The sequence below is a fragment of the Hibiscus syriacus genome, unplaced genomic scaffold (assembly GCF_006381635.1).
Source record: "Hibiscus syriacus cultivar Baekdansim isolate YM2019G1 unplaced genomic scaffold, ASM638163v2 tig00110987_pilon, whole genome shotgun sequence".
Lineage (NCBI taxonomy): Eukaryota > Viridiplantae > Streptophyta > Magnoliopsida > Malvales > Malvaceae > Hibiscus > Hibiscus syriacus.
In genome coordinates, this window is record NW_024062941.1 from 1,220,962 (window position 1) to 1,293,050 (window position 72,089).

Here is a 72,089-nt window from a genome sequence, read left to right on the forward strand (position 1 = left end):
TTTCCCTAAATCTAAACAAAACTGAAGGTATTACCTTCGGTTTTCACGGTGAAACTGACGAGCATGGTAAGTTTTCTTCTTTTTTCTTTCTATTCATGGTTGACTGGGATCGTTGGTAGTTTTATAGTTTGTTGTGTTTCTTTTTCTTTTTTGTTTCTTTTCTTGTTGAGTTCGTCGTTTCTCTCTGTGATTTTCCTCCTTGGGTCTCTGTCCGTGCTCTGTTGGTCTCTCTGTTGCTGGGTGGTTTTTTTGTTCTGCTCTCTCTGTCCGTTTTTTTTTCTTCTCTTTGCAGGTGTGGTTATATAGCCTCGATTAGGCTCTCATCGGACTGGTCAATAGAGAAAGCGTTGGTCAGTCACTAAAATATAGTGGTGACTCACCACATAGCTGCGACGTGAACGGCTGTTAGGGTCTTCTGGAGGCTTCTGGCGAGGGCGACAGTAGCTGGAACGTCGGTGTGGAGCGTTGTACCACATGGCAATGGAATCAGCAGCCACCTGGTGCATCAGAGGTAGCTGGAATGGTCTTGGAGGCAGCGGTTGTCGCGTGGTAACCTAGGGTTATGAAACCCTAGGGTTTCATTTGGAACCATTTGGGTCGTTGGATCAAAACCAGATCCAACGACTGAGAAGAAAGGCGGCTAGAGTTGAGATTAAACCCTAAATGGGTTTTAGGGTTTTTGTTAGGCCGATCTGGGTTGGGTTCTTGTAACTGGGCCGGTCTGGATTGGGTTGGGTCTGATTTGGGCCTGAAATTTAAAAATAATAATATTAATAATAATAATAATATTAATAAATAATGTAATATAATAATAAAATAAAAATAATAGTATAAATAAAATAATATTAATAATAATATAATAATATTAAAAATAAATGGATAAAAAATTAGTATCTTCAACTGCCCCTCTTTGCTCATTCTTGTGTTAACAAGAATAGGGCAAAGATGAAAAGATAATAAATTTTTTTTATCCATTTGACTTCACTCGATTAGGATGGAAATGTTGAACAAGTTTTTCTTTTTTGGGATTAGTTCTTCTCATTATGAACTTTTCCACTGGGGATTACAATTTATCTCTTTTTGTGATGTAATCTAGCAAAAAGTTGAACAAATTCTTCTCTTTCAGATGAACTTCTTCTTCTTTTTCAGATGAGTTCTTCTTATTATGAACTTCTTCTTTAAATGCTAATCTTTAAAAGAGGGGTTGTTAATTTTGGCTTCATATGTGATGAATTAAGGCAAGGTTGAACAAATTCTTCTCTTTCAGATGAACTTCTTCTTTTTCAGATGAGTTCTTCTTATTTTGAACTCCTTCTGGAAATGTTGATGTTGATCTATCTCCTTCTGTGATAGAATCAAACAAAGGTTGAACAAGTTCTTCTCATTATGAATTTCTTCTTCATCTTCAGATAAGTTCTTCTCATTATGAACTTTCTCTGGAAAAGTTGATCCATCGAGTGATGAATTCAAACAAAAGGTTTGAACAAATTCTTCTCATTATGAATTTCTTCTTCCTTCTTCAGATGAGTTCTTCTCATTATGAACTCTACCTGGCAATGCTGATCCATCAAGTGATGAATTCGAGCAAAAGGTTGAACAATTTCTTCTCATTATGAACTTATTCTTCCTTTTTCAGATAAGTTATTCTCATTATGAACTCTATCTGGCATGTTGATCCATTGAGTGATGGATTCGAATCTTTATTAAAATCTTTGAAATTCCTGTCAAATATTCAAATTGATAAAATGAATGAAAATTCCCCTATTTTTGCAAATGCCTAAATATGATGCATGAATGTTGAATATATTTTTTTACTTCAAAGTGGCCAACTTGGTCTTCCTTCATTTGGTCAAAATATCATTTAAATCTGGCATTTCTGATTTGGAAGGGCAATCTTTATGTCTTCTTTTTTTCATTTGCGTTAAAGTCTCAGAATAAATGTTTCATTCACAAAACTATTATTGATGTAGATGAAACGTACATAATAAATCAAATATATGAAAACTCAGTTCACCCTGACTGGCAATGATAAGCCCAGTAACAACGAGAATAAGAATAACATAAGCTGAGCCTCTTTATTCAATGTCATCGAGTAAACGAAAATTGATTTGAAAAATGACTTCGTAGCCCCAACAATATGATTGAAACTAACTGCAATGAATCTTAAAGAAATATTTCCAATCATCACCGATACACATAATACAAAATTCAAAGCTGATATTTTGATGAACTGAACCCTGGATTGAATATTTTGCCTGGGGACCTTCTTTATCCATGCAACCGTGATGTATCTTAGCAAAGATCACACTGTCATGTAACACATGATTAAGAAGATTGAGTATTTGAAACCATACTTGTTGAGTAAATATTTGTTCAACACCAAGACCCTAATACATCTGACTGATCAACAAAGCAATTATGTATAGTCAGCTTCATTGTCACTATTTCACCATTTTCATTCTTTATTCCTTTCTATCTTATTGGAAATATTTGCTCAAGTCAATGATCTTTCCATAAGATGATATGGATCTTCAGCATACCTCAACATTGGCTAAAACAAACGTTCATATTAAAAGTCTTTAAAATGCCTTTAAAATGCCCCACATGGATCTGTCTGAAGTAACATTTAAAATGCCTCAACATTTACTGATATAGATGTTAAAAGTCTGCTCAACATTACTTCTTGCTGAGATAAGCCTCTAAGAATTCCCAAATATTCATATTACTATGAGCCTTCTAAATGCCTCACCATTCTATATTTGGATGAAATGGGCTTTCAAGATGTCCCGCATTGATCTGTATGAATTAGACCTTCAAAATGCCCCCAACCTTCTAAATTATAATGCTTACTTTCAATGTTTGTTTGATTTCAATATCATGATCCCCACGAGGTCCAATTTTGACAATGCACTCTTGTGGGTACTTGTAGCTTTATCTGTGCCTCAAATATGTTTATCTTGAATACTCTCATTCTGATATCACTAAACAATAGTTGTCAAGTAAATTGAAGAATTCTCTTCATGTTGTCACAAACTTAAGAAGTAATCAATCATTTTGACTAAAATGTCTGAGATATGTGTATCTTCTGAATGAAGTGCCCATTTTTTTGGATCTGGAGGGATCTAGTCGGACCGATTGGTATAAATCGCTTGGTAATTCATTCCAGGCTGACACAGTGAACCTTGTTTTTCAATGAAGGCTATTTTTGGAATATACTTTTCCATGCAACATGTTGATTCTGATAACTACTCATCTGATTATGAAGCGATCTTTCAGGATGATTTCACAGCTATTGATAGTTCTTCTGATACCGAGGAAATCATGAATTTTGATTCTGATGAGGAGAATAAACTGTTATACTTGACGAAAATGGGGTACTCAGAGGCTGAGGCTTCAATAGTCATGGAGAGATGTGGTCCGGATTCATCAATCGGAGAGTTGACAGATTTTATATGTGCTACTCAAATGGCTAAGACTGCTGACGCACTTCTTCCAGTAGAAGATAGGAAGCCATTATGCAATGACCCCAATTACAAGAAAAGTCAAAACCCAGGCTATGTTTTTTGGAAAAGGAAGAAGCAGAGGAATCTTGAAAAGAAGCTTCTTAATGAAGACGATCATGCAGTTCATCTTCCAAATCTAATGATTGGTTTTGGGGTTCCTACCGAACCAAATCAGATAACTCAAATAACACTTCCAGAAAATGCTATTGGGCCTTCTTATTTCTACTACGAGAACATGACACTTGCTCCAGTTGGTGTTTGGACTGAAATGTCACGGTACTTATACGATGTAGAGCCAAAATTTGTAGATTCGAATATTTTTTTGCTGCTGTACAGAAAAGTAGCTATATTCATAATCTGCCAATTGAGAACATATTTCCTCTTATTCTACTTCCCAATGACTCTATGATGGTAATAACTTGTTTGCTTTTTAACAGTGATTGCAAATGTCGATAAGACTTACTTTAGATTCCATGCACTTAAAAGTATTAACATAAAGTAATAGCTAGAAATATTTTGTTTGTTTCAAGATTATGTTAATCCATTTACAGGATGTTTATATGAAAAATTAAATTGAATTTCGAACAAAAGAAATTGAATTTCAAAAAGATAATCTTGGAATAAATAATAAATATATAAAAATGTATTCAAAGTCATGGCAAACATAGGAATGATAAAAATTCAAATGACTCAACAAATTATTAGCATAAGTATTTCTAAACTAATCAACTTGATATAATTTAGAGCACTTAGGTAAGCTTATGCCTGGAAGATCTCAAACGTTGCCAGAATGCTTGTAGATGTAAAGTTTCTCCCAAAATATCAAGCTCTTAAGAGGGTTTAATTTCCAGATGCCTAATATCAACATGCATTTGAGCAGCCCTTTCAGGTTTTCAACTCAAATCCTTCATTTGGTTGCAAGACGCCCTTTGCGGGTTTTCATCTTTACCCTCCTTTTCTATATATATTTTTTCATCATTTTTTTTCTTTTCATTTAATTTTTTATTTTTCATTTTTTTTCTTCTTCAAACATAATATTTCTTGACAGAATCTAAGTTTATTGGGTTTCTCAAAACTTTTCTATCCATTTCTACCAAAATCAACGCTCCTCTGGAAAAGGCCTTTCTTACAACATATGGCCCTTCCCAATTAGGCATCCATTTCCCACGGAAATCTTTATGTATAGGCAAGATCTTTTTCAGCACTAGATCACCCTCTTGGTATTCTCTTGGATGAGCTCTCTTGTCATGAGACTTCATCATCCGTTTCTGATACATCTGTCCATGGAAAATAGCTTTCAGTCTCTTATCATCAATAAGGTTCAATTGATCAATTCGAGCTTGGATCCATTCAGACTCATCCAATTTTACCTCTCTCAAGATTCAAAGTGATGGGATCTCAACTTCAATCGGTAAGACTGCTTCCATCCCATATACTAAAGAAAAAAGCGTTGCCCCAGTAGATGTTCGCACAATAGTTCGATATGCATATAAGGCAAAAGGTAACTTCTCGTGCCAATCTTTGTAAGTTTCATTAGTCTTTGCAATGATTCTCTTGATGTTCTTATTTGCTGCTTCAACTGCCCTATTTATCTTTGGACGATACGCCATAGAGTTTGCATTTTTGATCTTAAACTGTGTACAAAGTTCAGTCATTATTTTGTTGTTCAAGTTCAGAGAATTATCTGTGATGATTCTCTCTGGTAGCCCATACCGACAAATTATTTCTTTCTTTATAAATTTGCAAACTGTAGACCTCTTAATATTGGCATATGAAGCAGCTTCAACCCACTTGGTAAAATAGTCAATTGCCACTAGGATGAAATAATGTCCATTTGATGCTTTTGGCGTGATTGCCCCAATGACGTCTATTCCCCACATAGAAAATGGCCCAGGTGTTGTCAATACATGTAAAGGAGATGGAGGTATATGAATCTTATCTGCATATACCTGGAATTTATGACATCTTCTTGCAAAATCAATGCAATCTGTGTGCATGGTAGCCCAATAATATCCATATCTCATTATTTTCCAGCAATGGAAATACCATTTGCATGTGTACCACATATCCCACTGTGTACTTCCTCAATGATAATTCTGGCTTCGCTAGTATTTACACATCTCAATAGCATTTGATCATTGCTTCTTTTGTACAAAGTCTCACCATCAAGAAAGTATCCAGCAGCCATTCTTTTCATTGTTCTTTTATCAATCTCAGATGCATTTTGTGGATAACTTTGATACTTGATATATTGTAAGATATCATAATACCATGGCTTGTCATCTGCCTCTTCTTCCACACTGTAGCAATGTGCAGGAATTTCATATACTTGTATTTTAATTGGCATCATATCAACTTTTTTTGTTGCTTGAAACATAGCAGCTAATGTAGCCAAAGCATCTGCCATCTGATTTTCCCCTCGAGGGAGATAATTGAAGGTGACTTTCTCAAATTATTTCACTAATTCGAGGGTAAAATTTTGGTATTCCAGCAATTTGGGATCTTTTGTTTCCCATTCTCATCGTAATTGATACACCACTAATGATGAATCTATGTATATTTTGAGAAATTTAATTTTTCTTTTTATGGCTTCCTTTAATCCCATGACACAAGCTTCATATTCTGCCATGTTATTGGTGCAAAAGAACTTCAGTCTGCTTGTAAAAGGATAATAAATATTTTCTAGAGAAATTAACACTTACCCAATTCCTCGTCCCAATGCGTTGGATGCTCTATCAAAATAAAGTTTCCAATATTCATCATTTGTTCTGACTTTTTCATTCATGGATATGCATAACAAATCTTCATCTGGAAAATTAAAACTCAGAGACTGATAATCATCTGATACACGACTGGCTAGAAAATCAGCTATTACACTTCCTTTTATCGCTTTTTGGTTGACATATACAATATCAAACTCGGATAATAACATCTACCATCTAGCCATTTTGCCTGTCAAAGCTGGTGATTCCATTAAGAACTTTAAAGGAACAAGTCTAGATATCAGCTAAGTGGTATGATATAACATGTATTGTCTGAGTCTTCGAGTAACCCACACCAAGACACAACATAATTTTTGTATTGGTGGGTATCGAATTTCAGAATCAGTGAATTTCTTACTCAGATAATAAATGGCTTTTTCTTTTCTTCCAGATTTATCATGTTTTCCTATTACACATCCCATCGAATTTTAAAAGATTGTCAAGTAGAGAATTAATGGTCTATCAGGCACTGGTGGAGAATTTAAACATTGGATCACATTTGTCAGTTAATTGGGAAATGAACTGAGATGTATAATTTAATCTTCCTAGAAAACCTCAAACTTCTTTTTTTGTATTAGGTGGTGGAAGATCTTGAATTGCTTTTACTTTATCTGGATCAATCTTGATTCCTTTTTGACTGACTACAAATCCTAAGAGCTTTCCTAACGTTACCTCAAAAGTGCATTTAGCGGGGTTGAGCTTTAATTGATATTTTCTCAATCTCTGAAAAAGCTTTCTCAGATTTTGAATATGTTCTTCTTCGGTTCGGGACTTAGCAATCATGTCATCCACATATACTTCAATCTCTTTATGCATCATGTCATGAAACAGAGTTACCATTGTTCTCTGATATGTTACCCCTGTATTTTTCAATCCAAATGGCATTATTTTGTAACAGAAAGTGCCCCACATGGTTACAAATGTTGTTTTTTTCCATGTCCTCAGGGTTCATTTTTATCTGATTATACCCTGAAAAGCCATCCATAAATGAAAACCATACATGTCCTGCAGTATTGTCCACCAATGTGTCTATGTGAGGTAATGGAAAGCTATCTTTCGGACTATCTTTATTAAGATCTCTGTAATCCACACACATTCGAACTTTCCCATTCTTCTTTGGTACTGGAACTATGTTGGCTACCCATTCTAGATATTTGGCTGCCTGTAGGAAACCTGCATTGATCTGCTTCATCACTTCTTCTTTAATTTGCAACAACATTTCTGGCCTCATTCGTCTGAGCTTTTGTTGAACAGGTTTGTATTCTGGACTGATCGAAAGTTTATGGACCACTATATCTGTATTCAAACCATGCATATCTTGATAAGACCAAGCAAAGATATCTTTGAATTCTTGGAGGAGATCTATCAATTCTCGTTTTATCTGGGCTGACAAAGTAGTGCCAATTTTCACTTCTTTCATTTCTTCATTGGTTCCCAGATTTACAGTCTCAATCTCTTCTTTGTGAGGTAAGATTTGTTTGTCTTCTTTTTCTACTAGTCTTAACAATTCAGTAGGAACATCACATTCTACTTCATCCTCACACTCATTTATTTCCTCCAAACATATAGGCCGCTCTAAATTTATCTCATAATTAGATTTAGGAATAATCATGCTATTAACATTGTGACACCTGCAAATTTAAATCGGACATATTTTCGAAAGAATATAGTAAATTTATGAAATAAATATAAAGAATGAGAAATGTAAAAAAATTTAAGGTATAAAGAATGATTGCCATTTGAGAATTTTAAGAAAACTTCTTATATTTGATATTAAGTGAACTTAACATAATTTCCCTTACAATATAACAAAAACCTTTTCTATTATTGGGCTAAAGCATAAAAGATTAGTTCTGAGTATTACTCTGAGTTAATACTAAAAATTATAGGGAGATCTTCAGCAGTCCAATTGTTTAGCGTTTCACCAGGAAGGCAAGGGCGAATTCCAGTCAAGTATTTGCCAGTCTTGTGGTCATCTATGATCATGTTGATAAATAATCCTCCCATAGCTTCTTCAACTATGTTTTGATCTTTTGTCAACTTTTATTCTTTAAGAGCATCAACAAACTGTTGTTCCACATTAACCATTCCTCCGGATTTGAATGTGGACTTCAGATGAGGGAAAGACATGCGTTTCCAGGGAATTTCTTTTCCTTTTAATCTTGCCCTTCTATCTTTAGCTCTTCTTTTCATCTCTTTGTTCTTTTGTTAAAAGTTAGGCTTAAATCCAAGCCCAAAACGATCCTTCTTCATCTTCATATTTACTGGAACTGAACTTCCTTGAAGATTCTTTCCCAAACCTTTCCCAGTTTTAGCTCCAATGCTTAAAGTCTGTCGTACAGTCATTTTGGTGCAATCAGACAATCTGGGATGTGGAATTTTGCTTCCCTCAGCAATAAAGGTTGCATTGAAAAATTCCAAAGCTCGGTAAGAGCACTCGAGAGCATCATCATTGGTTTCAATATACGGACCATCACTTGTTACAGAGGCAATGATTTCTTCCTCGGCTCCTACACTTATCAGTTGACCGTCAACAACGAACTTCAGTTTTTGATGCAATGAAGAAGGAACAACTCCTGCATAATGAATCCACGGCCTCCCCAATAAACAATTATATGTAGGGCGGATATCCATTACCATAAAGTCAATATTGTATATTACTGGTCCGATCAATAATGGTATTTCCATTCTTCCCATTACTGGTATCCTTTGCAATGTAACCAAAGGAATTAAGTTAAGAGCATATACATTATCAATTAGTACTCCTGGCAACACATGGCCATGACAATGTGTGGTAATATTTAAAGCTTTCACTGATCCCATTCCGCCTTCAGGTATTTCATCATCGATGAACGTTATATAATATCAGCGGCTATGTGCCCCACAATCCTGTTAAGCTTGTTGAGAGATATATCTTCAGGAATAAATGTCTGATTGAGCATTTTCATCAAGGCATTTCTGTGTGCTTCTGAATTCATCAACAAATCAAGAATTGAAATTCGCGCTTGTTGTTTATGTAGCTGTTCAACAACACTATATTCGCTATGTTTCAGAAATTTCAAGAATTATTGTTCTTGCTTTTCTGTTACTGGCTCATTGACTATTGGCAGGGATTCATCATCAAATACCTTTTGGGGTATCATTGTAGTTTTTCCCTTTTCTTTTGCTTGTTCTGATGCATTTGATGTCTCGGGAGAATAACACATCCCACTTCTTGTAAAGAATCCGACTTCACTTACTGCTTCAGATGTCAAATCCACACTCTGTACTTTCTCTTCTGCATTTTCCAGAGAAACAAATCCTCTTACCATTGAAACATTGGTAGTATAATTCCAAGGTACCCTGCGGGTATCCTTATATGGAAATGGTAATAGAGTTGTGATAACCACTTTCGACTTTATTGGAGCAGGATTTACTGTAGATGACTTCACATTGATAATCACGGTATCACTTGTTCTCTGTTTAGGTTTAGAATCTTCTGATGCGCAAACGTCGTCTTCTCTTTTTCCTGGTTCTTCTTTAAAGAACTCTTTCTCTTTATCATTCATCAATTTTTGCACCAATCCTCTAAATTCTGGGAATAGTTTAATTCCATGTCCCTTTTCTTGATGATATTCACAATAATTTTCTCCTTCATTAAGTTTTGGCTTGAATTGTTGTTGAATCATACCAGATAGGGAGAGTTGTTGAAATATCCGAACAAAAAGAGATTTAATTTCATAAACATCGATTTTGGCTTTCTTCCTATTCTCTTCTTGGATTGCATTCACGCTTTTATCTCCATTATTTGGCATCAGATGATTTGACGTAGCTGGTGAATTGAATTCTAGTTTCCCAGTATTAATCAAATTTTGGACCACCCTTTTGAATGCCAAACAGTTTTGAATAGAGTGACCCGTAATTCCGTCATGATAAACATAGTGTGCTTTCACATCATACCATGGAGGGAATGGTTGTTGCATGAGGATCAAAGGATATGGCCGTATGACATCTGCCTTTAACAGCGAATCATAGATCTCAACATATGGTACTGGTAATGGTGCAAAAGAAGGCCTCTCATTTTCCCTGTGAGATCCTCTGGATTCCGTTCGATTAGTGTTTGTTTCCTCCTTCTTAACCCTTGGTTGGGTTATCGTAACACTTTTCGAGGTATCCTTGTTGTAGGCATTCACATTGTTAACTTCATTATCCTTTTTTCGGTACATGGGTCTTTTAGAACTAGACCTCTCACTTGATTCCATTTTGCCACTTTTCATGACATTCTCAATGAGTTCTCCAGAAATGACCAAATCTGTAAAATTTTTGGTTGCATTCCCCATTAAATGGCTTAAGTATGGGGCTTTTAAAGTGTGGAAGAACATTACTGTGGCTTCTTTCTCTGATAAAGGTGGCTGGACTTGGGCTGCTGTGTCACGCCATCTCTGGGCGTACTGTCTGAATGTTTCATTGTTATTTTTCTCTAGATTTTGGAGAGTCCATCTATCAGGGACCATATCTGTAACGTGGTGGTACTGCTCTAGGAATGCTTTTGCCAGATCCTTCCATGATCTAATGTTGGCTTTGGTCAGTTGAGTATACCACTTTAAAGCTGGTCCTGCCAAACTATCTTGAAAGCAATGAATTAACAATTTCTCGTCTTTCACATAACCTGCCATTCTGCGGCAAAACATGGTGATATGGGACGAAGGGCATGTAGTACCGTCATATCTCTCAAATTTAGGAACTTTGAACTTGATGGGAAGGATTAGGTCTGGGACTAAGCTCAATTCACTAGCGTCAAACCCATTGAATGATTCAGTTACTTCTACGGATTTTATTCATTCCTCTAAGCTCTTGATCTGTCTGGTCAATTATTCATTGGCTTTTTCTTTCTCATTCAGCTCATTCAAATCTGGAATCAGATGTTCAGCATTAAATTCCCCTATCTTCACATCTGATATAAGCGGATTTTTGCTTGAAGACGCGAGATCCACTTGTTGACTTTCATTAGGTTTGGTTTCTTGAAATGTCGATGTGCGAGCATGGATTTGAACAGGTGTGATACCAGAATGATAAACTAGTTCCGGTGGGAAACCTAAAGGATACATAGGTTCCTGGTCGAAAGGTACAGGATTTTCATGAATTTTTCCAATGGTAGCTTGCTTCTTGAGCATATCTTCTATTTTCTGCATCATACTGTCTTGTGAATTTGCAATGCTGGATTCAATCTTCTCTAACTTCATTCTCATTTCTGCTTGTTCTTTATTATGTTGTTCCTCAAGACGTTGTATTTTATCCTCCATTTGTCTTGTTGTTTTTCTAGTATCGTAGTGGTGTTGAATTTCTTGTTTGGCCAGGGTAACTGCGATTGAAAATCTTTTTGATATTATTTTTAGAATTTTATTTATTGAATGTTTATGTTAATGTAAAATAAAAATTATACATAAAGAAAATAATGCAATGAATAATGAATGTATGCAAAATGAATGTATGCAAAAGGTATTGATCCCAAAAGGTTAACTGTCATAAAACAACTTCCATCGGAAAACAAAAGTTTCTATATAATAGTTCATAACTACATATACGACATAGCTTTCTTATTAAGCTCTATGATTTCCTTCATCAGCCATGACATCTTCTTTCCAAACTTAGAAACTGGATCAACATGATATTCAATAATCTTTGCTTCAGCAGCTAACTCCCCAATATATCTGGCAACTTCTGTCATTTGTACCATGGCCTCGAATACCATATTGCCTCTTTCTTCACTTCTTTCTTCAAAGAAGTCAGTAGATTTTTGCCATTGTTCATTAGTTCCCTCGAGAGTCTGCTCTAATTCAGTGATTCTAACTTGACAACTGTGCAGAGTTTTTTCAAGATCTCGAATTCGTCTTCGTAGTGAAGCGTTCTCCTTATAACTCTCTTTAAGATCACTAGGTTCTAGACGAACCTTCTCTTAGAATAATGATTCTTCAAGTTACAAGATGTAAGTATTAAACTCTGAGTTTTTGTTTCTATACTGATCCAGATCCTCTTCAAGCTTTGTTCGTGTTTCTTGTATCCTTTGATTAAGCTTATGGATTTGTACATTCTTGTTTCTACATCGTTGCATCCAATTATTGGCCACCCCTTGCTCTACTTCGAGTCTGGTATTGAAGTTCTTTCTCTCCAAATCCCATTTTTCCTTTTCAACATTGAACTCTTCAATCCTTTGGCCCTTGACTTCAAGTTCGACAATCAGATTATTCATTTAAGATTCAAATCCCTTGAACATGGTGTTTTTCTCATCTTCAAACCCCTCAAGCTTGTTATTCTTTATATCTTATAATTCTTTGGCTAGATATCTTTCTTTATGTATTTGATTCATAATCTCACAGCTTTCAGCTTTGTGCTTTATAATTCACTCCCTTTTGTCAACCTCAAGATATTCCATTTTATGTTTTCCTTTCTTAAGGCTTTTGAGTAAACGGCTATTTTTTCCTTTCAAATCTTCAACTCGGCATTTATCAATGTTCAACTCTTTGTTCATTGATCCTGATGCTCTTCGGGATTTTTTCAGCTCATGGTAATTCTTCTTTAACGTCCTGAACTCACCATCAACTTTTTCTTTGTTTTCCCTCAGCATTGCACATTGTACTGAATGAAAGTCAACATCGATGCCCGGTATAGCTTTATCTTGTCGCATTTGTTCTAACTCTTTCGACCAACCTTCTCTTTCTGCTTCAAACTAAGCTCTTAGGATTTCAATCTCTGATGGGACCACCCGAATGCGGAATTCCATAGAGACATCCTCATTTTGGTCTGGTAATGGAATATTTTCATTTTTCCTGACAGATCTCCATTCCTCATAATCAGGAGTTAACATTACTTTTTCTGCTTTAGCTCGAATACAGAAAGTTGTTTTCCAAGCTTTAACGGCTTCCATGATATTTCTTTTGTAATTTTTGCTATGAAATGCAAACTCATACGAATTTAACCCAGCAGTAACGGGAACAAATTGATGACCCTCGTATTGCCTTATAACCAGAAGTGGTGCATATCCGATTCCTCCCCACAAACCAAGTAACATCACCCAGTAGTAGTCACCACATTTGTAAAAGAATTCCCTTTGAATTTGCCACGGGGCACGCCAAACGATGTCATCACTTTGTAGATTTTGAAGGGCATTTATCCACATGTCTTTTGTGATTTCTTTCGGTAATTCTTGCTCCAGAAACTCTTTTAAATGTGAGTAGTCCATAATAAAGCGATGGTAAGAGACATTTCATGTCCTCCAAAAATGGCTACGGATCCAGACATATAATAATTGTGTACATCCGAAAAATCGTCCACCTCCCAGCCTTCTACAAGAGCTTAACGATCGAAAAGTCTCTGCTAGAATTGTAGAAACAGGATTGACCTTTTTTGGTAACTGCTTAAACAAATCTACTACTGCAGCTTCAATGTATCCCAATGCTTTCGGGAAGATGACCATACCATATATACCCAGAGCAAAGAGATCAAATCGTACTTTATCATCTGGATGACTCTAAATAATTTCTTTGATGTTGGTCCAGGCAATGCCTTCTCCCTCGCCCTGTTGTTTTGTACGGGCCACTACTCATTCCTCTCGTACTCCTGCAATTTTTGCTAATTTAACTCAGAAAGGTTGAGTTTTAACTGACCTTGAATAAATTCGATTCTCCAAAGCCCCTTATATATGTAGCAAAGTTGTATACTCTTCAATGGTAGGAACCAAGTCCTCCTTATTGAAAGTGAAGCAATTATACCCTGGATTCCAAAATTGAATCAAGGCTCGAAGCAAGTCATCATCAACTTCAACATAGAGCAAATATGGGATGTCCCCGTAAGAATGATAGAATTGAAGCTTTCTATTTGAATCCCAACTCTCCCAAATGCCTCGTAAATCTTGCATATCATTTCTTTTTAGAGAAACTGGAGCATAACTTGCTAAATCTGGTACATAATCCTCCTGCAGACTGTCTCCCTCTTGTCTTTATAAATCCTCAGACCACTGTCTTACTTCTGAGTTTGGAACTATTTGATTTGAACACTTTTTATCCATAGATGAAGGTTTTCCAATGAGACGATTAACTCGCAGATCAATACCTTTAATCTTGTATGATGCTATGCAAAAAGTAAAAATAAAAGAAAACATAAAAAGAAATGAATTAGTTCACATAATAAAGGAAAATTTTAATTTAATAATAATGTCTACCCAAATATTTATATTTAAATATGCTTTCTACATAGCATACTTTAAATAATCTAAATTTGCATGCCATTTATTTAGAAGGGAAATAAATTAATTAATTAAAAGGAAAAAAATAGAATTCATTTAAAAGAATCAATTCACCCCATATTAACATTATTTAATTGATCGGTTGAGTTAATAATTGGTATCAAAATAAGGTTCTATCAACAATTTAAAAATTTTGAGAAGTTCCTTGGAGAGTTCTATCAAAATATATATATAATCTTGTGATCTTGGAGCTAAAAAGATAATCATGAAGGGTTATTTTACTCTAAAAGGGATACGAGAGAATGAAGAAGAGAAGTAAAGATTCTAACTAAATACAAACGTCGTGCACATTTTATTTAGTGCATTTAGATCAAATGAGTATGGAATAGTCTCTTATTGTTTAAATGCGAAGGAGATTTTAGATAAATTTGAAGTCACTCATGAGGGTACTAATGTAGTTAAATTACTTCTAATTATGAAAATCTCAACATAATATTTACAATCATTGATATTTCTATATCAAATGTGTTTTGATATAGAAATATCAAAACAATGTTTGATATATTTACAATCATTGACAACTAGGAAGCACTGTTTGAAGCATCCAAACACATTTTTGAGTAAATCCTCAAAATTCTAAATTTTCAATTTAAATTAATTGATTTTAAAATAACTTACATAATTTATACGTTGTAAAATTCATTGTTTTTATGCAGGAGGTATTGATCATTAGGGTTTGTTCATAGACGGTTAATCGTATTATTTAGCCTAAACGGTCGGTTAACCGTTATAACAGTTACGAGATTTTTCTAACAATAATCTAAACGTTAAGAAACGGTTAACCGTTATTAACGGTTCGGTTACAAGTTAACCTATTACAATTATTTTTCAAAAATAACACAACATGAATGTTTTAAAATTTCATAATTCATACTACAAAAAAGTGTAACACTTAACATATACTTATACCGGTGTAATTGAATAAAATAAAAAAGTGTATCACTTATACTGATTAATGATTACTGGTTTTTTTTAACACTCCTATTGACCATATATAAATTCCACTCAAAACATTCACTTTTATCATACATCAATAAAAGTGTTTGATAAAATACTTCAATCACAATTTTTCTTTGTATCCAATTCAATTATAACCCATTTTAAACCTAAACTTCGTTTGTTTTCACTCAAAAATAATTTTTGTCATCCTTAAACGTCTCGTATCATTTTAGTTCACTTCAAACATTTTTTTTTCAAAAACATCAAAATGAAAAACTATGATCACTAAAAAGAAATTAACTCTAATAGTTCTATGAATCCAACTGTCGTACCCGGTTTTCGTCTCGGCACGAATTTTTACTTGGCCGGAAAAGTGATGTGAATAAATGGTTTTAAAATAAAATATTTTGGGAGTCGCCATCGGCCTTTTGGGTAAGGTAGGTCGAATACCTAAAAATAATCTTTTAAAAGAGTTTTTAAGAAAACATCAGTTAAAAGATAAATTGGTCTGCGTTTTAACCAAAAATTTGTTCTTTTAAATAATAAAAGGGATTCGTGGTCGATTACGTTTGGGGAAGGATTAGCAACCCCACAACGCCCAAAATTGATACTCATTAATTACAGTTTGTCTCTATTATTGGAAATTAAAAATTCAAAAATATATTTAATTCATAATCATGTTATTTATTAATATAATTTTAAGAAAATATTTATATATAAATAAGGTATTTATTTACTTAGAAATATCAGAAAATGACTTCTAGGTGTTTTAAGACAGCCCATTTCTTAATATTAAAAAATAAATAAATATTAATAAAACATTTTTAAAAAAATAATTAAAATAAATTAATATATATAATTTATAAAAATAGGATATTTATTTATTTGAGAATATCAGAAAAAGACTTTTAGGTGCTTTAAGACAGCCTATTTCTTAATATTAAAAAATAAATAAATATTAAAATATGATTATTTTTCTTATAAGTAATTTATATAAAATTAAATTTATAAATAGTATTTTTATTTAATAGAAATCAAATAAAAATAAACAAATAAATATTATTTATTATATATATATTTATGACTAAATAATAATAATAATTAAATATATTGAAAATAAGTATATAAAATTAAAACAATAACTAAAATAAATGAAATTAAAACTATAATATTAACATAAAAAATAATAAAATTAGTAATTAAATGAAAGTATTAAAATTAGTGACTAAATTAGAACATATTAAAATTAAATATCCTAATTCGTAATTAATTATTTAATATTACAGAGGCTAAATGTGCTATTTTTCCTATTATTCATTTAGGGACTAAAATAAATATCTATCAAATTCGAATATCAAATTTAAATAAATTAAAACATGCCTTCATGATTAAAATATTAATTATTAAACTTAAAGGTCTAAACATGTTATTTTACCTAAAATATATATATTTATATCAATGACTAAATTATAAATTAAATAAAATTAAGAGATCAAATTAAAAGGATCATAAATTTGATTCAGTGACTAAAATGCAAAACATATAAAACAGAGGGACTGCGGGTATAGTTTACCCATGCGTGAAATTACACAGATACCCTCCCCAAAACGACATCGTTTGGAGAGGGGTTTAAATACCCCAAATGGCCGGCCCTTCGGCCTATTCCTCTCATTTTCCTTTTCTTCCTCTCTCTTTAAAACTGAGAGAAGCATTTTTTTTTCTCTGGCTTCTCTCTAGGTTCCCTTTCGAAGGGAATCCGGTCGCCAGCAGGCAGCCATTAGCTCCGCCGCCGGCCACCATCTTTGGTGGCCGGATTTTACAAAAACACCCCAAATTACAGCTTATATTTTCCTTTATCTAGATCTAAGGTGGGTTTTGCTAAAAACCCTTTAGATTTCCCTAAATCTAAACAAAACTGTAGGTATTACCTTCGGTTTTCATGGTGAAACTGACGAACAGGGTAAGTTTTCTTCTCTTTTCTTTCTATTCGTGGTTGACTGGGATCGTTGGTAGTTTTATAGTTTGTTGTGTTTCTTTCTCTTTTTTGTTTCTTTGCTTGCTGAGTTCGTCGCTTCTCTCTATGATTTTCCTCCGTTGTTGGTCTCTTTGTTGCTGGGTGGTTTTTTTGTTCTGCTCTCTCTGTCCGTTTTTTTTTCTTCTCTTTGCAGGTGTGGTCATATAGCCTCAATGAGGCTCTCGTCGGACTGGTCAATAGAGGAAGCTTTGGTGAGTCACCAAACTATAGTGGTGACTCGCCTCATAGCTGCGACGTGGATGGCTGTTAGGGTCTTCTGGAGGCTTCTGGCAGGGGCGGCAGCAGCTGGAACGTCGGTGTGGAGCGTTGGACCACATGGCAGTGGAATCAGCAGCCACCTGGTGCATCAGAGGTGGCTGAAATGGTCTTGGAGGCAGCGAAGGTCGTGTGGGTTTCATTTGGAACCATCTGGGCCGTTGGATCAAAACCAGATCCAACGACTGAGAAGAAAGGCGGCTAGAGTTGAGATCAAACCCTAAATGAGTTTTAGGGTTTCTGTTAGGCCGGTCTGGATTGGGTTGGGTCTGATTTGGGTCTGAAATGTAAAAATAATAATATTAATAATATTAATATTAATAAATAATGTATTATAATAATAAAATAAAAATAATAGTATAAATAAAATAATATTAATAATAATATAATAATATTAAAAATAAATGGATAAAAAATTAGTATCTTCACCAACATTCATAAAATTAATTTCTCAATTGAATTATTGTCCTTCGTAAACCTAGAATCGAATTAGACGTTTCATCTCTTTTTTAGCATTTTTCTTTTAGTCGAGATGAAATCCAATATTTACATTATATATGTACGTTATTCTGACTCAAGATTTAATTTACAAACATTGACTTTCATAAAAAGAATATTCTTAATGCTTAATTGTCTTATTCTGGTTATAAGAATACTCCTGAGTTATCATTGTTCATTTGGGTGAGAGCTTATTTGTACAAACATTTATTCACCATACGAATTACTTTTAGTTGCTTATGTGTATTTCTCTTTCAGAGAGTGTTGTTAAGGTTTTGAGTATAAACTTTACGGTATAATTGTAATGTTATATTTTATCCTGAAAAGTGAATATAGATTTGCTTTAGAAATCGACCCACTCTAATTTATTGTCCAAATTCTTTCTCTATTTTTTTTTATAACTTTCTTAAAAAAATATTAAAGAGTTTATTCACCCACTCTTGACATGATTCGGTTGATTGATTGAGTTAACGTTTGAGTATAAAGACTAAATCCATAAATTATACATAATAGATATATTAACCAAATATTTGACCTTTTTGTAGCATGATAAGAACTAAATTGTTTATTTTTTTCATATACTTTTATTTATTTATTTTGATAAATCTAAGGTAAATATAAGATAATATTTATTCAAAGATAACTCTCAACCCCTTGACGCATACGGTTTTCATATGATTTGATAACAACAAATCTCTTAACCATTGAGGTTGTTTGGTTCGTACATTTATCTACTTTTTGAACATAAGTGACCAAAATGGGATTTTGAACCCAAACTTATTGGAGAATTATGGCGCACATAAACCACTTAAGCAACTCTAATAGTTTAACCCTAGTATCGTTTATAGTTTAAATTATTTACTTGAAAAATTACAATGACTAGATCACTTGATTTATATTAAAAGGACTAATTTGCTCCTAATATTTCAAAAGTTACAAAACAAACCGGATGAAATTTAATCTAAGATTATCAACAGTACCAAAATCCGAATAACTTAAAATGATTATTTTTATTTAATTAATAATTAGTTTTACAAATCGAGCATTCATAAAATTAATTCGTTTATTGAATAAACAAAGAATCAAATTAGAAAAAATCATTTTATTTTATTTTTGACATTTTTCTTTTAGTCGAGATGAAATTTAATGTTTACATTGTGTACTTACATCTAGGGATGGCAAACGGGTACAGTTTAGTGGATTCCGCATCGCATCCGCTCCAATTGGAGCGGGGATGGGTATAATTTTAGCGGGTAGTGGGCGGGTGTGGATTTATAAAGTGATACTGGTCGTGGGTGGTGGGCGGGTAATGGGTTTGAGACATTACCCGCCCTGCATCCGTCCGCCCCGCATCCGCCCGCCCAACTAAATATCTATTAAATTTTGGACCATTATGAATTTAGGTGTAATTTTAGAGACTAATTTATAAATTTTAATATTGTATAATATATAACATATAATTTAACCAAATATTAAGGATATTTAGTCTTTAATCTGGTCTTTAATTAGGGAAATATTCGGCTCTTTGATTTAACCTATAATCCCACTAACCACGTCACTTTCCATGTTCTTTAGTCCATGCTGCCCATCCAAACACAAATTAGCCGTACTATATGCATTAACATCAAAAGCAGCAGTTTACATGTTCTTTAGCCCCTCAAAACCCATATTAGACGCATTATGAGCATTAACATCGAAAGCAACTCAACAATCCAGTTCTGCTACTACATGCTCCCTACAATCTGTCTCCATAATATTCGTAGAACCACTCCTCTGACAAATTAAAGCATGCGTTGCTACCCCATCACGAATTGTATGGGAATCAACTCCAACATCCCATTAGTTTGCTGTCAGGCGGGTCTAGATGGGTATGTCGCTAGTGGGTGTGAGGATGAATTTGAAAATGTACCCGCGTGGGCGGGTGTGGATTTGAAAATTTTTACCCATCATAGATGGTGGACGGGTGATGGATTGAAAAATATTAAGTGAGTATGGGAATGAGGGAGGAAGTATCCCCACCCGACCCTCCCGTTTGCCATCCCTACTTACAACATTCAGGCTCATGGTTCTATTCTTATTAGTATAAATAACAAAAATAGTTTTCCGATTATAGGATGATGTTTTATTAAATTCCTTGTCTATTAAAAATTACAAAATCATCTCCAAACCATTCATATGTTCCAAACTCATCATTTTTTGATCAATCCGGTCTAAACTGAAAATTAACCAGATGACTGAGATATAATAAAATTTATTCTCATCTCAAACGACTATTATATCTCAATATTAACGTTCAAAACAGACAACTAATAATTTTTTAATCCTAGTGAGTTTCGAAACCCAAGACCTAAGAGAATATAAGAAAATAAAGATGATGGGTTTACAGGTCTAACGTAATTTCAACACAAGGAGGTATACTTCATAGGATACGTAGCATTAAAACAAAAACTACAGAATGTATACAAAACCTGTATTTTTTTCAAGTCATCACAATGAACTGTCAGTGTTTCACCTAAGTTTAATATCAGGGTCTACAATTCAATGTAATTCTAGATTCTCCAAAATTGTCGCAACCAAGTCTTTGCTTGTACGATATAATGTTTGCAACCACTACACTACACTTGAATCCGGCTCGATAATGGAACGTAATCCCCCGCGCACCATCATTTGCGAATAGAATTCAGCATGCTCCTGGAAATTAAGACAAATAACATATCAATTTATCCATAAACTATATAACAGGTATTAGTCACTAGAATTCAACACTTGCAGCAAAATTAGCCTCTTAAATATTGCTTAAACATTTTCGATGTACACCAAAAAGAAACTATTAATGCAAACACAACAACAACCAGTTACTAAATTCATCAATTTTGAAACGCTTTCTGTGCACCGAAGAGTTTAAGTTATCAAATTACATGAATCTTATTTATCATAGAGTATAATTCTTCTTCTGGTAATATATTCAGGACATCCTATAAAAATGGTGATCATAAAAAAGATCCATTTATCTTTGGCAAAACCTATTCGATGACAGGATCATCACTGTTTTCAATGAAGCTTCATCTTTCACCATTAGCATACAAAATGGTGACATAACTTTTTTTTAAAATCTTAACACAGACAGCCACATATGAATTCATATGTACAACAAATATAGCTTACATAGGAGACGAGAAAAAATTGTATTAGAAAGCAATGCTTGTATGAAGAAATAAAAAGGTAAGTGAGGGTGCAGATGAGCAAAGGGAAGCTTTACTAGCTAAGTGCATTTTAATACTGAATATTTATTGTAGGATCTTCCTAAAATGATGAACTAGCACATTGTTTAAAAACATTTGTACTTTATCCTAATTGCATTGGAGAATAAGGTAAGCAGCAGACAACTCGGTCATGTTATAATTTAGACTCGAAATATTTAACCTATGCTTAAAGGGAAGAGCAAAAATACTACATGTTGCATTCTGAACTCTTGATCACAGACTTCATATATTCTTTTGAGAAATTCAGCAAATGCAAAAGACGAAACAAGTTGAAAAACAAGCATATATTCAGACAAAAAATTCATGATTCCAGCATATAAACATATACCTTAACCGTGACTATCACAATTGCCACCCCATTTTCACGCGATTCATGAAACAGTTTTCTTGCATCATCAGGTGTAACAGATGGAACAACTTGGGGCAAAACCTTCGCAACTGCAAGAAAATAACAGACACAAGTTTTGATAAATATGCATGAAAAAACAAAAATTGCTTAAAATGTTTTAACAACTTAGTTTGCTCGATAGGCTAGTGAATTTCCACATAACCAGAGCATTAGAAGCTCCATACAGATGAACCAATATTGGCTTCTAAACGATTTTTTCAGTTAAAATAACTAAACAGTCCTTGTACATTATTGCATTCTAGTCCTGCACCCCGGAGCTGAATAATTTATCCATTATGTTCCATACAAAATGCAAACGAGCAAAATTGATAACTACACTAAATGAAACCATCCAAATACTGATGTCAATTTCTAAAATTTGAAAATACAAACCTGTTAATGAAAACCGCAAAAGAATCTCTTTTATTAAAGAACACTGAACATGTACATTTTCATATTTAACTCATTTACGTAAACCTATATTTTTAGGTATGCTCAATGTTATGCAAATAAATTACCTAATTTTTCTGAATGGCGGGCATCGTCAACCAGCAAAACTCTATAACTGTCTCCACTGCCAGTACCTTTTCTATCTTTTGAACGCCCTATATCACCACCTGTGATTGTCAGAATAAACATGGTAAATAAGTTATCCATCACAAACCTCTCACACGGGAAAATGAATTGTTTTTTTGTATTTATAAACCTACTTTTTTTTTTGGCTTAATCTAAGAAATTTCAGATGAGTTAGGCCATTAATGGAAGAAAAAGTGTATAAGCATTTGATAAAAAAACACAGCGATACACATATATTAATATATAGAAGCATGCATGCACAGCAAATAAGTCCTATTTACTTGGATATAACTAAACACATCTTTGTAGGTTTTAACCAAACTATATTATCTAAAGCCCTTCATTTATCTAAAGTAACAGTACCAGCCACTTATATCCCACATATTCAAACATGGATATCAGGTATAATCATCCGAGCAACATAGCATCCAAGTAACAATGGTTCAATTTCGCTCAAACACCGTCTATTTTTGAAGCGCTGATATGCTAATTTACATCATTTCGCAGTTCATATGTTGAAATTTTGAAGCAAACTGAACCTAATACAAGTCATTGATAACAAGGCAAGAAAGTTGTACAGCTAAAATGAAACACAAATGAAGTTAGACATCCATGCTTAAATGAGAAAGTAAAATTGAAGCATACTCAACCTAAAACAAGTCACTGATAAACAAGGCAAGAAAGTTGTACAGCTAAAATGAAACACAGATAAAGTTAGACATCCATGCTTAAATCAGACCGTAAAATTGAAGCAAGAAACGAAAATGGAACCATAGTTTACTCATATTATATATATAAACATCAAAGATTCGATCATTTCACTCTCACCAATTATAAAGATACTACGAACTGAACAACCAAGTCATCCGTCCTCTTTCTTGTCAATCTTTTAACAATTACTTGATTAAAAGAACCATAACTTTCCATTCAAGAAAATCAACGAAAAAGATTCACATCAAAAACCCATGTTGGAATTTCCCAATTTATAGCTTCTTCTAACAAAATAAATCAAGAACAAAACTGGAAAAGCTGAAAAGTAAGAAATCGAACCGACCTTCAAGAACTTGTGTAGAAGGGTCAAACTGGGACTGATCAAAACTGGGTCGTTCCAAAACACCAGCACCACCGGTCTTGAAAGAACCAAACCTCGCTTCCACAGCCACAAGTTTGGAACCCATTTTCGCTGCCGCTGGGTTGAGTTTCCCCGTGGTTGGAGCCGAAGGGTTGCGCTCAAACTTCACCATAGCAAACGACGACGTCGTTGCGAGTCCTGCAACAATCGCCATAACCAGAAAATCTGCGTTTCTTTTCTCAGCCTTCGCCCTTTTCTTTTCCCTTTTCGCTAACAAATTGCAACTATGAGTTTGTTTGCAAGTAATGAAAGAGGAAATTGGTTTATATTGTGAATCACTATTCGATTTACCAAATCGCGGCTTGATTGGAAACAAGTGGATGTGATTCGCCCATGTAATAGTCCGTTATCTCCTGAAGTTTCTGGAATCATTTCGTTCTACCAAAGATTCTTGTGGTGACCAACAAACAAAACCATGCCACATGAATATTATCAAGGGTAAAGTATGCATACGGTCCCTGACTATAGGGTGATATTTTATTGAATCTCTTAATTATTAGAAGTTGTAAAATAATCATTCGATTATAGGATGTTATTTTGTTGAGTCCTTTAATTATTAAAAGTTATAAAATAGTCACCCGACTATTTAGTATGTTTCAAACTCGTCATTTTCCGTTAGAAAATTATCGAAAGTCTGAACTGGATGTTAACCTGATGATTGAGATATAATAAAATATGATCTCATAATCTAAAAAATATCATATCTCAGTCAATATGTTAATATCCAACTCAGACTGTTATCAAATTTTTAACAAAAAATGACGAGTTTGGAACATACAAAATAGTCAGATGATTATTTTATAACCTTTAATAATTAGGAGACTCAACAAAGCAATACCCTATAATCAAATGATTATTTTGTAACTTTTAATAGTTAATGAACTTAATAAAACATCACCTATAGTCAAAGGAGTACTTTACCCTATTATTAATTAGAAAAGTTTATAATGAAGGTCATATTAATATATATTATTAATTTTATTAGACAATTTTTTAAATAATTTTAAATTATATTAAAACAATCTTTTTAAATATTAAGTTTTTAAAAATTATATAATAAAAATTAAACTTTAATTCTTTTATATAATGTTTAAATGGTCACTAAATAAAAAGAAAAATAATCCTTGAACCAGACAACAGAGAAGTCATTAACCTAATCAAGAGCATATCGATCGAGCATAGGAAACTTACGATTTTGCAGCATATTGAAAAATTACTTAAGAGAAACTGGAAAGTTGATCTGAAACACATACCTAGAGAAACTAATCGTGTGGCGGATTTTATCACCAAACAGATGTGGAAAGCACCACGAAGACACCAACTTCCTGAAAGATTACTCTAAGGAAACTGAAGAACTGTTAATAGTAGACAAGACGGAAAGCTAAACGGTTTTTTTTCCTTTTCAACAAAAAAAATGGTCACTAAATAAGATTTAGCATAAAATTGCAGGTTGAACATGCAAATTTTTACTATTGAACCTATTCTAATATATGTACAACTCTAGATTCAATTATAGTTGAATTTTATCAATGTCAAATTGTAAGAAATTTGAATTTGAATTTAAATTATAATTTAATCTTTTATTATTTAAATCTTGATATTGGTCATCGACAACTTATACTTTATGTCTATATTGTATGCTTTCGTTTATATTTCGATACTCTTTTTTCACTTTTGACATGTTTACAATCGGTTTACCGATTTTTCGTTTAGTTTTTTTTATGGTTAGATTTGTTGATGTCTCAACTAATCAAAATAACACTTATTTGTTATTCTGTTGATTTTTCCTTCTTTGGATCATCAGATTAGATTTGAAAACACATTCTGCGTCCGAATATAGTTTTCTTACGACGCTCAACTTTAATTTGCTATTGTCGACGATCTTTCAATAGTTTGATCATTTGTTGTAGTTCATTTCCGATACTATCGAATATGTTTGTATCTATATTTTGTTCGAGTTTTTTAGACTTATTTTTAACCTTTTCTTTGTATAATACTTATATGATCTCAAATGACTAATTTCTTGTATTAATAGTTATAAAAATATGTTCTAATCATATGTTCATTCTAATATTAGATATTATCTCTTTTATTAATAAACCTAACGAAATCTATTTTCATTTAAAAAATTCATTTTTAAATAAAATAAATTAATTCTCATATTTAACTACAAATTTTATTTAAATATAAATTTAATTCAAATCCATAGTTTAAATACTAAATAAAATACATAAATAAAAGTTATCAACTGGATTGATTCAAGTGGTAAGCAACTTGATATCGCTTAAGCAAGTATCGAATTCGAATTTTTGTATATACGTTAAATCTCTACTGGGAGACTCACTGACTAAAACTAGATATGCGATGCGATTCAATCTGGATTAGTCAGACGTAACCTTGGAACCGGAAGAGAAAAAAACATAAATAAAAGTTAATTCTCATATTTATTCTTTTAAGTTCACAAATATTTAATCCAAATATACAGGCAAAAGAACCAAGTTCTAAGCTGTTTCAGTTTTAGCAAGCTCAACTCCAATTTCAGAAATCTTTTTTCCATTGAATTCTCCATCATCATCTTCTTCTTCTTCTTCCAAGGGTTTGTAAGTATAAAAGTAAGCAACAGAGATGTAGTAAATGAGGTTGAGGACTTGGATTCCACTAACAAGCCCATAATAATAGTCCAGTTTTCCCCTGTTGAGATTCCTGTCCGGCAACCAATTGTTCTCGCCGGTGTACTTATGAACAAGTGAAACTAGGAATGTACCTATGTAGTTTCCCGTGGATATTGCTATCCAATACAGGGCGGCTGCAGTGCTTCGCATGCTCTCCGGTGACTGATTGTAAAGGAACTCCAAGTGTCCGACCGACATGAACACTTCGGCAACACCATGGAGGCAGAACTGCGGGACTAACCAGAACACACTGATGGGAACTATGGCTTTCGGATCATCCAACAAGTTGTGATGTGCTGCCACGGATTTCCTTTTCGTCTCAACTATTGACGAGACGATCGTGGCAACGATGTTGATCACGAAACCGATTCCCATTCGTTGTAAACATGTGACACCCGAAGGATGTCCGGTGAACCGTCTTGCTAACGGAACAAACATGCGTTCGTACAAGACCAGGCCCGAGAGCATGGTTAGGATGCTGAAGATGGATAGACTTGCGGGCGGGATTTTGAACGATGGCGATAAGTGTCGGTCCATGGTTCGAGCTTGTTGGACGACGAAGCTATGCAGGTGTGAGGACGAGGTGACAAGTAAAATCCCCGCGGCCCAAATCGGCAACATTCGGATTATAGCTTTAAGCTCTTCAACTCTATGGACTGTCACTAACCTCCATAGATTTGGTGAGTTGGAATTTGCAGACTCGGATTCTGTCACTATTGCAGCTTTGTCTAACCATCTGTGAACAAAGATTGAATGATCAATTCAAGCATTTGAATAACTTTCTCTTCAAAATTAAAAAGGAAATAGCTTACTGGTATTGATCTGTATGAACAAGTCTTCCATGGACAGTAATGTCTGAATCAAGCTCATTGTTGTGGTACAAGAGCTTGGGGTTGTCTGGTGCAATTTCATGTCTTTTCTTAATGGCTGCAACCATGACTTGAGCCAATCTGATCAATGGGCTGCCACCAGGTTTCATTTTCTTGTAGAGGGGTGAGCCTATAAGGAAGGCAATGATTGATATGATCATGGCAATGGTTGGGATCCCAAGCCCCCAACCCCATCCCACATGTTCTTGGACATAAACTACCACTGTCAAGGCAGTCAATGTGGCTAACCCCATGCTGAAATAGTACCAATTGAAGAAATTCCACTTTTCGGACCGACCCGTGATCACTTTGTCCGAGCCGAATTGGTCCGCAGCAAACGTCACGACGCATGGCCTAATGCCGCCGGTGCCGAGCGATGTGAGGAGAAGAGAGATGTACAATACCCAGAGTTGGAAATCCGAAGCCTCCTGGCAGTTTATTTGTGTGGGGCATGGCAGTGGACGGAGCGATGGTAGCACGGCCGATATGGTGATGCAAATTAAACCCTGCAACAACGAGGCCAACATGATCCGACTTATGGAAAACTAGATTCGAAACTGGAGAATCGGAAAAGTGTGGGAGAGATGTAGACCAGTTCGTAAAAGACAGAGCCAACGGTGATGGTCCAAAAGCGACCGGCAAATGAATCGGCAATCAGAGCACCGATGAGGGGAGTGAAGCTGGATGTTCCACCAAAGTTGGAGAGGGTGTTGGAGGCTTGAACCAGGGGCATGTTTAGCTCCTGAGTCAAGTATGTTATCATGTTGCTATGGAATCCACTTGAAGCAAATCTGTCACATATTTCATTTGCTGTCCAAATCAAATTTCAAAAACGGTTAGTTTGATTTACTAAATCAAAAGCCATAAGTAGGAATGGTCAAAATATATAATTTGGACGGATTTCGATCTGACCCGATTTTATAAGATTTTTTTTTAATTTCAAGGTTCAAGACAAAACGGATCGTATAGTATATAACTTTAGAGTACGGCGGGACCAAATTTAAGGTGAAACAAATCGATCGTTCGACTAGATAATTTATCTTTATATATATATATATATATATATATATATATATATATATATGTATGTATATATATTTAATGTTTTAGAGATTTTTATTTTTATATTGTTAAAATATATTTTTGATTACTAAAATATAATAAAATATATTATTTTAAACATTTAAAAATAATTATGGATTAAGATCCACTTACATAATTTAATTTTTTTTTAGTTTTACACATATTTATGATTGTTAGATGAGTGAATTTTTTTTTTTCCTTTTTTAGTGTTAATCTCAGCTATCTATTTTCACTCATTCAATGGTCCTAAATCTGTTTAAAACTAATAAAGTTTTACATTGTGCATGTGGATTTTATCCCAATAATTATAATTATATTATTATAAAATATATTATTTTAATTATTTTTAAATATTAATATATTCATATTAGTATGGATAGGGGTCAAGGTTTTAATCTAAAAATCAGGATAGGATCATATATATAAGATATATATTTTCGGGGCAGGGGTGGGGCAGCCAAAAAATCGACCCGACCCATCTCGTGCCAAACCCTAGCTATACGGGATGGTTCAACCCGAGATAGCCAATTGGTTCATGCAGTATCTTAAACAGGTTCATAAATCAAGTTAGATTCGATTCGGTCTATTTATAGTGTTAAATCATATAATATGTGTTCAAACATATATGATTTAAGATGAGTCACTAAAAGCCATAGTGGATCTAAATATATTTTTACACGGATTAACTGTTATCTTTTTCTTTTTAAGGTTTGTGCTGTTTTTTTATAGATTAAATCAATTTTTTCTTTTGTAACTTTATTTTGCCAGCTTTTTTTTCAGTTTTGAATAAGAATAACCGTCTTGTGTCACGTTTTTTTCAACATTGGTGACACGATTTCGTCTTCTTTATTAGTCGTTTGAGCGTTCTTTTTATTTTATGTTTTATTATGGTTAGATTTGACAACGCCACGACTGATCAAGATGATGTTTATTTATAATCATGTTGATCTTCCTTACTCTGGACCTTCGGATTGAATTTAGATAAGTGATTTTACATTTGTGGTGGTGATCTTTCAATAGCATAATTTTATTTTGTGGTTCGTTTACCGATGATGTTAGATTTATTCATATCTATTTTCATTTAAGTCTTTTGGTTTAGTTTTTAAAATTTTTCATGTATAATGATTACATGATCTAAAGTGACTAGTTTCTTGTATCAATGTTATAAGAAAATCTTCAAATTATATATTTAATTTACGATGATAATTGTAAGTTTTTATTATAATTTCAAATACTTTCTCTTTTTAATAAGAATATCGATTTCTATTAAAAAATATATATTTTTATGATGAACATATTTATAGGTGTCTTTTGTTCATCTTTGATTATAATTTTTATGCAAGTGGGCAGTATTTGTACAGCTACCACTGACTAGAAGTTATGCAATGTGTTTTTAAGAAAAAATTGTTTTTATTTAATATTTAATTATTTTATAAATAAATTTTTTCTTATATTTTTATGCAAGATAATCGGACTTGTTTAAATTTTAAAGAAAAACAGATCGAATCATGTTAAATAGTATAGTTTTATTATTGAAAACAAATGCATGAGTAACGTAATAAAAGATATGAATAGGAGTTGAGGAAATGTGAAATGTGAATACAAAGAGAAATGAAGAAGATAGAATACGAACTAACCAAGAATGAACGGCATTGTTTTAAGACCACCAAGCTTCTTGTTCTGGAACTTGCTGTCATCTTCTTCTTGGAGTTTGTTGAGGTTGGGCGAATCCATGGCTGGTTTAACGTCCATTGTGTTTGATTTGCACACAGCAAAGATGAGGTGAGGTCCATATATATAGAGAGAGTCAGAGAGACAGAGGGGGGGGGGGGGGGAGAGAAGGCAGTAAGTAAAAAGAGAGATGCAACCGATGAGAGAGAGCCACTTCAGCTTGACTTTCATTATCATATATGACATCCGATCTTATGTCATGATTTTCGTTCTTTACTGCCTACTCTTACTATATTTTTTTGCAATCATTTGTCTCTTAATGCACTCGGATCCAACTATTACCCGCAATTTTACCCAAAAATTAAGGTTGTATGTGAGATGAGATAGATCGTGAACTATTCGAGTTTGACTCGGTTTAAATTTGATAAATACTTGACTCGAATGAACTCGACTAGAGTTCTTAACGAACTGAAACAAAGTATTTAATACTCGACCCGAAAAGCTCGCTAGTAACTTGAAAAATAATATATTAAAATTTTATTTTAAAAATAAATTATTAATCATATTAACATTTATGTGTTGATTTTTTTAAAAAAAAGACATTATAAAATTTTCATATACTTAATCTTCAAGTTCGAGTTTGAGCTTCAACTGGGTTAAGTTTAATAATTTTTTTTATTTCAAACTTTTTCGAGCTTCAATTCATGATTTCAAGTTTGACTCAAGCTTGTGATCTTTCGAGCCAAATCGTGCTTCATTTTAAAGTTTTTGAGTCGAGTCGAGCTCAACAATACTCGAGCTCGATTCAACTCATTTACAACCCCTGCCAAAAACATCCAAAAAAAAATAATAATTTACTAAAATGTCATCCTTTGACCATTATTTATCTAAATGTCACTTATTTGACTAAAATGTGTTTTACAAGAAGTGCCTTAAGCATACGTGGCAAAAGAGCTTTCTGCATAACACATCTTATGTTGATTTGATAGAACGCATTCCGCAAAACACACCTTTTTCATTTTATACCACATTCAGTTTTAGGGTTAGGTTAATGGTTTAGGGTTTTTATTTTTATATTATTAAAAATAGTTTGAGTTAAAACATAAGTTCTAAGATATTTCATTCTTTATATTTTAGTCCCTAATTTAGTTTTAAAAATCATAAGATATTTGTTAACCTAAAACATTAATTTAAATATAAAATTAGAGTGGTAGTAAGTTTAGATATTTCAATTTAGAAAGTAAAAGGTTAAAATACATAAAATTTATAACAACTCCCATACCGTATATGATAATAAGTTTAGATATTTCTGTTAGAACCAAACCATAATAAATATGAAAACTAATCAGGATCTAATCATGTCAAACCTTCAAGAATAAAATAAACTAGATTTGCGGAAGAGTACGTGAATCCAATGATGGAGATTATCTAGAAGGTTGAGATCTTGAAGATTGTTTTGGTTGTGATCTTCCAAGAAGATAGAATTTTCTTGAGTATAAACTCTCTGACGGAGACAAGAGAAAATACGAGATAATCTATTTCTTGGGGACCATAACCCCTTTATATATCTGATTTAAGAATCATTTAGTGTTATAACCCTGCCCCTCATCGAATTATAAATACAACTTTAATAGTATCTACACTTTTATTTTCATGACACTTCTAATACTGTTGAAAACATTTTGATATTTCGATATAACAAATTAAGTTAAATGAATTTTAAGATTTTTCCAAAAGATTTTCTAAGTATATTCGATATAATTATTCGAATATCAAAATATTACTCCAAATCTTTCAAATGTCATTTTAATCCTTACTCAAGTGTAAAATTAAGTTTTAATCTTAAAATAATTTTAAAACAATTTTACAAAGTATTTCGAATCGTTTCAAAGCAAAAAATTTCAGATTGTCCAGAGGGAACCGATTCCCCTCAAGGGGGTACCGATTCCCCCTAAATAGTTTGGCTCCGAGAAAAATAGAATGCTCGGAGGGAACCGATTCCCCCCCAAGGGGGTACCGATTCCCCCCAAGCTCTAAGATGTTTTATTAATTGATTTCACACTAAAACGGCTCCATTGACTCCACTAATCATCCCCAACGTTCAGAATCAATTGAAGGAGTATTTAAACAAGCTTAGAAGCCATTGATCAATAACAAGAAACAACAATTATCAAGAATTGAGAGAGAATTAAATAGAAAACATCAAACTAATTGTTTGAGCACTTCAAGCCTATTTTTCATTCAATATTCATTGTGCTTTTAAGAACACAATTTGTGCTCTATTGTATTTATCCTTAAGTGTTCTTTCTTTGTTCTAGAATTGTGCAAACAATCTATCTTGTGAGGTTTTCCTTGTAAGTTTGCAAATTTGTGTATTTCTCTTTGAAAAAGAGTGTGCTCAAGAATTTAGGGTATAATTCTTGAGGGAGTTGTAAGGTTACTCTTTGTCCTCGAAAGAAAGAACAAATTAGTGAATTTGTTGGAAAATCCTTAGTGTGGATAGCTAAGGTATTGGACGTAGACTTTGGTTGAGAAAGTCGAACCACTCTAAATCGTTGTGTAAATATTTTCAATTTTCTGCAAAAGCTTCAACCAAAATTTTCATTGTCAATTCACCCCCTCTTGGTCAATTCCATCGATCGATTAACTCAACAATTGGTATCAGAGCTTGACTCATTTGAAGGTTTAACCGTCTCTTGAGTAGATCAGGGATCGATCGATTAACTCAATAATTGGTATCAGAGCTTGACTCATTTGAAGGTTTAATCATCTCTTGAGTAGATCAGGGAAGAGTTAAATCGATAAAGATGACGTCCACTTCCGGTTCATTCTCCATGGAAGAATCCATACCAATTGACGTGTCTCCACACTTTAATGGAACAAATTATCGTCGTTGGAAGAAGTTCATAATGATATTTATCCAAGCATTTGATATGGAAGCTTGGATGATGATCGAGAAAGTATATTCTTCTCCTACGAAGAAGGCAAAGAAGTGGAGTGATCAAGAACGGAAGAAAGCTCAACAAAACACAAAGACTATGCACATGTTATGTTGTGCAATTGGTCCTAATGTATATAAAGGAGTTTCTTCTTGTTCAAGTGCCAAGGAGATGTGAGATAAGCTTAAGGAGATCTATGGAGACAAGGAAGAAGAAGAACCAATAAAGGTGATGTCTCTATTAGCTCTCACAGAGCCAAAAGTATCTTCTAACTCAAATAAATTAAATTCAATATCTTTTAATGAGTTACAAGATGCTTATGATGAATTATTTTCAGAGTTTGAGACCATGAACTCCAAATACAATAAATTAATTTTTAAATTTATTGCTAAAAATCATATTCTTTTGAAAGCTAAAACAGACTTGGAAAATCAAAATGAAATGTTGAGAAAGGAGTTAGAGCTTTCAAAAATAAAATTTGAAAACTTTGAAAAAGAAATTATCAAATTAAACAAACTTCTTCTAGAAACGAAAATGGATTTTGAAAATCAAAATTAAATCTTGAAGAAGGATTTAGAGCTTTCAAAAATGAAATTTGAAAGTATTGAAAAAGAAAATTTTGATTTGAAAGTTAAGCTTAAATGTTTAACAAAAGAAAAAGAGGTCATTTTAAATAATTCATCTAGTTCAATAATGACAATATGTTCACATTGTCATTATCATGGTCATAAGGAACATACTTGTCCTTTAAAGAAAGGGAAACGATTTAAAATTAGACAAGTATGGGTTCTAAAAGGAACAAGAGGCATTGAAACTAATGTTCAATGATCCAAAGCAATTTGGATACCAAAATCTACTTAAATGTCTCTTGTAGGTGTGTGGGAGCAATGGTGATGAAGATGATGATATTCAAGATGCTCTAGCCACATATGAAAAAAGAATGAGTAACCTTTAAACTTAATATTTTTATTTTATTTGGTTGCTCATTTAGTTTATGCTTGAGGTTTTAAATGTTGAATAATTCTAAATGATTATGTTTTATCTCATGTGTGTTGAAAAATATTGTATGATGAAAATAGTAATTTTTGGTAATGTTTTATAAACTCTAGTTTATCATATTAATTTGTGGTCAAAAATGTTTTTTTAAATGTAATTGATATCTCTTTAACAATTGATGTCGATTTTTCAAGAACTTTGGTTTTGCAAAATTTTGACCTTAAATTTTTCTTAATGATTATGCATAGATTTTTTTTAAAAAAATTATAAAGTTTTTAATGCATAAAATTTTCAAAAACTTTATGCATGTGCTCTTAATCTCGATAATCAACATTGCATAATGTTTTGTATGTGAATGGATTAAAGCATAATCCGATTAGATGAATTTGACAAAAGATACAATGTCTTATTTTTAAATTAAGTGTTTGCAAAATTGATTGACATTGCATCTACTTTGATTATGCTTGTTGTTTATAGAATAGGAAACATTTACATGGTGCATTTAGATTCCATAGATATGACTAAATTTATGCCTAGTTGCTAAAGATGAGCATGATAGTTGGTTATGGCATAGAAGACTAGGACATGCTAGTATGAGTGTTTTGCAACGATTGATTCAAGGAGATCTAGTTCGAGGGTTGCCTAAGCTTAAATTTGATAATGATAAAATCTGTGATGCTTGTGCTAAAGGAAAACAAAAGCGAATTTCTTTTAAATCCATTAATGACGTATCCACTAGTAGAGTATTACAATTGATCCATTTAGATCTTTTTGGGCCATCTAGAACTACTAGCTTGGGTGGAAAACAATATGCATTTGTATTGGTAGATGACTATTCTAAATATACTTGGGTTCTATTTTAAGTACTAAAGATGAAGCATTAGAAAAATTCATCACGATTTCAAAAGTAATCCAAAACGAAAAAGGTTACTCTATAACTAGTGTTAGGAGTGATCATGGAACTGAATTTGAAAATCTTGGATTTACTGAATTTTGTAATTCTAATGATATTAGCCATAATTTTTCAGCACCTAGAACCCCTCAACAAAATGGAGTTGTTGAGAGGAAAAATCGAACTTTAGAAGAAATGGCTAGAACCATGATTTGTGAAAACAATTTGCCAAAATATTTTTGGGCGGAAGCCACAAATACCGCTTGTTATGTTATTAATCGAGTAATGATTAGGCCTATTTTGAAGAAAACTCCATATGAACTTTTCAAAAGTAAAAATCCTAACATTAGCTATTTTCATCCTTTTGGATGTAAATGTTTTGTTTTAAACAATGGTAAAGACAATCTTGGCAAATTTGATGCTAAAAGTGATGAAGGAATTTTTCTGGGTTATTCCTTAAATTCTAAAGCTTATCGAGTATTTAATAAAAGAACTTTAGTTATAGAAGAGTTTATACATGTTGATTTCAATGATAATCCCCATCCGAGGAAGGATTATTGTGTGAATGATGATGTAGGCATTATAAATATAAATAACATTGAACATGACGTTGGAGAACCATCATTAAAGGAAGAAACGAAAGATGAGGAAACTCAAGATCTTCTTGAGAATCCTACCATTGAAGAAAGGGAAGTATCTTACCCAAGAGAGTACAACTATGTCAAGGATGGTGAGATTATAGGTGATCCATCCAAAGGGGTAAATCCTCTCTTAGAAATATTTATAATTATGTTGCATTTATCTCATGTATAGAGCCTAAGAATATTAAAGAAGCATTAAATGATGAACATTGGATTATGGCTATGCAAGAAGAGTTAAATCAATTTGAGAGGAGTAAAGTATGGACATTAGTTGAAAGACCTAGTAATAAGTCTACTGTAGGTACTAGATGGGTATTTAGGAATAAGCTTGATGAAAGTGGTAATATAGTGAGAAACAAGGCTAGACTTGTTGCTCAAGGGTACACTCAAGAAGAGGGCATAGACTTTGATGAAACATACGCTCCCGTTGCTAGGATGGAAGCAATTAGAATGTTATCAGCATTTGCATGTTTTCATGAATTTAAATTATATCAAATGGATGTTTAAAGTGCATTTTTAAATGGTTTTATAAAGGAAGAAGTGTATGTGGAACAACCTCCTGGATTTGAAGATTTAAAATTTCCAAATCATGTTCTTAAATTGACAAAAGCACTTTATGGTTTAAAACAAGCTCCTAGAGCTTGGTATGAAAGATTGTCAAACTTTTTAATTGAAAAAGGTTTTTCCAAAGGGAAGATTGACACTACATTGTTTTTAAAACATAAAGGTAAAGATTTATTAGTAGTTCAAATTTATTTTGATGATATAATATTTGGTTCTACTAATGATGTTCCTTGCCAAGAATTTTCTAAGTTAATGCAAAGTGAATTCGAGATGAGCATGACGGGGGAGCTCTCATTTTTCTTGGGACTCCAAATCAAGCAAAGAAAATATGGCATCTTCATCAATCAAGCTAAATACGTCAAAGATATGCTCAAGAAGTTTGGACTGGAAAATGGGAAACCTCATGACACTCCAATGAGCTCTTCTACAAAGCTTGACTTGGATGAAGAAGGTAAATATGTGGATGTTAAATTATATAGGTCAATGATTAGCTCTTTGCTCTATCTAACTACAAGTAGACCGGGCATTATGTTTAGTGTTTGCTTATGTGCTAGATTTCAATCATGCCCTAAGGAATCACATTTACTAGCTGTTAAGAGAATCTTTAGATACCTTAAAGACACTCCTAGTTTAGGACTTTGGTATCCTAGAGACTCTAGCTTTAGCTTGCATGCCTTCTTTAATGCGGATTATGGAGGATGAAAATTAGATAGGAAAAGCACCTCTGGTACTTGCCAATTCCTTGGAAATATGATGATTTCTTGGTTTTTCAAAGAAACAAAATTGTGTTGCATTATCTACCACTGAAGCGGAATACATTTCAGCCGGTAAATGTTGTGCACAAGTTTTATGGATGAAACAACAACTTTTTTATTATGGAATTGAAATATGTATCATTCCTATCAAGTGTGACAATACTAGTGCTATTTGTCTCACTAAAAAAAATCTCATCCAACACTCTAGAACTAAGCACATTGAAATTAGACATCATTTCTTTAGAGATCATGTCACTAAAGAATATATAGTTATAGAATATGTTGATATTTTGCACCAATTAGCGGATACTTTGCACCAATTAGCGGATATCTTTACAAAACCTTTAGACAAAGAAAGATTTTGGACACTTAGGAGAGAATTAGGTTTTTTTTTTACCTATCTTCACTTAGTGTTTAAAATAATTTTAGCACTTATATGAATAAATGAAAAATGCTTATAATTAATTTTGATTGCATTCTTTGCTATTAGTTAGGGGGAGTTTATGATTCTTTGTGAAAAATTGATTATATGTTGAAATAATTTTTAAATGATAGATTTGATTTATTGAACATAGTTAATTTTTCGTAATATGAGTTGCCAATACCACTAGAGCAAATTAATTTAGCATTTTGAGTGTTTAAAATCAAATTTTAGCAGTTTTAGTGCAGAGGGAATCGATACCCCCCTTGAAGGGGAACCGATTCCCCCTTTGAAGGGGAACCGATTTCCCCATGTAGGGGAATCGATACCCCCTGAGGGTTCTGGTTATATCACGCCCAGAAAACCCTCTCTCTCATAACCTCTCTTCTTTCTCTTTGCCGCCGTTCTCCTTTCTACTCTCTCCCTATCTCGATATTTCATCAAAAACACCATTTTTAATCGGAACTACTTCAAATATCAACTCCTAAACCTGTTGGAATCATCAAAATCGTGCAAACTTCATTCAATCTCACTCAAATCCAAAATTCTTCAAGGTATTTTTCTAAAACTTCTATTTTATCAATTTTTGAACATAGAACTAGTTTTAATTAGTTCTAGATTGAAATAGTGATAGGGCATTGATTGTTTAGTGTTTAGAAACTAGATTTTACAACTAATTTCATCAAAATCTCATAATTTTTCAATTAATTCTTGAATTTTCGAAATAAAAAAAATGAAAATTTTTAATTAATTTCAAATTGTTGTGTTTTGATTTAATTATGTTGTTAGTATGAAAACTATACGTATATTGATTTTCAAAACTTTATTTTTCAATAGTTTTCAAAAACTTTGCCCATTAGGATTGGTTTAGAGAACCTTGAGATATTGAGGACTCAATTGAGTTTTGGGATTGATTATATTGCATACATGTGTTTTAAAATTGTAGGTTATTCTTTCTATTCCGATTCTTAAACCATGTCAAATCCTAAACGACCTAGGACATTGTCTAGTCGCTTAATTCAAGACCGACCTTATATTCCTCCACCCAAATAACCCAAATATGACCATTCTGAACTCTTGTTTCAACGTATCTGGTCGTAGACAAGATCTATATCATAGGTACCATACTTGTTTTGTGTCATACAAAATCCGGGAAGAACGTATCCCTTCGATCCAAGCTATAGAAGATATGGACTTCCAATATCTTCCTAGAAGTTTGATAAACTCTTTAAACTCAAACCTTTGGTTTATCATCAATTAGTCCGTATTTTTCTATTCCAATGTGGTATGTGTCCAAAACAAGCTATGATCTGAAACTATAGGAATTCGATCCTATCTTTTAGGACAATTCATTTTTATTGTCTCCGACACAATCGCTACCCATTTTGGACTAGATAACTCAGGTTTAATGAAAAAGAGACTGTGAATTCACCCTATAAGTCTAAGGATAGTGAGAGTACCCTAAAAACTCATCGTGATAGATTCCTTCATTATATGATCTCTTGGTGGTTTAGACCATCCGGAGGTAGGTACTCCTCCCTTAGGAACATAGATATATGGTGGATATATTGTATCCAACATAAAAAAAAAAAGATTAATCTGCCACAGATCATCTTTAGTGAGTTTCCATAAACACTGTTTCTTCCAAGAATATAGAAACCTTGGTTTATGGTTGTCTCCTTAGTAATTTGTTTATCAAACTCAGTCTTAGGGTCTCTTCTAATATTCCTATCCCTCTCCAAAACCAAATCAATCTTACTTCCTTGAAGAAAGTAGGATGAAAAAAAAGGATAAGGAAACGAGTCAATGGGTTTATCGTCCCGAACTCAAAACTTTGAATTGTGAAACATTTTGATGTTCATGGATTGTTTTATTTTGGATGTTTGAATTTGTTGGATAATTGGATATTTGAACTTACATGCTTATATATTTGGTTTGGTTTTAACTTTCATTTTGAGCTTAATGTTTATTTTTGCATCATTTACATATTAGTTGCATTATGACCAATTTTTTTTTGCCATTTCACATTGTTTATGAATATTGATTATGAAACTAATGGCTAATGCTTCTCTTGATTGTGGTCTTAGCAGCTTACGCTATATTTATTTATAATCAATTTGCTAAGTGTTTTTCAAAAACTTGTTTAAAATCTTTTAAAAGGTCTTTCTGATTTAACAAAAAGGGGGAGAAATGTGAAAGTGTTTTAAAGGGGAGAAGTGTTAAAGTAAGGGGGAGTAATTTTTCAAACTTGATTTCAAATTCTTAAAATTACTAAAATGTTTTGTTATATCAAAAAGGGGGAGATTGTTGAAAACATTTTGATATTACGATATAACAAATTAAGTTAAATGAATTTTAAGATTTTCCAAAAGATTTTCTAAGTATATTCGATATAATTATTCGAATATCAAAATATTACTCCAAATCTTTCAAATGTCATTTTTAATCCTTACTCAAGTTTAAAATTAAGTTTTAATCTTAAAATAATTTCAAAACAATTTTACAAAGTATTTCGAACCGTTTCAAAGCCAAAAATTCCAGATTGTCCAGAGGGAACCGATTCCCCCCAAGGGGTACCGATTCCCCCTGAATGGTTTGGCTCCAAGAAAAATAGAATGCCTAGAGGGAACCGATTCCCCCCAAGGGGGTATCGATTCCCCCATGATCAACGGTCGAAATATTTGAATTTTACACTTAGGGAACCGATTCCCTATGAGGGGGGTACTAATTCCCCCCACACTCCAAGCTGTTTTATTAATTGATTTCACATTGAAACGGCTCCATTGATTCCACTAATCATCCCCAACGTTCAGAATCAATTGAAGGAGTATTTAAACAAGCTTAGAAGCCATTGATCAATAACAAGAAACAACAATTATCAAGAATTGAGAGAGAGTCAAAGAGAAAGCATCAAACTAATTGTTTGAGCACTTCAAGCCTATTTTTCATTCAATATTCATTGTGCTTTCAAGAACACCATTTGTGCTCTATTGTATTTATCCTTGAGTGTTCTTTCTTTGTTCTAGAATTGTGCAAACAATCTACCTTGTGAGGTTTTCCTTGTAAGTTTGCAAATTTGTGTATTTCTCTTTGAAAAAGAGTGTGCTCAATAATTTGGGGTATAATTCTTTAGGGAGTTGTAAGGTTACTCTTTTTCCTCAAAAGAAAGAACAAATTAGTGAATTTGTTGGAAAATCCTTAGTCTGGATAGCTAAGGTAGTGGACGTAGACTTTGGTTAAGAAAGTCGAACCACTCTAAAGCGTTGTGCAAATATTTTCAATTTTCCACAAAAACTTCCACCAAAATTTTTATTGCCAATTCACCCCCCTCTTGGCCAATTCCATCGATCGATTAACTCAACAAATACCTTATGACTTTATAACATAATTGGTCACTTAATTTATGTCATATTTTATAATAACAATATACAATAAAAATATGTGCCATTAATTATGGATTTTGATCCAACAATTTCAATATATATCTTTTAGAAATTATGAATGTAAAATGTTAACAGAATAAAAAGAAATAAAAAAAACATAAAATTTATAAAATTTCTATGACAAAATAAAAAATATATAATACCAGAAAATACAATAACATAAAATATAATACCAAAAAATACAATAATGTAAAATATAATATCATAAAATATAATAACATAACATAAACTATAATACCAGAAAATAAAATAACTTAATTATGGTCCAATTTGATTGGATTTTGGACGACATGGTTTGCTTAATAAAATCATATCTCAGAGTTGGTTGAATTGTAAGCCACGTTTGAACCTCATTCAATTTTTTTCATTACCTATAGAGGGGAATTCAAATTCATATACCTTGAAAACTTGCGATAGTTGATATAAAGAATCAACATAATGTTTGTAGTCCATATGGAAATGTGAACAAGTTGTTATGACATGGGAGCATGGGTACTTTAGAGCTTGAAAGAAGTCATAATCACACCTTTCTTGAAGATTAAATTTGAAAGAGTTAGATTCAATTCCTTCAAGAGGTCTTGGCATCTCCGACACACGAAATAATTCATGAGGACAAGAAAATTCTATTACCAACATCCCATTTGAGGCTACAACTTTCTTGTGTAGATCTATTACTAACCTAAAGTGATAAATATGGTTGTTTTGTATCTAAGTAAGCGATTTTCCCCGAGCTTCATAAAAAAACTTACCCAAACGAAAATATTTTGTTTTAACCAACACAATTATAGGTAAATGACGCGCCACCTTTAAGGTTGAATTGATATCCTAAGCCAAGTTGGTGGTCATATGATCATATTGAAACCCCTCATCGTATTTATTTGTTCACATTTATTTCTTGATTAGTTTGATGTAATTGTAGCCGAGTTCATTTGGCTTGTAACTCTTCTATCATATACTCAAACCTTTGTGGTAAGAGTTCATAACCTTAATCATATGTACTAGTTAGTGACAATTAAACAAAAGGAAAATGAATGAGAAATGAGATTAAAAAAATTTGAATGTATTCATGCATATAAGTAGTTGTTGTTCATTATTCTTCTTAAATTTTTCATGGTAGTTTGATGCAATATGTCAGATGTAATACAATGTTAGATATGTGGAGATTTCTACATTCTACCCAAAGAGTCCATTACTGCTTTGATCACAGTTTTTTTTATCTAAAATGATGCATATAACATCTTTCTTAACAACGTGCAAGCGTAAGTTTTTTTATGAAAAAAGCCTAAGACTTTGTATCTTTCCCTCAACAAGGGAAAATGCAATGGGTAGAATGTTTTGGTTACTGTCTTTGACAATTGCCAATAATAAAACTTGTTTTTATTTTTCATACAATAAGCTACCATCAATTTGAACAACTGGTAAGAATTTGTTTGTCATTGCATCAATTAATTGTTAGGTAGGTGGCATTTCGATGTTGAGTTTGAATGAGTCTGTAGATGAATGTCTTCCCTTGAACTTGAAGTCATATTTGATATGGGTTCTGAATGGACTATTGAGTAGATAACATTTCGTTGTTGAGGTAAAATAAGTTGGTAGATGAATGCATTTCCATTGCACTTGAAGACATATTGCCATATGGGTTTTGAATGGACTGTTGAGTAGATGACATTTCGATGTTGAGGTTGAAGAAGTTAGTAGATGAATGCTTTCCCCTTGAACTTAAGGAGGTGTTTGTGAATGAATTATTCATCAACCCACCTCTGTAGAGATCTTAAGCAATAACTGGTGAATGCCTCCTTATTGAACTAGAGTGCACCTGTTGAGTCAATCGAAATGATGAAATAGCCAAAAGGGGTTGAATTGGCATGCTAAAATTTGGTGGAAGCTTAAGATAAAAAAAATAAACAAATAAACATAAGAATTTAGAGTGATTTGAATTTATCAACCAAAGTCTACATCCACTACCTTAGCTATCCACACTAAGGATTTCCAAAAATTCACTAATTTGTATCTACCTTTGAGGATAAGGTGTAACCTTACAATTCCCTCAAAAATTATACCCCAAATTCTTAAGACACTTTCTCAAATAGAAAATTACAAATTGTAAACTTATAAAATCCTCATTAGGAATGTGTTTGCACAATTCAAGAACAAATAATAACACTTAAGAAATGAATACAAATGAGTATAAGAAGTGTTCTTTGAAAGCAAAAAGAATATTGAAGAATGTTGACTTGATTTGGCTCAAATTTGTTGTTTATGGCTTTCTCGTTTGCCTCTTATCTTCACAAATGACTTATGATATTGTTTATATACTCCCTCAATCAATTCCGGCCGTTTGAGTTATTGTGGGAGTGAATAGAGTCGTTAGGAGCAGTTTCCCGCATTAATTGTTGCTCAGAAGCTTGTAGTATCAATACTCTGTCTATCAGTATCGATACTCTCTGCTTTAAATACAAAAATTTGATTGTTGGGAAACTCCTGCACTATTTTAGTATACTATATTCAGTAGTATCGATACTATACATAGTATCGGTACCATTTTAGTATACTGGAATTTGACGGACTCAAAACCAAAATAGGTAGTATCGATACCATCACTAAGAGTGTCGATACTACTATACTAAGTAGTATCGATACCGTATATGGTATCAATACCATTTTAGCATTCTATTTTGACAGTATCGGTACTGCCTTAGCATTATCGGTACTACTTTATTGTTTTTGGCTTCAACATCGATATCTGTATCGATACTTCTTGAACAGTATAGGTATTGTTCTAGTAGTATCGGTACTACTATGCTTAAAATCATTTTTGACTTGATTAAAGTTCGAAACCCTTTGTAAAAATTATTTCAAAAATATTTCCAGTATAGGACTCAAATTTTCAGTACAGTGAGGACTAAAAATTGACATTTTAACTTTAAAGAATAATTTTATATATTCGAATGACTGAATCTAATATAAGCTTAAAAATTGTAAAAACTAACTAAAAATTTTGTTTGGTATATCAAAATATCAAAGTGTTTTCAATAATCTCCCATTTTTTGATATAACAAAACGTTTTAAAATTTTTAAGATTTACTTAAAAAATATTCCTCCTTACTTTAACATTTCTACCCCTTTTTGTTAAATCAAAAACATGCAATAAAGAATAAACAAGATATAGATAGTTGTGAAGAACAAATGTGCCAAATAGGTCAGTTAACATAATTAATATCCAAAATATAGTGGGCATGGTCATAATAAAAGGAAACATGGCAAAAAAATGTGAAATATGATAAACATAAATATGATCATCTAAGATATAAAAGTATTACGAAATCCAAAATATAAAAGGCAAAGAAATTTAAAGGAAAATGTAAGTTCAAAGTATGACATTGCAACACCAACGAAAAAACAACTAGCAAAACAAAAGCATCAAGCATATGACGGTGGATCAGGATCTGAAGGGGGTGCACGAAAAGAGGTAAACTCTCGAGAAATAGCAACAACCCTATCTATCACTATATTGAATCATGCTAGGATGTCGCGTTGGAATCCATATGAAATACCTTGCAGCTTGGAAACCTGATTCCCCAAGGCAGTAAAGTGGGACTCCATAAATGCAAACCTTAAATCTAATATCTCCATCATGGATTAAAAATAGGTAGGCATCACACTACCAGCGCTAGGAGGTTCGTCAGGGACGCGATTCACGTGATCATCAACATCATGTAAAACATATTATCTTGAGGTGGGGCTAGAGTCGGAGCCGTTTGAGATGAACTAGCATCGAGCTTCTCTCTTGGTTTTCTTTCCCCGTTTTCTCCAACTTGAGTCCATCCTGACTTGCGAAGAGAGGAAAGATCGATTGGGGTACCCAAGGAGATAACAACATCGAGATCAACTTTAAGATAAACTTTTATAAAGAAATTACTAAGAAGACAACCATAAACCAAAGATTTGACTGTCTTACAAGGAATATGGTTCACAGTGTCCACTAGTTCACTAAGATGATTTGAGCAAGATTAATTCTTTTATTTCGTTGAAAACAATGAATCCAACATATGTCAATATTTCAGAAAAATGAATACTTGCCTCTGAATGGCCGAAACCACCAAGAGATAATCAAGCGAAGGAACCTCTCATGAAAGTCAATGATGCTTGTGCTCTTCCCTACTTCTAAGGAGGAAGGGGCGATGTCTCACTTGTTATCAATCCCGATGTTTTCTAGACCAAAAGCACGGGTAATAGAGTCGGAATAAATAGTAATGTATTCACCCAAGAGATCGAATGAATACTTTCAGTGTGAGTACGAGCTTCATTTTGGACACAAACTGCATTATAATAGAAAATGAAGATAAGATGGTAATAGACAATGGGTTTGACTTTGAACGTGTTGTCAAATTTCCAAGCTTTGAGAAGGGGTAGGTATTTAAAATTTATGGTGTTTATTGCCAAAATTGAAGGAATAAACTCACCCTAAGAGCATAAGATTTGAAATGGTTGAGATATCATGAATAGAGATTGCGACAATTTGGTTCATTAAAACATGAATTCATGATGTTCATTTCATTTGGATTGGGAGGAAGATTTGACGGAAGGTTAGGAGGTGGATTAGCATGAGAGGAAGATGATCGAGGATGTTTGTGAGACATGGTAAAAATTGGAATAAAGGTAAAACTTGAAAAGAAAGATAATATATATGTATGCAATCAATTAATCCTAAAACTCAATATGAGTCCACAATTCAAGGCATTATATAACTAAATTATTTTTTTAAAATACAATGTGCCAAAAAATGGTGTTAAGAAATATATATATAAACAAACGTGTATATAAGTAAATTTTTTTATTAAATTTTGAATTTGAAGAAATTTGTTAAGAAAATTTAGATTCTAGTGTAGAAATACAAAATAAGTAAAGTCCATTCACTAATTTAAGCAAAAACTAACTAAAACTAGCCCTAAATTTGATAAGGAAAAGTTAGGGTTTTAAAACAATTACCTTGAAATATTAGATTTGAGATGGAATTTGATGATGAATGCATGATTTTGATGATGCTAGAAGGTTGGAATGATAAAAAAACAACGCAAAACCGACTCCAAAACGATGGAATGAAGCAATTTTTAGAGGGGTTTGGGAGGTGTGTGGTTGAGTGTTAGAGAATAGAGGAAGAAAATAGAGATTTTAAGGTTTTATAAGTTAAACCCGAAGGGGAATATTGGTACTCCAATGGGATTATCGATACTTCAAAGCAAAAATTTGATGGTATCGATACCGAGTATCAATACCCTACCGGGGCTGCAAGACTGGATGAACATTATCGATACTGGCAAAGATCAGTATCGGTACTACGTGCACATAATGGTTCAAAAATGCAACAAAAACAAATATGATGCATATTTGAAAGCATAAATAGTGGTGTAGGCAACTCTAATTAGGCAATGCAAATATGTTCAAGCAAATAAATATACATTTAAGCTTAATTTGAACGTATTGTTATTTTTCATGAAAATTTTAAATTTCCCCTAACTAATAGCATAGAAGGCATTAAAGAGGTCATTTTGCATGCATTTTTCATAAAATCATAAAAGTAAAGAAATTATTTAAAGACAAAGTCAAGGTAGGTTGGTTAGACCTAATTCTCTTCTAAGTGCCCAAAATCTTTCTTTGTCTAAAGGTTTTGTAAAAATATCATCTACTTGATGTAAATTATCTACATACTCTAGAACTATATCTTCTTTTGAGACATGATCTCTAATGAAATGATGTTTAATTTCTATGTTCTTAGTTCTAGAATGTTGGATGAGATTTTTATTGAGACATATAATACTAGTATTGTCACACTTGATAGGAATAGTACCCACATCAATTCCATAGTCTAAAAGTTGTTGTTTCATCCATAAAACTTGTGCACAACAACTACCGGCTAAAATACATTCCACTTCGGTGGTAGATAGTGTTACACTATTTTGCTTCTTTGAAAACCAAGAAATTAACACATTTCCTAGGAATTGACATGTACCAGAGGTGTTGTTCCTATCTATTTTGTAACTTTCATAATCCGCATATGAGAAGGCATGCAAGCGAAAGCTAGAGTCTCTAGGATACTAAAGTCCTATGCTAGGAGTGTCCTTAAGGTATCTAAAGATTCTCTTAATGGCTTGTAAGTGAGATTCCTTAGGACATGATTGAAATCTAGCACATAAGAAAACGCTAAACATAATGTTCGGTCTACTTGAGGTAAGATAAAGCAAAGACTCAATCATAGACCTATAAATTTTAACATCTACATACTTACCTTCTTAATATTTATCAAGCTTTGTAGATGAGCTCATAGGAGTGACTTGGGGTTTCATATTTTCCAATCCAAACTTCTTGAGCATATCTTTGATGTATTTTGCTTGATTGATGAAGATGCCATCTTTTCTTTTCTTGATTTGGAGGCCCAAGAAAAATGAAAGCTTCCCCATCATACTCATCTCAAACTCATCTCAAACTCATCTTGCATTTGCTTAGCAAATTCTTAGCAAAGAACATCATTAGTAAAACCAAAAATTATATCATCAACATAAATTTGAACTACTAATAAATCTTTATCTTTACATTTTATAAACAAGGTAGTGTCAACCTTCCTTTTTGAAAAACCTTTTTCAATAAGAAAATTTTACAATCTTTCATACCAAACTCTAGGAGCTTGTTTTAAACCATATAAAGGTTTTATCAATTTGAAAACATGATTTGAAAATTTTAAATCCTCAAAACTGAGAGGTTGTTCCACATACACTTCTTCTTTTATAAAACCATTTAAAATGCACTTTTAATATCCATTTGAAATAATGTAAATCCATGATAACATGCAAATGCTAATAACATTCTAATAGCCTCCATTCTAGCTACGGGAGCATAAGTTTCATCAAAATCTATTCCCTCTTCTTGAGTGTACCCTTGAGCAACAAGTTTAGCCTTGTTTCTCACTATATTACCACTTTCATCTAATTTATTCTTAAATACCCATTTAGTACCTATAGTAGACTTATTACTAGGCCTTTCAACTAATGTCTACACTTGACTTCTCTCAAATTGATTTAACACATCTTGCATAGCCATAATATAATGTTTATCATTTAATGCTTCTTTGATATTCTTTGGATGGATCGCCCAAAATCTCACCATCTTTGACATAGTTGTACTCCCTTGGGTATATGACTTCCCTTTCCTCTAGAGTTATATTCTTGAAGACATCTTGAGTTTCTTCATTCATTACTTCTTTTGATGATGATTCACCAAGTTCATTTGGATTTAAGATACCTACATCATCATTAATACAATAATCCTTCCTCGGTAGGGGATTATCATTGAAAACATGTATTGACTCTTCTACCACTAAAGTTATTTCATCAAAGAATCGATAAGCTTTAAAGTTTAAAGAGTAACCAAAAAATCCCTTCATCACTTTTTGCATCAAATTTCCCAAGATTGTCTTTTCCATTATTTAAAACAAAACACTTGCATCCAAAAGGATTAAAATAACTAATGTTAGGCTTTTTATTTTTGAAAACTTCATATGTATTTTTCTTTAAAATATGTCTAATCATTACTCTATTAATCACATAATAGGTTGTATTTGTGGCTTTCGCCTAAAAATATTTTGGAAAATTGTTTTCACAAAGCATGGTAATAGCCATTTCGTCTAAGGTTCTATTTTTCCTCCCAACAACTCAATTTTGTTGAGGGGTTCTAGGGGCTGAAAAATTATGGCTAATTCCATTTGAATTACAAAAGTCACCAAACCCAAGATTTTCAAATTCAGTTCCATGGTCACTCATAACACTTGAAATAGAGTAACCCTTTTCATTTTGGATTATGTAAGAGAAAGTATGAAATTTTCTAAAGCTTCATCTTTTGTACTTAAGAAAATAACCCAAGTAAACCTAGAGTAATCATCAACCAATACAAATGCATATTGTTTTCCACCCAAGCTAGTAGTTCTAATATGCCCAAGACATTGTATCCCATATTGACTAATACTAAGAATATTATACTTTAATCCATTTACATATAAAAGATTTTCAATAAGAATGGAAGAGTTGTTACGAATAGAACAAATTCCTTCGATGTGACCTTTTGAGTTGTCACCAAAGGTTACTACTCTATTTTTAGCATTAGGCTCCAAGAACCAGCTCTTATCATCTGTCATGAGTCTTGAGCATCCACTATCAAGGTACCATGAGTTTGAACTTTTGTTTTGTGCCTTGTAGCAATGCTCCGCCACATACAAACATAGATTAAGTTTTGATTTTTGGTACCCAAATTCTTTTAGATCCATAGGCATCAGTTCCCAATAATCTAGTCCCCTCAGGTATCCATTTTTCTAAGATATCCTTGTCTTTAGTAGTAATGAGTCCTTTAGGGACCCATATGCTTCTAATAACTTTTCCATTTGAGGTTCTTTGGGGACCTCTATGATTGTATGGTCTAAAGCTATTTCTAATATAATTGGATTTAGAACTTTGTCCTTTTTCAAAACGATTTGTTTCAGCTTTGTTAAAAGAAGCTTTAAGATCGTCAAGTTTCTTTTGATGATCATCATGAACCTTTGAAAGTAGGTTGTGCAAGTAATGATTTTTCTTTTCAAACTCCTCTAATTTGACTTGCATATCCTTGACCTTACTTTCAAGTTCATTATTGGTATTAGATAAGAGATCATTTTTATTTTTCAATTTTAATATATTTTTCTTATCTTTTGAAATCATGATCTCAAAGCCCAAGGTCAACTCATCATAAGCCTCTTGCAACTCATCAAAAGAGTATTCATTTAATGTAGATTAGTTAAAGGTTACCTTAGATTCTCCCTCAGTGGCCATGAGACACAAGTTGGCTACATTTTCCTCTTCTTCATTGGATGACTCACCATCACTCCATGTAGCTACATGTGCCTTGTGTTTCTTCTTGGAGGATCCCTTCTTCTTTAATTATGGGTAGACAAATTTAACATGTCCTAACTTTTTGCACTCATAACAAATTATGGGGTCCTTATTCTTTGATTCATTCTTGAAGCCTTCTTTTCTTTGGAATCTTCTTCCTTGTTTGACTTCATGATCTTTTGAATATTTGGCAAACTTGTCATTTCTTCATCCTCATCTTCATCATTTGAGTCACTCTATTCTTTGGTGGATTTGAGAGCAACACCAAATTCATCTTCTTTTCTGATCTTCTTCCTTCACCATCATTTCCTTAGATTCTCCCTCAGTGGCCATGAGACACAAGTTGGCTACATTCCTCTTCTTCATTGGATGACTCACCATCACTCCATGTAGCTACATGTGCCTTGTGTTCTTCTTGGAGATCCCTTCTTCTTTAATTATGGGTAGACAAATTTAACATGTCCTAACTTTTTGCACTCATAACAAATTATGGGGTCCTTATTCTTTGATTCATTCTTGAAGCCTTCTTTTCTTTGGAATCTTCTTCCTTTGTTTGACTTCATGAATCTTTTGAATATTTTGGCAAACATTGTCATTTCTTCATCCTCATCTTCATCATTTGAGTCACTCTATTCTTTGGTGGATTTGAGAGCAACACCAATATTCATCTTTCTTTTCTTGATCTTCTTCCTTCACCATCATTTCATGGTTAAGAAATGATCTAATGAGCTCATCTAAGGTGAGAGTCTTTAGATTCATTGCTTCAATTATGGCGGTCTTCTCGGATTTCCATGACTTGGGAAGGCTATAGATCATCTTTCTAACTAGCTTTTCATTTGGAATATATTGTCTAAAGCCTTTAAGACCATTTACAATAACCGAAAATCGATCGATCATGGATTTAATGTCTTCATCCGGTCTTATCTTGAAGTTTTCATAGTTATAATTGAGAAGACTAATTTTAGTTTCTTTTATCTCATTTGTTCCTTAATGAGTAACTTCAAGTTTATCCCATATTTCCTTGTAATTGGAACAAGATGATACTCTCTTATATTCATCGGGGCCAAGTACACAAAATAGAATGTGCATTGCATTTGCATTAAGTTGGAACAGTCTCTTTCCTTCTTCACTCCACATCTCCATATCTCTAGTTGGAGTAGAGTGACATTTCATCATGATACTCCATGCTCCCAAATCAGTTGCTTGAATAAAGAGTTTCATCATATTATTCCAATAGGTATAGTTGGCTCCATTGAAGTATGGAGGCTTGTTGATGGATTGAGAGTCGCAAACAATTTTAAAATTTGATATAGAGGCCATGGATGACTTGGATGATGATTAAACTCCTTTAGGATATTCTCAAGAGGTGGTTAAACCTTTAAATGAGTCTAACTCTGATACCAATTGTTAAGTCAATCGAAATGATGAAACAACCAAGACGGGGTGAATTGGTAATTAAAAATTTGGTGGAAGCTTAAGAGAAAAACATAAACAAATGAACACAAGAATTTAGAGTGGTTCGACTTTATCAACCAAAGTCTACATACATTACCTTAGCTATCCACACTAAAGATTTCCACAAATTCATAATTTGTATTTACCTTTGAGGATAAGGTGTAACCTTACAACTCCCTCAAGAATTATACCCCAAATTCTTGAGACACTCTCTCAAAGAGAAAATTACAAATTGCAAACTTATAAAATCCTCAATAGGAATATGTTTGCACAATTCAAGAACAAATAAGAACACTTGATAAATGAATATAAATGAGTACAAGAAGTGTTCTTTGAAAGCAAAAACAATATTGAAGAATATTGACTTGATTTTGCTCAAATTTGTTGTTTATGGCTTTCTTTTTTTGTCTCTTATCTTCACAAAGGACTTGGGATCTTGTTTATATACTCCCTCAATCAATTCCAACCGTTTGAGTTGTTGTGGGAGTGAATAGAGCCATTGGGGTAGTTTCCCGCATTAAATATTGCTCAGAAACTTTTTAGTATCGATACTCCATATATCAGTATTGATACTCCCTGCATTAAATGCAAAAATTTGACCGTTGGGAAAATCTGGTATCGATATTGTCATAAGGGTATCGGTACTACTAGATTCAGTAGTATTGATACTGTACATAGTATCGATACCATTTTAGTATACTGGAATTTGATAGACTCAAAACCAAAACAGGTAGTATCAGTACCATCACTAAAAGTATCGGTACTACTATATTAAGTAGTATCGATACTGTATGGTATCGGTATCATTTTAGTATTCTGTTTTGACAGTATCAGTACTGCCTCAGTAGTATCGATACTACTTCACTGTTTTGGGCTTCAGTATTGGTATCTATATCGATACTTCTTGAACAATATATGTATTGTTCTACTAGTATCAGTACTACTATGCTTAAAAATCTTTTTTGACTCGATTAAAGTTCGAAACCCTTAGTAAAAGTTATTTCAAAAATATTTCCAGTATATGACTAAAAGTTTTAGTAGAGTGAGGAGTAAAAATTGACATTTTAACTTTAAAGAATAATTTTATATATTTGAATGACTGAATCGAATAAAATCTTAAATTTGTAAAAATTAATTAACAATTTTGTTTGGTATATCAAAATATCAAAGTGTTTTCAACATCACCTCACAATCAGAATTCACCATTAATGATGTCAAATCACTACAAAATATTTGAGCTAGGCTGTCAACTTGAGCTACTTGATCAGCTAACCCATATTGAGACGACAATGGCATACTGCGAACTACAGTCACTTCAACAAATTTTGCATAAATCTCTGTAAGAGCTTCTGAATTTTTATTGTGAGCATCAACCAACATAGCAACATCATCATTGAAAAGTCCGAACATTGTATATATTAATTGAACGAGTTCAGTAAAAAAAGTTTATTCAATATGAATTTGTAGCGAAGGAAAGTGAGTCTTCGACTATTTCCAACATGAACTTTTAAGAAAATTTTCGTGATCAACTCCTCATGAGTGATATTTCCCTTGAAAAATATGGGGATATAATGCTTTGATTAAAAACAAATCCTATTTTATATTTATGAATTTGGTCATCATAATAAACAACAATAGAAAGACAACTCATACTTTGAGAGATGAGAGCAAGAAGTCGAGAATTTAAGAATTTTAGATTTTAGGAGAAAAGATGTTGAGCTTCTTGTGAAAAGTGTCTTCCCTTTTTTTTACAATGATCCTCTGTATTAAACACATAATTTTATCTACAGATAATGTTCATCTATGGGGAACTATTTATCCCATTATTTCCCTGCTTAATGGGATGGGACACTGGTGTCTCAAATTAATAAACACCATGACATGGTAGAGATTCTCTACCAAAGGTGAAAGAGATTTTTGTGAAAAATAACTTCCTCTTTTTGTAGAGATTCCCTACATTAACCACCCAATTTTATCTATAGATAATGTTCCTCTACGGGGAACATTTCATCCCACTATCTCCCTGTTTAATGGGATGAGACACTAGTGTCTTAAAATAATAGACACTATGACATGACAGAGATTCTCTGCCAAATGTGACAAAGCTTTTTTTTGAAAAACGTCTTTCCTTTTTGCAAAGATTCTCTGCATTAATCACCCAATTTTATTTATAGATAATGTTCCTCTAAGGGGAACTATTTTTCCCATTATCTCTCCTTGATGGGATGAGACACTGGTGTCTCAAAGTTAATAGCTTGTCATCATCTACAGTTTTTCGAATATGTTTTCTTCTTCAAGTGAGAATAAATAGCTTATTATTCACACCTAATTATAGCTCCTTATGTGAAATATATTAGTTTTATATTTTTTTAATCACTAAAAAATAATATATTAATATTATTTGGACTAATTAATATAAATTAGGAACATCTTATGAGTTAAAAAAATAAATTAGGAACTAAAATATAAAGAATGAAATATCATAGGGCTTATGTTATAACTCAAACTATTTTATATAATATAAAAATAAAACCCTAAACCACTAACCTAACCCTAATACCGAAGGTGGCGTAAAATGACAAAGGAACGTTCTACAAAACGCACCTTACACGCGTTCTGTCAAATCAACATAATGCGTGTTTTGCAAAAAGTGTCTTTTTCACGTATGCGTAAGGCACATCTTGTAGAACACGCTTTTGTTTAATGATCGACATTTCGATAAATAATGGTCAAATGATGATATTTCGATAAATTAATTTTTTGTTTTTTTTTGGTAAAATTGTCAGTTTTACAAGTGGTTAAAGATTGTTCTTTAAAAACTAATTCAATAATTTGGTTGAAAATATGTATTTACATGAACATGAATCATGTCGGGTGGCGGTGGCACATGTGTATAAGCCTTGTATTCAATCACTGAGTGAATACATATTTAAAAGGTTGTATTTAAACACTTGAAAAAAATAATATCTAAAAAAATGTGTGATTTATTGATTTTGAGTTATCAAAGACAAGTCATGATCTTAATCGGACTCATGTCGGTATGAAAGTTAAAGGAAGTTATAACAACTGATAGAGAAGTTTCGGTATCCAAAACTTCTTTTTTAACTATCATACTGACATGGGTTTAATCTAGTTTACGACTTGTCTTTCTTTTACTTATAGAGCACGCTTTTAGAGGCACACCTAACATGACACGTCATTATCTTACATGGCACAAAAAGATGTCAAACCAAAAAATAATTTGAAATGATGTTAATTTGGAAATTAATTCTCTCTAGGAAGTTATTTAGGTACATATGCCTTATTTATAAGTGTACTTTTTTTAATATAATGAATCTAGTTGAATTGAGGGTAATTGAAGTTAAAGTTTGAATTGCTCCCGGGAGTCTATATCCCTCAATCTTTAATGTGATTTTGGACATAGCTAAATCTGCATAGTATGTTGGTATATTAATGGCCATGATAACCCTAGGCTTGACATCAATCGTAAAAAGATCAGCGTAAAATCCCATCAAATGAATCTCACTAGGAACTCTATATCTCTTTTTCCAACTCACTGGTCTACATTGCTCATCCTCTCTCTCACGCTATTCTTTTCCTCCCCCTCTCACAGAGAAACATCAACTAACAACCATCCTACCTCGACTGCTGTTTTTTTGTTCAAATCAAAAAGATGAACCGTCAACGGGGACGCAACACATTTGTTCCCGTCGACAACACTAATATCAAATATTTAAATCTTAGAATTAAAAATTATTAAATTAAAAGTACAAATTAAATAAATAATTATATTTTACTTTTTTTGAAATTAGGTAAATCATTTAAATTATATATTAATATTTAAAAATAAAAATTAATTAGTTAAGTAAATAATTAAATTGAGCCATTATATTTTAATTGTAATATAATGTCTAAACTGGTATTTTTATCGTTTTAAATGTATTACTCTTAATCAAATAAATATTTTTTTGGTTAATAATCAAATAAACCTCAAATTAAGCTTTTCAAAAGTAATATTAAACTAATCATGATTTAATTCCTTGCACTATTTTTAAATTTAAAACTTAATCATTTTACTTTTATTTTGAGAAATTTAATCTCTCTGTTTATTTTTTAAAAAACTTTAAATACAATTATTGGTCTCATTAAGTTTTTTTTCATTTTAAAAAATAAAAAATAAAAAATAAAAAATAAATTATATAAACATTTAGAGTTGAGTTTATTATTATAATTATATATAAATTAAAGATTTTTAATCTATCCGATTTAATTCGATGAATTTTATTTTAAACAAAGCTTTTATGAATAACGTAGTTCATATCTATTTAGAGAAAACACGTAATTAATTGTCTTTTAACTGTGAATATTTACTATCACGTATTATTTAATATTATATAAATAATAATCAAACTACTTCGATAATAAAGAAATTATTAGTATTCAATAAAATCATGTTTTTAAAAATATATTTATCAAACAACAGAAGAATCTCGGAAAATACAAAAGGAAAACGACAATAGAATTGTAAAGTAATAATGAGTTAAAATAGCATCCACGGGAGTGCCGGTGCCATGTGGTCCATGATTTTGTACCCGTGAATGTTTGGAGTAATCTCTAAATTTATTTAGTTTTTGTAAATAGAGGTGGATTTGTTTGAGATTATGTTTAAATTTAATTATAATTTTAAAAAATAAATTATGCTTTTAATATCTCTATTAATTTTGATATGATTTAATACTTAAACTTTTAATTTTTTTTAAAATTATACTTAACGTTTAATTTATATTTCATTTTAGTACCTCGCCGTTAAAAGTTTAGTGGGTGATTCATATGTGTGGCACTTTTTATAGGTAAATTGTATCATTTATCACTCAATTATCTTCTCACTCCTATCCTTGTCACTAAAGTTTAATTTTTTTAATTTAATCACTCTAACTTTCAAATTTATTTTTTTATTTTTAATTATATATCAATAAAATAATAATAAAAAATATCATGTCACAAAAATTATTAATAAAATAAATTAGAGTGATTAAAATAAGAGTAATTTAAAAGTTGAGTAGTTAAATTGAATTTTTTTTAAACTTTAGTACCAAAATTGGAGTGGGAAGATAGTTGAGTGATGATTGATGTAATTTACACATAAAAATGCAAAGACGTTAAGTTTTTAACGGCTAGATACTAAAATGAAACAAAAAATAAATGATAGATATGGTTTTGAAAAACTTGAAAATTTAGGTATTAAAACGGATCAAAACTAATAATTTAGATACTAAATATATAATTACTCTAAATTTAAACAACTCTCGTGAAGAAACTTTAATCTCCACATCTATTGTAACAGTTAAATAACATGTGGAACCAAAGGTGAAATCCTTTCCATGTCTACGCCTTGCTCAAGTATCCTTACTATCCGTCTCGACCACAACATCTCGGAAATCTATTTCCCATGCAATATTTTGTTTGACAAAATGTTAATCCGAGATAAAAATAATAATAATAAATAAATATTATTAAATAATAGAACGAAGCAAAATAATTATAAAGAATTAAAATAGAATAATGAAACTTGTTACTCATATGTAGACACGGAATCAGATGAGTAGAGTAAGACAAACAAAAGAAAGATTTTTGTTGAGGCCTGTATAAACAGATTCCTTAAGACATATTCGTCCTCTCCTAGGTTCTTTGAGTAACGTTGGATGTAGGTATCCCAGAATACAATAACAAACGATCACAACAGTAAGCACAACCGTAGTGATCAGTCTAACACAATCTTGCCTTTCTCTATCACCGGAAAGAACGAATTTAAAAGGAATTTTCTAAGTGATTTCCTAATTCAACTTTGTGAATTGTGTCTCAAAATTCTCTCTCAAAGTTGTGTCTAAGATTGTGCCTCAACTAACCTATTTATAGGTGAGGGGATATGAATCAAAAGGTTAAAATCTTTTGATGAATAGTTAAAACATTTCATGAAAAAAATTGTTGAAAAGCTAATAGGTATAATTGAATGGATGCAACATTAAACTAAAAAATAAGTTCATTCATCAAGTGACATGATTTATTATAATAAGTCTATTTACCAAGTGACATGACTTATTATAAATAGCATCAATTTTATTCAATTAAACTATTATTTTCCAACAATCCCCTACATGAATGAAATTGATGATTTCAAACATTGGCTTGATATGGTGATAGATTCTATGTTCGATATTTGCATAGGATAGGTAGGCGTCCCCCTTTGAACCTTTCCTTGTGAAAATATGTTTACCTTATTGGTTGTCCAGTAGACGTGATGTCATTGAGCTGTCATGTTGTTGGTGTAAGCGATGGCATACCTCACACAAATATCTCACTGACAAGAATTTGGTTCGCATGGTTATGTCCATATAGCCGTGGATATCTCCTGGTTCTGCAAGAGTTTAGATAACTATGCCCCAATAGTCTCTTTGAAGCGGCTTCACTTCACTCTCATATAACTGACTTATGTTGTTCGGCTCACCGAAACACATAGTGGTCATTAAAACCATTGCTTAACATTTTCCATATTTTAGTCAATGTTTTCACCATTGGAATGGACTTGGGATAAGGACCCCTACAGTGACCTCACAAGGTTTATGCAAGTAGGTTGTCCCATTGAACCTAGATCTTGGGATCTCTAGTTAACTAGGTTGGATTTTCCTTCACATAGCGCCTTAAATATTAATGGCTTTAGTCACATTCCTTTCGATGTTTATCAACTTGATCTCAATTCAACTCATTGTTTAGCGGATCCGCAATGTTATCTTTTGATCTTACAAAATCAATATAGATAACTCTAGTTGAGATCAATTGTTTAATGATATTATGTCAACGACATATGTGTCTCAATTTACCATTATACTTATACAAGGCACCCCAACGCTTTGTTGTAGTTGTAGGAAAGTTTTCTACATTTCCATAACTCATATGGTGTCTTACCTATTTTCTTGTAAGTTACCTTATTTAAAGGTAATTTGTTGACAAATCAAAACATGTCCAAATGTAATTCATAATTCTTTAGCGATCTTATGGATACTATACACTTCATATGGTGTATTTGACAATCCATTCGAGATGTAATTCTGACATAGAAACTTAGAATGCTTTCAAGCTTTAATGACAACAATGTCTATCTCATCCTCTCTACGAATATGAGGATCATCCTATATTGACCATATTCAGCATGATTAAATATAACATCTTATGTCTCTACGTCTTGAAATTATATCCATGAATTTCACATGCTTCTCGTTGTGGCTCACAACCACTGACATCAGTGAATTTTATTCAAAGTCTGAATAGGAATCAATATTTCAAATAACGAGTTAGGTGAATCAGTGGGGTTACCATTGTTTCGTTTAAAACATGTAACCAGAATTTGTAAATACTCTAAACCCTTTTTTGTTAAACAACAAAAATTAATTAGAAATTAAAATTCTAAAACAAAATTTGTAACGATGTTGTAACATCCAAATGATTTATGTTATCAACAGTAAATCAAATAAATTTTGTTGAACAACAAGATTAAAATCCTGAAACGGAATTATAGGCCCGATTTTTGTTCACGGACATATCATAATTTCGTTCGGTACCTTATTTATTGCAAAAATTTTTAATCAAAATTAAAATCCAACAATTGAGTAATTTATGTTAAACGACGGGAATTTAGTAAAACCAAAACTCGAAACAGAAATTTACAATCAACACTATTTTGTTGAATCCGTCAAATGTCAGGATTTAAAACTAAAATCCAAAACAAAACCAACTTTTGTTGGACAACCGGATTAAAACCCAAAACAAAACCAATTTCTGTTGAACAACGAGAATTTAATAAATTAAATCTCGAAACAAAACTAACTTCTGTTAAACGGTGAGAATTTAATAAAACCCAAAATAGTAGTATAATCTCAATGTATGAATACACATACCTTTTCGATTTCTTGATCAAAATTCACCATTCGTCGCAAAAAAAAATTACGAGCCTTGTCACGTTACATCAAGGCTTGTGGACTGGATAAAAATAGAGATTCTTTTCTTTGAACCTGCAAAAGATTCTGAAGTCATAACACAAAGTTAATGGGGTCTTACCCTATGCATCCATAATGCTTTCAACTTCTTTAAGGATTGAGCACGAAGATAACTATTTGTTGATCTCTTCTAGGAGTCTTTCATATGTGGAATGTCATTTCCAACCAACCAATGTAATTTAGCCATTAAAAATGGCTAGTTAAATTGAGCAATAAAATCAATAGAGTGAAATCTGATTCATTAGTATGTATTGGTAATTTCAATAATACAATCTTTTGTATGACCTCTTGGATTACAAAAAAAATGAATTTGTCTTAAGATTGTTAGACAAAATGTTAATCCTAGATAAAAATAAAAAAAATATTATTATATAATCGAACGAAGCAAAATAATTATAAAGAATTAAAATAAAAGAATGAAACTTGTTACTCATGTGTACACACATAATCAGATGATTATAGTAAGATAAACTGAAGAAGGATTTTTGTTGAGGCCTGTATAAACAGTTTCCTTAAGACAGATTTGTCCTCTCCTAGGTGCTTTGAGTAACGTTGGACGTCGGTCTCCCTAGATACAACAACAAACGATCACAACAGTAAGCACAACCGTAGTGATCAGTCGAACACAATTTTGCCTTTCTCTATCACAGGAAAGAACAAATTTAAAAGGAATTTTCTAAGTGATTTCCTAATTTAATTTTTTGAATTATGTCTCAAAGTTGTGTCTAAGATTGTGCCTCAACTAACCTATTTATAGGTGAGGGGATATGAATAAAAAGGTTAGAATCTTTTTATGAATAGTTAAAACATTTCATGAAAATAATTGTTGAAAAAACTAATATGTATAATTGAATTGATGCAACTTTAAACTAAAAAATAAGTTCATTCACCAAGTGACATAATTTATTATAAATCTATTTACTAAATTACATGACTTATTATTATAAGTAGTATTAATTTTATTCAATTAAACTATTATTTTCCCCCATATATAAACCCTCCACGAAATTTTTGTCGCATCATTTGTGTTCAGTTTATACTAGTTGTGTGCCGGGGGGTTCCACTTACATACTTGTTTGTCCTTCAGTTGTCCCGCCATACTCTCGACCTCCACGAAATATGTTTGATCCTGGTTCTTAATATAATCATTGGCTATTAAAAGTGACAAATTAATCCTCGACTTGTTTTTGTTAATATCCCGATTATTAAAAATTATAAAATAATAATTATTCATTATGTCTTAAACTCGTTCTTTTCATTTAAAAAATTAATAAAATGAGATACCAAAATAGCATTTCATTAAAGTTTGATAATGTACTGTACATGCACCTTTCTACCAAGCTTGTAACAGATTCATACACTTATTCTACTGTCGTACTATTTCATCGTCATTCTTACATAAACAAAAACAGAACACAGATTCATCAGCAGAATCACAAGTACGAATCTAGGTAACCATATGTGTGTCTTTTGTTATACTGCAGCAAGCTTGCATACGTTCTGTCCCATATTCCTATATACAGAGATTCGTCGTCCGGGCTCAGAGATACTCCCGAGATCTCGCCAAAGAAGTCGATCTCTTGTCTTTTCTGGTAATCGGCCTGCGTGCTATACACGTGAACAAAATCTGCTGGTTCAGCAACTACCATGAATTGACCGTCGGATGAGAAGCGGATTGACCGCACAGCACCCAAGTTTGCTTTAAGAGTCGCAACTGGCATCGAGAGGTTTCGGATGTCCCACACTCGGCAGGTCTTATCTTGATTTCCTGTGGCAAATATGCGCCCGTCTGGGTGCCAAGCAGATGCAAAGGAGTAATCCAGATGACCTACCACCGTGGCTACAGTCTGTGAGCAAAGAAACGTTATTCAGTTCCAATAATAATTCTTACTTTCTTGTTTATCGTTGCATCAAGGCTCAGCCGTTCACCTGTGTAGTTCTAATAACCTATTAGAGAACTTTTATTTTTACCTTTCCGTTTTGCAAATCCACAAGTAACCCATCCAAGTTATCTCCGACAACAGTAATAAGCCTTCGGTCGGGGCTGACTGATGTATGCTGCATCAGGATAAAGCAAGTTTAGCTGAGTAACTAAAATTAAGGTGACTGTGAATTGTCATAGAAATGATTAAGGTAACCATTAATTTTTGAGCGGTTAAACAAATTCATGAAGCAACAATCTCTTTTCCCTTTGAAATGCGGACCCGATAAGTCGAATTCACATCTCTCCATTACATGAAGATATTATTTACAATGAATGACCATATGACTACCCTTAAGCTGCTGCGTCCCTTTAAAACTAATGGATATAAAATAGAACATGAAGTGATAAGAAAGAACAGCTCGATTAATAAAGTAGGCATATAGTAGCGATTAAATGGGCTTACATTTACTGGCCATGGGAACCGGAAATTGTTTAAGAGATGAAATCTTTCTGTATCATATTCCCTCATGCTACAGTCGTTATTGGAGGCCATAAAATTGATTCCACCCCTGCAAAATAGCTTCGAAATTCAATCTATGTTTTATTCAATATATTGTCCCAGTCAAACAGACAAGCAGCGATTATCATGTTACCTCAAGCTGTCGTAAATCAATATAGCGTTTGTAATTGCATTATCATCATAGGTTGTCCGGGTACAGAAGGCTACTCCTTTTCTGTCCAAGTGCTACAGATACAAGAAAAATGAAAATTGTAGAAATAGAACCAACATAAAGTATATAGTCAAACAATCGAAGGCAGATATTACATTTAAACCAAGACTCCAAGAAACTATCTCAGCTGAAATGAACTAAGAGCCACTCTTACACACATACTGCCTCTTCTCTCCATCATAACCATGAAAAGTTTAGTTGAGAATAAATTTTTTCCCGTACTAACTGATCCAGACCACAAATCCACCATTGTTCCAGCTAAGCCCCACCTCTCTCTCAAACACTACCTCTTCTTCCGATAATCATAGAAAATTCCTAAACAAGTTTGTAGGACCTTAACCCTGAAGATTATCAGCTCTTTAACTCTAACAATAATAACATATATCAAATCATCACATAACTGATAAAAGATCAAATGATTCCTAAATGGAATTTGTATTAGTTTGCAAATCGTAAGGGTTTCATTCATCTCAAATACGATTGCTAGCTTATCTCAGAGAAAGGAGAGAAAAACTGGAGGAGCATAACTCTGATTGTATCCCCAAAGAAGTGCCAATGATTAAAAAATCAATCAAAGAACTAGTATTTCTATAATAAATTATTCGAATTTGGGTCTGAGTGTTTGACACAAATATTATCAATTATTTTAATGTTTTTCCATGCATTTGGAGGGTGTCCTAAGAAGGGCCATATCTTCATCTGAATATGCATCGGACACTAGTACTTCAAAAGAAATGAGTCAGTTCAACATATTCTCCATCTAATAACAGCAGATAAGAAGATATAGGGAAAAGGCTGTGCAAATATTAACTTACCTTAAAGGTAAGCTCTCCTTGAAAGCCTCCTGCAACCATAAAATTGTCTCTGACCGCCAGTGTACTTATTTGGGTTTGTGTAAAACCTTCTAATAAACTTCCAGGATGTTTCTAGTTACATATCAATACAAGTTAGAATAAAAGTGGACCATAATTACTAAAATAAATATCATCATCAAAACCACTCAATGTCAATAAGTAAAAGAGATAAAGGAGCGTTATAAGTACAACTGTGATACCTCGGTAGGTGCTACGTGCCCAGAAAAATTAAGGATCTCAGAGAGATTGCATGACAATGATGACCAATGCATAACTGAATAATTGGACATGAGGTAAACATCATGTTTGGAAGTAGCCCAAACCAAGTTTCGAAGCTGCAAATTCATTCCACTATAGGTTATTGAAGCTCAATTACCAAGTGTCTATAAACGTATAACAACAAAATAAAAATCAATAAATGCTTCTCCAACCTAGAGAAACCAAATATATAAATGAAACACCATCGGGGTTTATAACAAAATATAGATTTAATACCCTCAATATACAAAAAGAAAAAAGTTGTTGTGCTCAGATACCATGTCATAAACTTTCACGGACAGAATGAAGTGTAACAAATATGCATCCAAACTAAGATGCTGGAAATTTAGATGCAAATGTATAGAGAAAATGAATTCCAGCCTTCTCCACAATTGGACATTTTTGGTCTATAATAAAAGGATATCACAAAAGACATGTAGTAAATCGATGTGATATATTATGGTTTAATGGATGGTTTTCAGTGATATTTGGAGATTTAAGTGTATCAAACAATATGATATATTGAATGAGATATCTTAGTGTCATCCAAAAGTTCAACAGTAAGCAAATAGAAGCAGAACGAGCTTTGGGATCATTTTACAGAAAAATTTGTGGGGTATACAGTCATCATCAATGTTGTCAAGGGCGCAAGGCACGCATTTTAGGCGCTCGAAACCTTACATTGCCTCAGGCTCTAGGCACAAAAAAGGCACTAGGCTCAGTGAAGTAACGTGCAATACGCATGTGTGAACTTTTGTAAAATATATATATAATAAACTCTAAAGTGGAGTCTAGATTATCTACAAAACATTCAATTATTTTATTGGTCAATAAGCATGATTTCCTTATGGTCAATGTTTATTGTTGAATGCTTAAATACTATATAAAGTATCAAATTTGATATTATATTTTTCTTACTAGTAAAGGTATATCAAATGAAAGAAAAAAGGTGAAAAATAAAAGAAATTAAAGAGAAATTCAATCAGGTGGGCCTTCTTTATGCCTATTGCCTTACAAAAAAAGCATGCCTAGGTGCACTAGGCGAGCGCCTGACTGAATGGGTCTGGACTGACAGGATCTGAGGCACTTTTATTGAAAAATGCTAAGGCACAGGCACTCCTAGGCGCATGCCTTGACAACACTGGTAATCATTGCAAATGATGTAGGATTATTGTTTTGCAAGTGTTAATGACTAAATCAACTAACCACCATGTGAACAGCAAGAAATTTGTTTTGTGGAAAAAAATTTGGTCATTAACCGATGAACATTTCAGTGGGGGTGAAAGGTTACCTCTAGTCAAATAAGAACTTATAGCATAGAACTCAAACACCACTATACCAACCAACACAATGGCCCAATACAGACACCAAGCAAGATCTAAACCACTATTTGACATTCCAAAATTGTCTCTTGATGTAGGAGCACTTAAAAGTTCCACAACTTATAGGATAGAGAAACTTGCAAATTCAGGAATCACTATAAACAACTTTAATCATTATGTTAGGTCAATGTTAGCAACTTTAAACTTTTTCCTCAATAAGAAAACTGAACCTTTAAAAACTTGTCAATAATCAAATTTGGATGTTTAAACAGTATTAAGAAACTGACAAATCCGTAAATGCATCTATATACGTGTCCACACAAAAACATATCTATATATCTATCTATACATGTGTGTACACACTAAAAGACATATATCCATATATTACACATATATCTAACTAAGCCTTTAATCTCAAAGTAGTAATTGTCAGCTTCAAAAATCATTTCACCAAACTATAAATAGATAAACATACATATGTATTGCTGCCCTGCTATAAATAGTTTTTATAAGGTTCTCTTAGTCTGGTTAATTCAATAATCACAGTATGCATTAAACTTCTAAGCTAAATCTATGATTGACTTCAATTTTTTACTGCAGAACTATTTCGAGTAAAATGACAAAAGTAATGTAGATGTACTTGAATGAAAGAAAGAGACCTAGAAAATAAGACTTAAATGAACACCCTGACATGCAAGCACTCACACACGTAGAGTTGCAGGATCAAAAGCATAAATATCACCAATGAAATCCATACATGAGAAAATACAATACTGAGTAAATTCAATAGCAAAGAATAAAATCAGGTAAATTTCCGTGCACACAATGACACAACTGAACCAAGAAAAATGATAAGGTTACTCTAAAAATGATAAGTTTACTCTAAAAATGATTAAATCCATTAAAGTTACATTGTTATCTAACAGGAAAAAAGAAATTCAAGAACAATATATTTTGATACCAACCTGAAAATGGAGGATTGTCGGCTTAACTAATCTAGTGTTGTGGAAGAACTCATAGTAGTTCCCACCTTTTTCCATCAGTTTGCATTCCTATAACAAAAAATACAAATTATGTACAGTTTAACATGATATTCCCTTTAAGACAACATAGCTCGTTTAGAGATGGTAGGAGAGGGGGCATAAACCTTGTCTACGGCTTCACCAGAGGCTGGGATATTCTCATAATTCTTATACTGTTCAAGCCTTGTCAATCTATAATCTTCCCTCGTTATGTTCAATCTTTCCCATGGAATCCCCTGAATGTCTTTCCCATTCCGCGCTTGACCAGAAGATGTATCAGTCACCCTGGTCAGCTGCTCAAATGGTCAAAATGTAGCTTGATGGTGAGTAATTTCATCATTAATTCCAAAATAAAGTAAAACTAACAAAAATGTATCACATGATTATGCATAACCATAATGAAAAACAAACCATGTCATATTCATGGGCATCCATGTCTCCACCAGCTCTACCATAGTCGTCTTCATCCATGTCCTCGATGAGATCTTCAGCCATGTAATGAAAATCCTCCAGTTGCAAGTTGGCCATATTATATTTGCATTCAACTGCAAATTTATCAAATTATTACTATTATTTTCTTACCTTTGACTTTCTACACAAAAACAAAATGAAAATTAATTGGGAAACCTAAGCACAATATACTAATTGGAGAGAAAGGGCATTCGTAAAATCATGGAAATAAAAAACTAGCAAATATTACTTCTTCTCTCTTTCTTTTATTTCCTTAAAACAGATAAGATCAAGAACAAATAGAGTTCCTAAAAGGAAACGGAAGTTGAAGCAATTCCCAGAATTCACTAAACCTACTTCCAAACAAACCGCTTTCAGAAAAAACCCTAAATACGATTAAAAATATCCATAAAAAACCCTAAATATAAATGAAATTTGCATCAAATATTCACAGAATCCATAAAACAAATTTACCACCAAATAAACCAGTAAACCAAAAACCCTTAAATCCATCAACAAAACCGAATCATCTCATACAAAAGTTCTAAGTTTTCCACCAGAAAACAAACCAAAATAAAAAGATGAAACATAAGAGGAAAAAAACAACCATTGAATTCAAAATAAAAAGAAGAAGAAGAAGAGCAGAGAAAGATGTCCTTACATCAAATTTGGGTTTGGAAGCTTTTGGCCTTTGGGTGATTTATTGTATTTATTTTTAAATAAATTAAGGTAGAAAAAGAGGAAATAGAGAATATAGAGATAATAATGAAGAGAGTTTTGGGGGTTACGTTATTGTCGGCCAAAATTAAGTCTTTTAATTCATGGCTATCGCACGCACCATCTTTCTTGTGTACGTCCTTTTTCACTTTAGGCTTAATGATTGATTTCATCCTTCAAGTAATTCACTTCTTTCACTTTCATCCTTTAACAATTTGTTTTGCAAATTAAAAAATTATTGAACATTTGAAAGGTATTACATTTTCAATATAAACGTCGAGATTCAAACCCATATAAGTTGAGAGAGGGATGGAGTAAGAAATTTTAAATTATGGTCTCATAATTTTGAATTTATAGTATTTAAATAAAATCATATATATATATATATATATATATATTTTAAAAGTTAGGGTCAATTGTTTTGCATAATACCAAAATCAACCCCCTAACATTTATTAAAATAGTCATTTTTCCTTTTTTTAGCATTTAAGCCTCAAACGTTTCATTTTAAGGCAAAAAAACCCCTGACATTTAACTGAATAGTCATTTTAGTTCTTATTATTTTTATTAGAGCATTTTGGCCCTCAACGTTTTATTTTAATGTTAACCATTTGTTAACTAACTATTTTCAACATAGAGGGGCCTTTTTAGCCTAAAATAAAACATTAGGGCCAAATTGCTATAAAAAATAATAAGAACTAAAATGGTTAAATGTTGAGGATTAATTTTGATATTATTCCATTTCTTTTTTAAGGGAAAACATTTCTAAAAATGGTGTCATTTATTTATTTGGGTAAATTACATTGTTCCTCATTGTACTTTACTCTCTCTCCTATTTGGCCATTGTACTTTCAATTTTCTAATTTGCTCACTGAACATTACAAATTGAATCATTTTACTCACTCCCCCGTTATCTCTCTAACGTTTTGATGACATGGTATTTTTATTTATTTATTTGCTAATACAAAATAATTAAAAATTAACAAAAAAGCTAAAGGTGGTCGGATGTCGGCTACCGTCGACCACTATAGATAGTGGTCGCTAGATTTTAATTTCATGGGTCACTTCGCCTTGACACTGTGAGTCCGATTCCAACCTCTATTTTGTCGGAACTTGCTTCAAAGTCCACGAATTTGAGATTGTAAGTGAGGAAGCTAAAAAGTTTTAGTATAGATTCACGGGTTTTAAGACATTTTCTTATGAAACAACCACCAAATTTGGACTCGATGGGTCAAGATGAACCAACCCATGAAATTTGGGACCGAACGGCCACCATCATCGATGGTGAAAGGTGGCCGGAATGAAAATGGCGTAGTGGTCAACGGCGGCAACTAGTTGCAGAGTAGAGAGAAAATGGGGAGAAGAAAAAGGAAAAAATAAAGAAATGAAGAAGAAAAAGGTTTTCATAATTGATTTAAAACGGCGTCATTTTGATGCTTATGACATTTCTTATGCCATGTCATAACATCGTTAAATACCTAACGACAGAGTGAGCGGAATGATTTAATATGTAAAGTTCAGTGAGCAAATTAGAAAAATTGAAAGTATAGTGAGCAAAATAAAAGAAAGAATAAAGTATATTGAGGAATAATGTAATTTACCCTATTTATTTTTATATTATATAATATAAGGATAAATTACATGTTTGGTAACTAAACTTTACTCTCTCCTATTTCACTCACAGTACTTTCAATTTTTTCAATTTACTCACTGAACTTTACAGATTGATTTTTTTGGTCAATCTATCGTTAAATAATTAATGAAGTTATGACATGACAACTTACATCAAAACGATGTCGTTTTTTATTCCTGAAAAAAATTAAATTTTAGACTAAAACGACGTCGTTTTGATTAAAATATTGCCATGTTATAACGCTGTTAATTATTTAACGATATAGTGACCAAAAAAGTTTAATCTATAAAGTTTAATGAGTAACTTAAAAAATTAAAAGTACGATGAGTGAAATAGGAAAGAAAATTCAGTTACCAAACGTATAGTTTACCCATAATATAAAATATATATACAAAACTTTTTTTAGAAACTTTTAGGGTGTCAAAGTGAAATATTATGAGTATTTTTAATCAGTCGACCAACGAAATAAAATCATATAGATTTTTTAAAAAAAAGTCAGGGTCAATTTCTTTTGGCATAATAGCAAAATCAGCCCCCAACATTTATTAAAATGGTTATTTTGCTCCCTATTCTTTTTTTAGCATTTCAACCCCCAAACATTTCATTTTAAGGCAAAAAAATCCCCTAACGTATAATTGAATAGTAATTTTAGTTCTTATTCTTTTTTCTATAGCATTTTGGCCCTCAAAGTTTCATTTTAGTGTTAACTGTTTGTCAACTAATTATTTTCAACATAGAGTGGCCTTTTTAGCCCAAAATGAAACATTAGAGTTGTCGATACTCGTTTTCGTCCCAGATTATTATTATTATTATTATTATTATTATTATTAGTAATTATTACTATTATTATAAATAAAATATGCTAATATGTATTATTATTATTATTATTTTTATAGATCAAATGAAGCCCAAATTACAAGCAACCCGTGGCCCAATGTTACATCCTATGCATAGAAGTTCGAACCTGGTTAGGGTTTCTTTATTTTCCAGGGTGCTGCAAGCTTCTATGTCGTTGGATCAAATCAGATCCAATATCCCACACACCTCAATCATTAGGGTTTTAGGAAACCCTTTGGTGTCGCACCATTTTAGCTGCACAATCTGGACCCATCCAACGATCCAGATCAAGTCTCAGCCACCGCCCGTTTCCACCAGTCATCTATCGTTGCCGCCCATTTCCACCAGTCATCTACCACCACCGCTGCCACCAACCAAGCCCTTGCATTGTTAGATATCCCAATTCAACACACAAACCAAACAAACTCACACGCAAAGCTTGTAATCATTTCATTTTAAAATGATGAAAATCTATAAAAAAAAAAGGGATTATAAAGACCCCAAAACTTATTATAATCTCTCATTTTTTTAAGTGGGAGAAAAGCAATAAAAACAATAAAAAAAGGCAGAAATGTTGGAAAGGTGTTTTCGGTGTTTTTTTACAGTTTCGAAACAAGAAATTAAAAAACCCCATTTTGCATGTCATTTAAACCAAAGGAGAAAGGAGTTGAGTAGTTTACCTCGGGGGAGTCAAACCAGGGTCGGTTCGTCTTCATCGGAGGTCGCCAGAGTGCTTGAGAAATGAAGGGTCGGGGCTCGTTTTGGTGTAGTTTAGAGTTCTTTTTAGGTAGTTTTAGCCTAGGATATGTGTCTAGGGGTGTAGATATGAACCTTTAGGATATTTTGGGTCAATTTGGGAGCTCTGATCACCATATGCGGCGATCGAAACGGCTGTCAGACGACGACCAAGGGCGGAGAAAGGCGGTCGGCAGTAGGCTGGCTGAAGAAAAGAAGATAGAGAATAGAGTTTTTAAATTTTTCTAAAAAAATCGGTTAAAATAAAAAAGGATTTAGGTTGTATATATAGAACAAATTAGGGGAAATTACGGATAGGTCCCCTAACTTGCACGTGTTTTTGTAAAATAGTCACCTATAGGGACTGATTTTATAATTTACTCATTTCCATGTATGCTTTGTAATTTTTTTTAATTGTTGTTTAGTTCCCCAAACTTTAGCTTTTTTTGCATGTTAGTCACTTGTAGATACATGTTATACATGTTTAGGATTATTTGCATTTTAATCCCTATATGTTTAGTGTTTTTTTACATTTTGGTCATGTGTAGTGATGATTTAACTTTTTTAAAATACTTATAGGCTGATTTAGTAATTTCTCCTTTTTTGTTTGATTGTATATTTTAGGCTAGGAAAAAAAAGGAATATTTAGGAAATAACCCCTATAATTTATGCATGTTTATATTTCGAACCAGAATCTATTTTTTTATTTTAATTTGGTCATGCAATTTTAGTTTATTTTTATCAATGTTTTATTTATTTTTATTCTTTGTAATTTTAGCACTCAATATTAAGCATGCTCATTTTAGTCACTTTTGTACTTTATTGTATTTTAATTTTGACATGATGCTTTGATTGTTTATGTTTTAGTCCTATTTTTATTTTATTTTAATTTTTTCATGTTGCTTGCATGTTAGTTCATTTTAGTCCTTAATTAATTTTGCATGATACCCTCATAAGCATCTCTTGACTCGAATCAAAATAAATTAACTAAGGGTAATATTCGTTCATTTTAATATTTTCGTAAAGTGACTGTCTTAACGTATAAGAAAATTACTTTCGATAATTTTAAAATGAAAGTCTATCCCATTTAGAAAAGATTGTTAGATTGAATCTAAGGTCTCGTTTCGAGATATTTAAATAATTGAACATCCTTATTCTCATTTAATATCGGTAAAATAATTAATTAATTATACTTGCTTGATATATGCTTTTAATTTGCTTTATTTTTGCATGTGTTTTCCAATGGGTTTTTCAAAATAATAACATTCGAATTGATATTGAGAATAGTAATATCTTTTCATTTCGGTTGGAGTAATAAATGACTGCTTTAAGGCATGAGAGATCATTTATTCTCAATTGGAAATAATTTGATATTACCATTTTCTCTCGAATTAATATTGATTTTTAAGATGGAATAGTGATATCTCTCCATTTCGATTGGAGCAATAAATGAATGTTTTAAGGTATGAGAGGTCATTTATTCTCAATTGGAAATTATTAGATATTATCGTTTTTACTCGAATCGATATTGAATTTTAAAACAGAATAGTGATAACTCTTCATTTCGATTGGAGTAATAAATGATTGTTATAAGGTATGAGAGGTCATTTATTCTCGATTGGAAATAATTAGATATTATTATTTTCTCTCTTAAAATTATTTTGGGTATTGTTTATTTTGAATTAGTAATGAACTTTAGAATGGATTTTTAATATTTCTTTATTTCGATTGGAGTAAGAATCAATTGCTTTAAGGTATGAGAGATTGATTCTTCTCAATAAGAAATAATTAAATATTATTGTGTTTCGTCCTGAAATTCAAAGAATATTATTTGTAGGGGATCTTAAATTAAATTTGACTCGAACTCGTAAATTTCATTGCAAAGACAACTAATTAATCGACCAGGTATCGATTTAGGGCGATGTGGGGCGTGCTAATCCTTCCCCACACGTAACCGACTCCCGAACTCAAATTTTGGCAACACATACCTCAAATTTGTTGTTTTAATTAAAACGAATGTTTTTAAAATTACAAATACTTTTTGGGTGCCCAATCACACCCTAATCAAAGATTGGTGGCGACTCCTCAAACCACGTTTTATCATTAACCGATTATCAAAAATTATTTCGAAACGAGACCCCTTTTTTTCTTTTTGAAAACCCGTTTCAACATCTTGGCGACACCACTGGGGACTTTTTTAGAGAATCAAGCCATTAGTCGACTAATTAGTTGTCTTTGCAAATGAAAATTACAAGTTCACTCTAATTTGATTTTTGATCCCTTGTGTGGTTTGAATAAATTTTTAACAGTTTAATTAACCATTAAATAGTTGTACTGATTTGTTTGCTAATGTTTTCAGAGTAAATAATTGTTCAGGATTTTGAGTTTTATGTTTGGTGTTGTTTGCTTTGTTTTCGCTTTTCCTCACACACTGAACAGCTGCATTTGCATTACATGAGCTAAAACCACGCTCCATCTTATTTAAGTAAGAGTGAGAAACTATTCCCTCGTGTGGTTTTCACCTCCATATGGGATAGTAGATCACTCATGGGGCTCACGCCTTATGGACCTCGTGATGGTTTTCACCTCCGTATGGACATAAGAAGGTAT

General features: G+C 32.5%; 3 protein-coding genes across 6 annotated transcripts; all 3 read right to left on the minus strand.

The window, feature by feature from the left end:
- Nucleotides 1–3,619: 3,619 nt before the first annotated feature.
- On the minus strand, nucleotides 3,620–23,877 carry LOC120148843 (ATP-dependent Clp protease adapter protein CLPS2, chloroplastic-like). Of its 2 annotated transcripts, XM_039161851.1 has the most exons (5): nucleotides 23,555–23,877; nucleotides 22,443–22,541; nucleotides 21,865–21,974; nucleotides 20,865–20,964; nucleotides 3,620–3,630 (listed from the first exon to the last, which is right to left on the minus strand). In XM_039161851.1, exons 1-4 carry the CDS (start codon nucleotides 23,784–23,786, stop codon nucleotides 20,884–20,886), a joined length of 522 nt encoding a protein of 173 aa, XP_039017782.1. In that variant the 5' UTR covers nucleotides 23,787–23,877; the 3' UTR covers nucleotides 3,620–3,630; nucleotides 20,865–20,883. The 2 variants fall into 2 exon arrangements, with proteins under 2 accessions (XP_039017782.1, XP_039017781.1); XM_039161850.1 differs by lacking the exon at nucleotides 3,620–3,630 and having other exon boundaries at nucleotides 20,710–20,964.
- Nucleotides 23,878–26,119: 2,242 nt separating this feature from the next.
- On the minus strand, nucleotides 26,120–30,034 carry LOC120148770 (protein NRT1/ PTR FAMILY 3.1-like). The gene is made up of 4 exons (XM_039161793.1): nucleotides 29,894–30,034; nucleotides 27,766–27,983; nucleotides 27,117–27,679; nucleotides 26,120–27,040 (listed from the first exon to the last, which is right to left on the minus strand). The coding sequence occupies exons 1-4, from the start codon at nucleotides 30,006–30,008 to the stop codon at nucleotides 26,134–26,136; spliced, it is 1,803 nt and encodes a 600-aa protein (XP_039017724.1). The 5' UTR covers nucleotides 30,009–30,034; the 3' UTR covers nucleotides 26,120–26,133.
- Nucleotides 30,035–60,268: 30,234 nt separating this feature from the next.
- LOC120148855 (uncharacterized WD repeat-containing protein C2A9.03-like) lies at nucleotides 60,269–66,354 on the minus strand. Of its 3 annotated transcripts, none has more exons than XM_039161868.1 (10): nucleotides 66,219–66,354; nucleotides 65,519–65,660; nucleotides 65,233–65,400; nucleotides 65,051–65,137; nucleotides 62,706–62,840; nucleotides 62,467–62,577; nucleotides 61,574–61,665; nucleotides 61,384–61,489; nucleotides 60,968–61,054; nucleotides 60,269–60,843 (listed from the first exon to the last, which is right to left on the minus strand). In XM_039161868.1, the coding sequence occupies exons 2-10, from the start codon at nucleotides 65,633–65,635 to the stop codon at nucleotides 60,430–60,432; spliced, it is 1,317 nt and encodes a 438-aa protein (XP_039017799.1). In that variant the 5' UTR covers nucleotides 65,636–65,660; nucleotides 66,219–66,354; the 3' UTR covers nucleotides 60,269–60,429. The 3 variants fall into 3 exon arrangements, with proteins under 3 accessions (XP_039017799.1, XP_039017798.1, XP_039017800.1); XM_039161867.1 differs by having other exon boundaries at nucleotides 65,519–65,652; nucleotides 66,219–66,347; XM_039161869.1 differs by lacking the exons at nucleotides 62,467–62,577; nucleotides 62,706–62,840 and having other exon boundaries at nucleotides 65,519–65,652; nucleotides 66,219–66,345.
- Between the last annotated feature and the right edge of the window lie 5,735 nt (nucleotides 66,355–72,089).

What these genes read in the sequence shown, in the direction of transcription:
- LOC120148843 (XM_039161851.1), bottom strand. Translation starts at nt 23,786, where the DNA reads ATGGCGATTGTTGCAGGACTCGCAACGACGTCGTCGTTTGCTATGGTG. An exon ending in CCGCCATTCAGAAAAATTAG is followed by an intron (nt 21,975 to 22,442) that starts GTAATTTATTTG and finishes ATTTTCTTGCAG; the next exon opens with TTGCGAAGGTTTTGCCCCAA. An exon ending in TTGTGATAGTCACGGTTAAG is followed by an intron (nt 20,965 to 21,864) that starts GTATATGTTTAT and finishes CTTAATTTCCAG; the next exon opens with GAGCATGCTGAATTCTATTC.
- LOC120148770 (XM_039161793.1), bottom strand. Translation starts at nt 30,008, where the DNA reads ATGGACGTTAAACCAGCCATGGATTCGCCCAACCTCAACAAACTCCAA. An exon ending in AACAATGCCGTTCATTCTTG is followed by an intron (nt 27,984 to 29,893) that starts GTTAGTTCGTAT and finishes TGATTTGGACAG; the next exon opens with CAAATGAAATATGTGACAGA. An exon ending in GCTCTGTCTTTTACGAACTG is followed by an intron (nt 27,680 to 27,765) that starts GTCTACATCTCT and finishes TCGTTGTTGCAG; the next exon opens with GGTTTAATTTGCATCACCAT.
- LOC120148855 (XM_039161868.1), bottom strand. Translation starts at nt 65,635, where the DNA reads ATGGCCAACTTGCAACTGGAGGATTTTCATTACATGGCTGAAGATCTC. An exon ending in CTGGTGAAGCCGTAGACAAG is followed by an intron (nt 65,138 to 65,232) that starts GTTTATGCCCCC and finishes TTTTTGTTATAG; the next exon opens with GAATGCAAACTGATGGAAAA. An exon ending in AAGGAGAGCTTACCTTTAAG is followed by an intron (nt 61,666 to 62,466) that starts GTAAGTTAATAT and finishes TTGTATCTGTAG; the next exon opens with CACTTGGACAGAAAAGGAGT.